This window comes from Hylobates moloch, unplaced genomic scaffold (assembly GCF_009828535.3).
Source record: "Hylobates moloch isolate HMO894 unplaced genomic scaffold, HMol_V3 SCAFFOLD_23, whole genome shotgun sequence".
In the NCBI taxonomy this organism is placed as follows: Eukaryota; Metazoa; Chordata; class Mammalia; order Primates; family Hylobatidae; genus Hylobates; species Hylobates moloch.
Window position 1 is genome coordinate 15,845,224 of NW_026652298.1, and position 72,089 is coordinate 15,917,312.

Here is a 72,089-nt window from a genome sequence, read left to right on the forward strand (position 1 = left end):
CTTTCACCAAATTCAGGACATTTTCAGCAATTATTTCTTCAAATATTTGTTTTACACCACACTCTTCCCTCTCCTTATAAAAGTCTGATGACATGAATGTTAGACCTTTTGATGTTGTTCCACAGGTCTGTGAATCAACCCAGGGACTCATTCTTTTTGACCTTTTTTCTCTTTTCTGCTCAAATTGTATAATTTCTATTGATGTAGCTTTACATTCACTGACTCCCCTCTGTTGTCTCCACTCTGCTTTTAAACACCTTTAGTGAAGGGGTTTAAATTTAAAATTTCAGTTACTGTATATTTTGAAATTTTCCATTGGCTCTTCTTTCTATCTTCTGTTCCTTTGCTGACATTTCCTGTCTTTCCGTTCATTTCAAGAATGTTCACCCTTACTTGGTGGAGGACTTTGATAATAGCTGCTTTATGGTCTTTATCAGATAATTCCAACATCTGTGTTATCTCTGTGTTAGCATCTGTTGCTTGTCATTTTTAATGGAAATTGAGATATTCCTGGTTCTTCATATTCCAAGTATTTTTGAATTTAATATTGAAGTTTTTTTTTTTTTTTTTTTTTTTTTTTGAGGCAGAGTCTTGCTCTGTTGTCCATAGTTCACTGCAGACTCAAACTCCTGGGCTCAAGCTGCCCTCCTGCCTCAACCTGCCAAGTAGCTAAGACCACAGGTGTGAGCTACTACACCTGGCTAATTACAATTTCTTTTTTTTGTTGAGATAGAGTCTCCCTGTCTCCCTGTGATACCCAGGGTGGTCTCAAACTTTAGGTCCCAAGCAGTCCTCCTACCTTGGCCTCTCAAAGTGTTGAGAATTACAGGCATGAGCTACTGTGCCTGGCCTAATGTTGAACATTTTGACTGTTGTGAAAATTTAAGTATTGTTAAAACTCTGAGGTGTATACGGATATATTTTCTTTGGGATTTGCAGATCCCTGCACTGGCGCCAAATTAGGTATCATCAATTAAGATGCATATTAAAAGTCAATTAAAATAGTTCACCAAGTAAGGGTGAACATCCTTGAAATGAACGGAAAGATAGGAAGTGTCAGCAAAGGAACAGAAGATAGAAAGAAGAGCCAATGGAGAATTTCAAACAAAAAATGCAGTAACTGAAATTTTAAATTTAAGCCCCTTCACTAAAGGGGCTTCAGAGCAGAGTGGAGATGACAGAGGAGAGTCAGTGAATGTAAAGCTAGATCAATAGAAATTATACAATTTGAGCAACAAAGAGAAAAAAGATCAAGCAGAAAGTTCTTCACCAGTCTTTTGTGGATTGTGGTTTTGGTGGCAGGTGCTTTTCCAAAGCTTTGCAGTACTATTCAGATCTGTCCTACGTGTGTGCCACCTAGTGTCCTGTCTGACACCTGGGTGCTGACTTAACCCTTTGGTTCAGCTCTCAAAGTCATTTCTTGGCTAGTTAGGAGCAGATCCATGTATGCACAGCTTGACCATGAGCCCAAGAGTTCATCAGCAATTTTATGGGATTGATTTTCCACACTCCTTTCTCTGTGTGATTTCTTCAGTACTTTCCAGTTTCCTGGGGATCTCCTTTTTTGTATTCCCCCCAGAAAGCTGGGTTTTATTGACCCTGCTCTGTTGTTCACTGCCACAACTGCATCTGCATTCAGGGCCAAGTGCTGGGAGGACAGAGAGAAAAGAGCAATGGGGATTTGCCCCACCTTTTGGGACTATTGCTCCTCTGATCAGAGAAGAAGGTTCCCCTCCCTAACAGTTTTAGGTGTCTGGGGCCCCCTTTGCCACCACGGTCTACCAGGACACCTGTTTACTGTTCCTGAAACTTGGAACTCTGCAGTGATGCTCACTCCTCCTCTCTCCACCCCTTCACCCTTCCCACCCCACCAAGGCCAAGCAAGGCTATTCTGGAGTTTTAAAAAAATGGTAAGCTCTCCACTGGTTTGGTGGTGCTTTGAGAGCTGACCCTCCTCCCCAGTCCATTTCTGTTTTTCAGAGTTCCTAAGTTGCATTCTGTTCGGGTTTTATAACTATATTCAGTGGGGGAGAGCCAGAGGGGTCTTGCTTATGTCATTTTCCCTAGAACTAGAACCCCACTACCCAGAAATCCACATTGCCAATATTTTGGAGTCTTTTTGTGCACTGTATATTCTGGACACACACACTCACTGTTGAAATCACACCCTATGTACAGTTTAGTCATTTACTTCTTTCAATATCATTGTGAGAATTTTCCAAAATATTATTAAAATACGAATAAAATATTTTAAATCTGATTTCAATGTATATTTGTCATTGAAATGTTAGCAAAGGAGAAAATCATAAACAATAAAACAAATATGTAGTCCACTACGCAGAAATAACTCTTAACATTTTGATGTATACCCTTCCAGGCTTCTAAACACTTTACATGTTTAAATAACTGTGCATACTACTCTGAAAGTTGCTCTTTTTTTTTGAGCTTGATAAATTGTATTAGGTTGGTGCAAAAGTAATTGCAGTTTTTGCACCAACCTAATATTTTCCATACTTTTGAATAATCTACAGGACGTTTTAAAAGGCTGCACTGTCTTCTATTACATACATGTATTAGAATACATTTGACTCTTGAACAACATAGGTTTGAACTATATGGATCCACTTTTATGTGGATTTTCTTCGGCCTCTGCCACCCCTGGGACCAATCTCATCATTTCTTCCTGCTCAGCTTACTCAATGTGAAGACAATGAGGATGAAGACCTTTGTGGTGATCCACTTTCACTTAATGAATAGCAAATATATTTTCTCTTCCTATGACTTTTTAAATCACATTTTCTTTTCTCTAGCCTATTTTGTTGTAAGAATACAGAATATAATACATATGACATGCAAAATATGTGTTAATTGACTATGTTATTGGTGAGCTTCTGGCCAACAGGAGGCTATTAGTGGTTATGTTTGGGGGGAGTCAAAGTTATACATAGATTTTTGACTGTGCGGAGGGTTGGTGCCCCTAACCCCCATGTTGTTCAAGGGTCAATTGTATATTTAAATAACCAGAAATTGTACATTTAAGTTGCTTATAGTTTTTCCTTTTAGAAGGGAGAATTTAATTTTAGCATTTACAGAAGTGACTCTTTTTGTGCATCCCTACTTTTATTCTTAGGAAAAATCCTAACATGTAATTGCTGGGACAAAGACATCGTATACTTATTGCCAAATCATCCTTGAAAAGATTGCACCTATTTAGAATATTACCGTATCCCTGCACTTATGCCAATTATTATTCTGGAGCCTTTTGTCCAGTATACATTCTTTTAAAATATATTCTAATCTAAGAGATTAGTATAGGCCATTTTAAAATTCCACTTAGTTACTATTTTGTATATATAGTAGTCCCCACTTATCTGCAGGAAATATGGTCCAAGATCCCCAGTGGATGCCTGAAATCTTGGACAGTACTGAATTTCCATTTTAGCTAAGCACTTACCACACATGGTGGCTATAACTTTCACAGTTTGAAGTTCGACAGTAAAACTTACACAAATTTCTTTTTCCTTCTTCACAATCTCACTAATAGGAGACTTTGTTTTGTTTTGTTTTGTTTTGTTTTACTGTAGATCTTAGCAGTCTCAGCATGCAGTTTTTATTTTTCCTTATTAAGTCAGGAAACTTCACCCCTTTACTTAAAGGAAACACTTTATGCCTCTCTTTAGCATATCCAAACTGCCAGCATCACTACGATTGGAGTTTGGGCCATTACGAGGTAAAATAAGGGTTTCTTGAACACGAGCACTGTGATATGCCAGCAGTCGATCTGATAACCTAGCTGGCTACTAAAAGACTCATGGGCGTGTAGTGTAGACAGTGTGGAGACGCTGAACTAAGGGATGATTCATGTCCCAGGCAGGACCAAGTGGGACACTGAGAGATTCCATCATGCTGTTCAGAATGGTATGCAACTTAAAAGTTATTAGTTGTATATTTCTGGAATTTTCCACGTAATATTTTTGGACTGAGGTTGACCATGGGTAACCAAAACTGCAGAAAGTGAAACTCCTGGTAAGGGGGGACTATGATGGAAAATTATTTTTTGATTGAATAATATTTCACAATGTGGATGGAGCATTTTGTTATTATTGGAATTTTTTTGTGCCACTTTACATAATTCTGTCATCAGTGTATGACTCTATCACTGTCAATCAGCCATCAGTCATCTATCTGGCATACCTTTTTCCACAATCTAATTTTTTTATACTTAATGTGACAGTTTATATACAGTAAAAAAACCAGGCAGAACTAATCTATGCCATTGGTAATCAGAATAGTAGTTACTCTGAGGGGTTAATGACTAGAAGGAAGAGAGGGAGGGGTTAATGACTAGAAGTGAGCAGGCAGCTTGCTTGCAGGGGCTGGTAGCATTCTATTATTTATTTATTTTTTTTTTTTTCCTTTTTTAAAATTATACTTTAAGTTCTGGGATACGTGTGCAGAACGTGCAGGTTTGTTACATAGGTATACACGTGCCATGGTAGTTTGCTGCACACATCAACCCGTCATCTACATTAGGTATTTCTCCTAATGCTATCCCTCCCCTAGCCACCCACCTCCTGACAGGCCCTGGTGTGTGATGTTCTCTTCTCTGTGTCCATGTGTTCTCATTGTTCAACTCCCACTTATGAGTGAGAACATGCGGTGTTTGGTTTTCTGTTCCTGTGTTAGTTTGCTGAGAACAATGGTTTCCAGCTTCATCCATGTCCCTGCAAAGGACATGAACTCATCTTTTTTTTATGGCTGCGTAGTATTCCATGGTGTATATGTGCCACATTTTCTTTATCCAGTCTATCATTTATAGGGATTTGGGTTGGTTCCAAGTCTTTGCTATTGTGAAGAGTGCTGCAATAAATACACATGTGCATGTGTCTTTATAGTAGCATGATTTATAATCCTTTGGGTATATACCCAGTAATGGGATTGCTGGGTCAAATGGTATTTCTAGTTGTAGATCCTTGAGGGATCGCCACACTGTCTTCCACAATGGTTGAACTAGTTTACTGTCCCACCAACAGTGTAAAAGCGTTCCTGTTTCTCCACATCTTCTCCAGCGTCTGTTGTTTCCTGACTTTTTAATGATGGCCATTCTAACTGGTGTGAGATGGTATCTCATTGTGGTTTTGATTTGCATTTCTCTGATGACCAGTCATGATGAGCATTTTTTCATGTGTCTATTGGCTGCATAGATGTCTTCATTTGAGAAGTGTCTGTTCATATCCTTTGCCCACTTTTTGATGAAGTTGTTTGTTTTTTTCTTGTAGATTTGTTTAAGTTCCTTGTAGATTCTGGATATTAGCCCTTTGTCAGATGGATAGATTGCAAAAAGTTCCTTGTAGATTCTGGGTATTAGCCCTTTGTCAGATGGATAGATTGCAAATATTTTCTCCCATTCTGTAGGTTGCCTGTTCACTCTGATGATAGTTTCTTTTGCTGTGTAGAAGCTCTTTAGTTTAATTGTATCCCATTTGTCTATTTTGGCTTTTGTTGCTGTGGTGTTTTAGTCATGAAGTCTTTGCCCATGCCTATGTCCTGAATGGTATTGCCTAGGTTTTCTTCTAGGGTTTTTATGGTTTTAGGTCTTATATTTAAGTCTTTAATCCATCTTGAGTTAATTTTTGTATAAGGTGTAAGGAAGGGGTCCAGTTTCAGTTTTCTGCATATGGCTAGCCAGTTTTCCCAACACCATTTATTAAACAGGGAATCCATTCCCCATTGCTTGTTTTTGTCCAGTTTGTCAAAGATCAGGTGCTTGTAGGTGTGTGGTGTTATTTCTGAGGCCTCTGTTCTGTTCCATTGGTCTATATATCTGTTTTGGTACCAGTACCGTGCTGTTTTGGTTACTGTAGCCTTGTAGTATCGTTTGAAGCCAGGTAGCATGATGCCTCCAGCTTTGTTCTTTTGGCTTAGGATTGTCTTGGCTATACAGGCTCTTTTTGGGTTCCATATGAAATTTAAGCAGTTTTTCTAATTCTGTGAAGAAAGTCAGTGGTAGCTTGATGGGGATGGTGTTGAATCTATAAATTACCTTGGCAGTATGGCCATTTTCATGATACTGATTCTTCCTATCCATGAGCATGGAATGTTTTTCCGTTTGTTTGTGTCCTCTCATTTCCTTGAGCAGTGGTTTGTAGTTCTTGAAGGGGTCTCTCACATCCCTTGTGAGTTGTATTCCTAGGTATTTTATTCTCTTTGAAGCAATTGTGAATGGGAGTTCACTCATGATTTGGCTCTCTATTATTGGTGTATAGGAATTCTTGTCATTTTTGCACATTGATTTTGTATTCTGAGACTTTGCTGAAGTTGCTTATCAGCTTAAGGAGATTTTGGGCTGAGACAATGGGGTTTTCTAAATATACAATCATGTCATCTGCAAACAGAGACAATTTGACTTCCTCTCTTCCTGTTTGAACACCCTTTATTTCTTTCTCTTGCCTGATTGCCCTGGCCAGAACTTCCAACACTATGTTGAATAGGAGTGGTGAGAGAGGGCATCCTTGTCTTATGCCAGTTTTCAAAGGGAATGCTTCCAGTTTTTGCCTATTTGGTATGATATTGGCTGTGGGTTTGTCATAAATAGCTCTTATTATTTTGAGATATGTTCCATCAATACCTAGTTTATTGAGAGTTTTTATCATGAAGGGGTGTTGAATTTTATTGAAGGCCTTTTCTGTATCTGTCAAGATAATCATGTGGTTGTTGTCATTGGTTCTGTTTATATGATGGATTATGTTTATTGATTTGCATGTGTTGAACCAGCCTTGCATCCCAGGGATGAAGCCCACTTGACCACTTGATCATGGTGGATAAGCTTTTTGATGTGCTGCTGGATTCGGTTTGCCATTATGGAGGATTTTCGCATTGATGTTTATCAGGGATATTGGCCTGAAATTTTCTTTTTTTTGTTGTGTCCCTGCCAGGTTTTGGTATCAGGATGATGTTGGCCTCATAAAATGAGTTAGGGAGGAGTCCCTCTTTTTCTATTGATTGGAATAGTTTCAGAAGGAATGGTACCACCTTCTCTTTGTACCTCTGGTAGAATTTGGCTGTGAATCTGTCTGGTCCTGGCCTTTTTTTGGTTGATAGGCTATTAATTACTGCCTCAATTTCAGAACTTGTTATTGGTCTATTCAGGAATTTGACTTCTTCTTGGTTTAGGCTTGGGGGGATGTATGTGACTAGGAATTTATCCATTTCTTCTAGTTTTTCTAGTTTATTTGTGTAGAGGTATTTATAGTATTCTCTGATGATAATTTGTATTTCTGTGGGATCAGTGGTGATATCCCCTTTATCATTTTTTGTTGTATCTATTTGATTCTTCTCTCATTTTTTCTTAACAGTCTGGCTAGTGGTCTATCTATTTTGTTAACCTTTTCAAAAAAACCATCCCCTGGATTCATTGATTTTTTGAAGTGTTTTCCATGTCTGTGTCTTCTTCAGTTCTGCTCTGAGCTTAGTTATTTCTTGTCTTCTGCTAGCATTTGAATTTGTTTGCTCTTGCTTCTCTAGTTCTTTTAATTGTGATGTTAGGGTGTTGCTTTTAGATCTTTCCCACTTTCTCCTGTGGACATTTAGTGCTATAAGTTTCCCTCTAAACACTGCTTTAGTTGTGTCCCAGAGATTCTGGTTCATTGTGTCTTTGTTCTCCTTGGTTTCAAAGAACTTATTTATTTCTGCCTTAATTTAGTTATTTACCCAGGAGTCATTCAGGAGCAGTTTGCTCAGTTTCCATGTAGTTGAGCGGTTTTGAGTGAGTTTCTTTTTTCTTTTTTTTTTTTTTTTTTTTGAGACAGAGTCTCGCTGTCGCCCAGGCTGGAGTGCAGTGGCGCAATCTCGGCTCCCTGCAGGCTCCGCCCCCCGGGGTTCACGCCATTCTCCTGCCTCAGCCTCACGAGTAGCTGTGACTACAGGTGCCCGCCATCTCGCCCGGCTAATTTTTTGTATTTTTAGTAGAGGCGGGGTTTCACTGTGTTAGCCAGGATAGTCTCAATCTCCTGACCTCGTGATCCGCCCGCCTCGGCCTCCCAAAGTGCTGGGATTACAGGTGTGAGCCACCACACCTGGCCTTGAGTGAGTTTCTTAATCCTGATTTCTAATTTGATTGCACTGTGGTCTGAGAGACTGTTTGTTATGATTTCCATTCTTTTGCATTTGCTGAGGAGTGTTTTACTTCCAATTATGTGGTCAATTTTAGAATAAGTGCGATGTGGTGCTGAGAAGAATGTATATTCTGTTGATTTGGGGTGAAGAGTTCTATAGATATCTATTAGGTCCTCTTGTTCCAGAGCTGACTTCAAGTCCTGAATATCCTTGTTAATTTTCTATCTCGTTGATCTGTCTAATATTGACAATGGGGTGTTAAAGTCTCCCACTATTATTGTGTGGGAGTCTGGTTCTCTTTGTAGATCTCTAAGAACTTGCTTTATGAATCTGGGTGCTCCTGTATTGGGTGCGTATATATTTAGGATAGTTAGCTCTTCTTGTTGCATTGATCCCTTTACCATTATGTAATGGCCTTCTTTGTCTCTTTTGATCTTTGTTGGTTTAAAGTCTGTTTTGTCAGAGACAAGGATTGCAAGCCCTGCTTTTTTTTGCTTTCCATTTTTTTGGTAAATATTCCTCCATCCCTTTATTTTGAGCCTATGCGTGTCTTTGCACTTGAGATTGGTTTCCTGAATACAACACACCGATGGGTCTTGACTCTTTATCCAATTTGCCAGTCTGTGTCTTTTAATTGGGGCATTTAGCCTGTTTACATTTAAGGTTAGTATTGTTATGTGTGAATTTGATCCTGTCATCATGATGCTAGCTGGTTATTTTGCCCATTAGTTGATACAGTTTCTTATAGTATTGATGGTCGTTACAATTTGGTATGTTTTTGCAGTGGCTGGTACTGGTTTTTCCTTTCCATATTTAGCGCTTTCTTCAGGAGGTTTTGTAAGACAGGCCTGGTGGTGACAGAATCTCTCAGCATTTGTTTGTCTGTAAATGATTTTATTTCTCCTTCGCTTATGAAGCTCAGTTTGGCTGGATATGAAATTCAGGGTTGCAAATTCTTTTCTTTAAGAATGTTGACTATTGGACCCCACGCTCTTCTGGCTTTTAGGGTTTCTGCTAAGAGATCTGCGCTTAGTCTGATGGGCTTCACTTTGTGGGTAACCTGACCTTTCTCTCTGGCTGCCCTTAAATTTTTTTGTTTATTTCAACCTTGGTGAATCTGATGATTATGTGTCTTGGTCTTCTCGAGGAGTGTCTTTGTGGTGTTCTCTGTATTTCCAGAATTTGAATGTTGGCTTGTCTTGCCAACATTCAAACAGATTGGGGAAGTTCTCCTGGACAATATCCTGAAGAGTATTTTCCAACTTGGTTCCATTCTCCCCATCATTTTCAGGTACACCAATCAAATGTAGGTTTGGTCTTTTCACATAGTCCCATATTTCTTGGAGGTTTTGTTCTTTCCTTTTTATTATTTTTTCTCTAATCTTGACTTCATGCATTATTTCATTAAGTTGATCTTCAATCTCTGATATCCTTTCTTCTGTTTGATTGATTTGGCTATTGACACTTGTGCATGCTTCACGAAGTTCTCGTGCTGTGTTTTTCAGCTCCATCAGGTCATTTATGTTATTCTCTAAACTGGTTATTCTAGTTAGCAATTCATCTAATCTTTTTTCAAGGTTCTTAGCTTCCTTGCATTGGGTTAGAACATGCTCCTTTAGCTCAGAGGAGTTTGTTATTATCCACCTTCTGAAGCCTACTTCTGTCAACTTGTCAAACTCATTCTCCGTCCAGTTTTGTTCCCTTGCTGGCGAGGACTTGTGGTCCTTTGGAGGGGAAGAGGCATACTGATTGTGGAATTTCCAGCCTTTTTGCACTGGTTTTTCTTCATCTTCATGGATTTATTGACCTTTGGTCTGATGTTGGTGACCTTTGGATGGGGTTTTTGTGTGGACATCCTTTTTATTAATGTTGATACTATTCCTTTTTGTTTGTTAGTTTTCTTTCTAACATTCAGGCCCCTTCAGGCCCCTCTGCTGCAGGTCTGCTCGAGTTTGCTGGAGGTTCACTCCAGACCCTGTTTGCCTGAGTATCACCAGCAGAGGCTGCAGAACAGAAAGGATTGCTGCCTGTTCTTTCCTCTGGAAGCTTCATCCCAGAGGGGCACTCACCAGGTGCCAGCTGGAGCTCTCCTGTGTGAGGTGTCTGTCAATCCCTGCTGGGAGGTGCCTCCCCATGAGGAGGCACACGTGTCAGGTACCCACTTGAGGAGACAGTCTGTCCCTTAGCAGAACTCAAGTGCTGTGCTGGGAGATCTGCTGCTCTCTTCAGAGCCAGCAGGCAGGAATGTTTAAGTCTGCTAAAGCTGTGCCCACAGTCCCTGATTGGGGCTGCTGTCTTTCTTTCAAAAATGCCCTGCCCAGAGAGGAAGAATCTAGAGATGCAGTCTGGCTACAGCAGCTTTGCAGAGCCGCAGTGGGCTCTGCCCAGTTTGAACTTCTCAGTGGCTTTGCTTACACTGTGAGGGGAAAACCGCCTACTCAAGCCTCAGTAATGCCCTTCCCCCCACCAAGCTTGAGTGTCCCAGGTTGGCTTCAGGCTGCTGTGCTGGCAGCGAGACTTCAAGCCAGTGGATCATAGCTTGCTGGTCTGCACGGGAGTGTGATCCTCTGAGCAAGATCACTTGGCTCCCTAACGTCAGCACCCCCTTTCCAGGGGAGTGAACGGTTCTGTCTCACTGGTATTCCAGGCACTACTGGGGTATGAAAAAAAACTCCGGCAGCTAGCTTGGTGTCTGTGCAAATAGCCACCCAGTTTTGTGCTTGAAACCCAGGGCCCTGGTGGTATAGGCACCCAAGGGAATCTCCTGGTCAGCGGGTTGTGAAGACCATGGGAAAAGCATAGTATCTGGGCTGGAATGCACAGTCCAAGCATAGTATCTGGGCCGGAATGCACAGTCCCTCATGGCACAATCCCTCAGGGCTTCCCTTGGCTAGGGGAGGGAGTTCCCTGACCCCTTGGGCTTCCTGGGTGAGGCGATGCACCACCCTGCTTCGGCTCACTGTCCATGGGCTGCACCCACTGTCTAGCCAGTCCCAATGAGATGAACTGGGTACCTCAACTGGAAATGGCAGAAATCACCTCCCTGCTGCACTCATCTTGCTGGGAGCTGTGGACCAAAGCTGTTCCTATTTGGCCATTTTGCCAGCCACCCCCCACAATCTAATTATTTATTTATTATAAATTTAAAGAATGAATTTACTGGATCAAAGATTATTAACTCTTTTCTTTTTGCAGACATATATATATATATATATGTATATATAAAGTATGATTTTTCCTTCATTATTAAAGCAGTGCTTGTTCATTACAGAACGTTTAGAAAATAAAGATACATATAAAGGAGAAGAATATCCCTCTGTGGCAGAGAAGGCTCACTTTACTGTCCACCAAACATCTTGTTCCTTTTTCCATAATTAGTCTGGGGATAGATTTTGCAGTCCCTACCTCTCACCCACTGCATCTACATGTGACCAATGATGTGTAAACAGGTCACTTTCAAGCCAAGACTTTGAAGTTACTAGTGTGCTTTCCTCAAGATGTTTTTCTGTCTACTGGAAGGAGGCAATTGATAATTAGCCTCTAGGGGATGTGAGGAACCAGGAGATGGAAGGAGTCTGGATCCCTTAATCACTGCATGGACGAGCGCCCCCTGCTGACTAGGACCCCTGGGTTTCACTGTCATATGAAACTGTTGGGTTAAGTCACTGGAATTTGGTGATTTATTCTTTAGAAAGAATCATTGTTAACATTTTGGTGTATTTTTTCTCAGTTTTTTTCCTATGCATTTTTTTCTCTTTAGATTGTGGAATAAAATTTTTTAAGGGTATTAATGTGTATTACCAAAATGCTTTTCAAAAATGCTGCTTTGATTTATACTCAAACAATACCATATGTGAGAATGGCTTGGTCAGCATTGCTTGTTTATAGTTGCTGCATTCTTACAAATATTCTTATAACAACCTACTTACAAAACCCTTCTAAAATATGTGACAATCTTCTAGATACCTTATTTCTCTTATCAAACTGTAAAGTTTTTGAGATTTGATGTTTGAATGTCCTTCACTGTCATAATAGCTTAATCCACATTTGTTAAATGACTTTTAATCCCAATGTTCAGAATGTTTACCAAAATCTATTTGAACATTGACATAATATAGTCCAGCAAATCATTGTTGGCTTATTAGTTTACTTTCAGAACCACATATTTTTTTTTGTCATCCTTTCAAGTTGACATTTAAAGGCTTGCCATTGATTACATCATTTTAGAGTCAGAACACTAAGCAGTTCTCTGAGCTCATCTGGCTTCCCAGTCTCCAGGGTCACTTCTGCTCCATCCCGTTCCTATTCATTGTTCACTTAATTATTCAACAAATATTTTTTCAGCACCTGCTATGTGTCAGCACCTAAGTTATGGCTGTGAACAAAACAAAGATTCCTTTCTCCATGGAGCTTACATTTTAGAGGGGGAGATGGATATTAAATAATAAACACAAAAAGTAAATTTAGGTATTAGTCCGTTCTTGCTATAAAAGAATACCTAAGTTTGGGATAATTTATAAAAAACAGTGGTTTATTTTGGCTCATGGTTCTGCAGGCTGTACAGAAAGCATAGTGCTGGCATCTGCTCTTGATGAGGGCCTCAGGGAGCTTCCAATCATGGTGGAAGGTGAAGGGGAAGCAGGCACCACATGGCGAGAGTGGGCGCAAGAGTGGGGGGAGGTGTCACACTTTTTAAACAACCAGATGTTGTGTGAACTCAGAGGGAGAACTCAGCACCAAGCTATTCATGAAGGATCCGCCCCCATGACCCAAACCCATCGCCACAAGCCCCCCTCCAACACTGGGGATTGCATTTCAGCTTGAGGTTTGGAGGGGACAAACATCCAAACTATATTGAACATGTTAGAAGATATGGAAGAAAAGAGGAAAAGCAGGGTAAGAGGGAGGTTGCGGTTTAAAATACAGTGTGTGTCAGGGTAGGCCTCATCAAGACAGTGACATTTAGGCAAAGACTTGAAGGAGGTAAGGAATATCAAAGAGACAAATCATTCCAAACAAAGAAAACAGTGTGTGAAAGGCCTGAGGCAGGACTGGGTTGGTGTGTTCAGGGAGTAGCAGGGAGGAGGCACTGTGTCTGCCTCAGGGTGAGGGAGGGAGGTCAGGCCCGGGGTGTGAGGCAGTGGAGCACGGGAAGGGGCATTCTAGGGCTTTGGCTCTTGCTCTGAGTGAAATGGGAAAGAGAGGAGTGACATGACCTGATTTAAGTGACATGCTGACTGCTGTGTTGAGAGTAGGCTGCAGACAGACAAGAAGAAAAGCAGAGAGCCAAACGGAAGGCTATTTCAAAATCCAGAAGAGATGACCGTGGCTTGGATCAGAATGGTAACAGTGGCTACAGGGAAAGAAGCAGGAATTTGGGTGTATTTGGAATATAGAGTCCATAGGATTTCCCAATAGACTGGATATGGGGGTGGAGGTGGTAAAGGTCTCTACAGGACAGGTAGAGAGACCTTTCTGAAATGTAAATCTAAATTGTAAATGGCTGAATACCTTGCAATAGCTCTGTTTCTCATTCACTATGAATAAATGTCAAACAAAACAAATAATTGACAATGTATAATGTAGCCCCATAATGTAGCCCACGACTGGTCTTATCTCTCACTTTCTTGCATTTTAAACTGATAGGAACATATACTACACTTGGTCTTAGCTAAAAGGCTGAGAAGTGGTGCCTTCTTGCACTTTCTACACTAGCCACAACCAACCACTGACTTCTCACTTTCCATCTCCACACCTTCTACAGTGCAGCTCAGGCATTTTTGTTTTCCCCCCTGGAAAGTCTTTCCCAACTTTTGGTGTATTAGTTTCCTGTGGCCACTGTTACAAATGACCACAAACTCGATGGCTTAAAACACAGGAATGAATTTGGTCACAGGATTGAATGCCAGAGTCCAAAGTCAGAATGTAGTTCAGGCCAGACACCTTCAGAAGGTTCTGGAGGAGAATCCCTTTCTTGACTGTTTCAGCTTCTGGTGGCTGCCGGCGTTCCTCGGTTTGTGGCTGCATCACTCTGATCTCTGCCTCTGTCTTCTCATGGCCGTTTCTACTGTGTGTCTGTATCAAATCTCCCTCTTTCTCTCTCATATAAGGACACTTATGATTGGATTTAGTGCCCATCAGGATAATCTCCCCATGCCAATATCCTTAGCTTAATCACATCTGCAAAGACCCCTTTTCCTTATAAGGTAACATTTACCGGTTCCAGGGATTAGGACCTGATCTGTGGGTGGCCTGAGTCAGCTTGCTATACTTGTTAGAGGCCTTATATCCCCAGCCATAGCACTTGCACAGTCAGTTGTAATGACCTATTTTTGAGCATGTGTACACACACAGATATTCCTACTTCTCAAGGTTTCTTAAGGCCAAGGATTACATCTTATGAATAATCACTGCTTTCCCCACCCCCAGCAGTTTCTAGCTCACAGCTAATGGTCAGGACACATTGATTGGGTGAATGAATGAAGATTCGTGAAGCAGAGTTTGTAACTGCTGTGTACTGTTGGGACTTCATAATTTTATGAAAATGAGATCAGGATTGGATTCCTCAGTTATCTGCACAGTGGCTTTTCTTTCTTTCATTTTCTTTTCGTGTCCAGCTGTTGCATTAGAACAACCTTATTAAATGAACCTGCTCCGTCTAGGATTTGGGTCCAGTTATAGCCCTTGATAAACATAGCAATAGTTGGATAAAAGAAGAATACATATTTTCCTTTCACTGGTATATAAAACCTAGAATGCAGAATATTTGCAGTTAGCTCTGGGTGCTAAGAAAGTTGATCATGCTGCCTATTGGAAACATAAGATCTCTAAGGGTTATAGGTGGGGAGGAGGGTATCCTGATAATAGTCCTTCCTTTGTTATATGGGTGGTCATGATACTCGGTCAGGAGGTGGGTGGTACTGCCAGGGAGGTACTTGGGAATCGACTATGGCTTTGGCTTATTTGTATGCTCCTCTGCCTATTTGGGTTAGGATTTAGCTGGGGCACTGGTTGGCTTAACATGGTGGGACACCATGAGGGACACACAGGTCAATATAATCTCCCAAGAGTCTACTTACCAAATGGTTTCTGATTTTATTTTCATTGCCCTAGGGCTTAGTCACACGTGGCTACAAGAAGAGTAGGTGTGGTGGCTGAAAAGCAAATCAGTGTTGTGCTTTTGCAGTGGATTCTGTCTGTCCAGAAAAGGCACACTATTTAATTTCCCATCTTGGAAATTTTCTTCCTGTGTTCCCATCATTTTCTTCCTATGTTCCTTTGATTATTGTGAGCCATGTTTGCAGATAGCAGTGACCTACTTTGCTACATTTTTGTAAATCACATTTATTATCAACCTTGATAGGGGGCGAGACGTACTCAAACATTACACTAGTTAAAAACACACGTGCTTTCAGACGCCCGTGGGGCAAACTGTGGCACATTTAAAAATTCTTGAGCAAAGTCTGGATAAATGAAATGGTAAATCCCCCCCGCTGTTATAGAAATGCAATGATTTATATTAATAGTCTGCCTTAATGCAGAGTCCTCTTGAATGAGTTCTTTTTATTTATGTCCTCCTTCCTTGTACTCTAGCAGCTTGTCCCAAATATCCATTAGGTGGCCTCAAGGCTAGGGAACATGGATCTCTTTTTGGTCATTGAAAAAATTCAAAATATGTTGACAATGAGGGATTAGATGGAGAAAATGGAGTTAAAAAGGAGAGGGAAAATGACAGAGAGCTATAAGAAAGAGCTGTTTCAGCTGGACACCTTCTAGGTCCCTTTAAACTTGCCGTCACGTCTCATGACATTTCTGCAACAACTCTCACTAGAAACTAGTATTGTGGTCTCTTCTCTGCTGTGTGTGGGTAATTTAAAAGGGCCAGGAAGATCTTGAAAGCCTAGCCTCATTCCCATTAGAGGACAGGAGCAGAGTAGGAAGGAGCTGGAGTAGAAACAGAGCTGTCTAGATCCAAGAACACTGAGCCTGGTTTTGCCATCAGTGAGGACCCGCCCTTTGCATACATATTCTCTGGGGCCCTCTGCTGTGACTGCCAACTGGCAGTGCTTATTGTCTTCCCATGAGTGTCTTTAGAGCCTGTCCCCTCTCACCCTGACAGAGGATGGTCTCTGAGTCCTGGCCAGCCCTGCAGGCTCTTATCTGGCTCCCAGCTCATGCTCAACCGGTCCCCACTCAGGAGAGCTCTGTGATGGGTTAAAATGAGGACTCTCCCTGAAAGGTGTTTGCATTTTAACAGGAGACACTTAAAAAAATCTAATTCTTACTATTATATTACGAACATTATTATTGTAAATATTACTAAGTATAACATATACACAGCTCAGAGCCCAAATTTTAAGTGTACAGCTTGAATTTTTGCAAAGTAAAACCACAATCCAGATGAAGACTAGTATGTTAGCAGCACCCCAGATGCCTTCCTTGTGCCATGTCTGGATCGCCTGGCCTGTTGCCAAAGGTGACTATTTTGATTCCTATAAGCACAGATTAGTTTTACCAGTGTGTGAACTTTATAGCACTGGAATCATAAATATATACAGTTGACCCTTGAATAGCTCAGGGGTTAGGGACAGTGACCCTCCACATAGTTGAAAATCCATTTATAACTTTTGGCTTTCCGAAAACTTTACCAATAGCCTACTATTGGTCCGAAGTCTTACTGATAACACAAGCAGCCAATAAACATATTTTTGTATATATATGTTGTATACTGTATTCTTACAATAAAGTAATCTAGAGAAAAGAAATTGTGATTAAGAAATCATAAAGAAGAAAAAATATAGTTACTATTTTCATTAGGAGGAAGAGTATCATCATAAAAGTCTTCATCCTTATCATCTTCACATTGAGCAGGTTGAGAAGGAGGAGGAGGAGGGGTTGGCCTTGCTGTCTGATGGGTGGCAGAGGCTGAAGAGAGTCTGAGTCTAAGTGGACCTGTGCAGTTCAAGCCCTTGTTGTTCAAGGCTCAACTGTGCTTTTTTGGATTTTTTTTTTTTTTTCTCAAACTGATGTCTGTTAGAGAGTTATCAAGGTTGTTGCTAGCAGCTGTATTTGCTCGTTTTGTTGCTGTATAATATTCCATTTTGTGGGAAAACTTCATAATTTACAGACAGTCCCCAACCTCAGATGGTTTGGCTTAATGGTTTTTCCAGTTTATGACAGCATGAAAGCAATGTGTGTTCAGTAGAAACCATACTTTGGGTACCCATACAACTATTCTGTTTTTTGCTTTCAGTACAGTATTCAATAAATTACATAAGTTATTCAACGTTATTATAACATAGGTTTTGTGTTAGGTAGGGGATAGGCTAAGCTACAGTGTTCAGTAAGGTTAGGTGTATTAAATGCATTTTTGACTACAATATTTTCAACTTATGATGGTTTAATTGGGACATAACATTGAAAGTCGAGGAACATCTATATTTATCCATTCTATTGTTGATGAACATTTAAATTGATTTGGGCCACAATGACTCACACCTGTCATCCCGGCACTTTGGGAGGATGAGGTGGGCAGATCACTTGGGGCCAGGAGTTCAAGACCAGACTGGCCAACATGGCAAAACCCTGTCTCTACTAAAAATACAAAAATTAGTTGGACGTGGAGGTAGATGCCTGTAATCCCTGCTACTTAGGAGGCTGAGGCAGGAGAATTCGCTTGAACCTGGGAGGCGGAGGTTGCAGTGAGCCGAGATCATGCCACTGCACTCCAGCCTGGGTGACAGAGTGAGACTCTGTCTCAAAAAAAAAAAAAAAAACTCCTGTGAATATTCTTAAACGTGTCCTCTGATGCATGTAGGAGCAGGATTGCTAGGTCACAGAATGAACATATATTCAATTGGGTAAATATGGACAAGTTCCAGAGTGGTTCTACCAAGTTACTGTCCTACCAGCAGTGTGTGAGTCCTAATAACTACATACCTCATCGCCAGTATGTGGCAGTGTGTTTTTTTTTTTTTTTAGTTTTAGCCATTCCAGTGGGAAGGTAGTAGTGTTTCATTTGGTTTTAATTCGCATTTTCATGGCAACTAGTGCTATTGAGCATCTTTTCATAGACTTATTGGCCTTTTGTTTATTCTCTTTTGTGTAGTGTTTGTTTAATTTGGAATAGATTTCAACAGATGGTCTACTTATCTGTATATCCATGTCCATCACATATATATGTGTGTATATAGCTGTATCTAGATAATATGTAGTCAGATATACATAAATTTCTGATAAAAATGTAATTGAGATAATTAGTATATACTTGTAACTGATTGAAAATTGGCCCTAATTCTCCACCTTTCCCTGTAACCACAACTTTTGCAATATAATTTGAAACTCCTCCCATCAAGAGGCAGTGTTAGTTCCCTCCAATCTTTGCTGATCTTTGACTTGTTTTGGCTGATAAGATGCATTGGAAGTGACAGTGTGCCAGTTCTAAGACCGGGCCTCAAGAGGCCTTGTGTACTTCCTGCTGCTGCCATGGTAACAGGCTGAGGTTAGCCTGATGGAGACTGAGGAGTGCTGAGGCACCCAGCTGATAGCCAGCACATTCTTATTAAAGAAGAAACGTTAACATTTGGTAAATGAACATGGTGTCATATTTTAATCTGTATTCCTTTGATTACTAGTAAGATAGAACATTTAAAAATCTATTTAGTGTTCTTTGCTTCTTCATATCCTTTATACATTTTCCTCTTGGAGAATTCATCTATTTGTAGAGCTTTTTAGGTAAAAAGAATATTAACTCTTTGTATTGTATACAGAAAAAATGTTCTCTAGTGTTTTATTTCCTTTTACATTTTATTTATCAACTTTTTATATGCAAAAAGTTTTAACTTTTTTTTTCACATCAGTTGGGTAATGTGCCTACATGGTAACAAGCCTTGAAGGAGGCACATTTCACACATGAGTGTGAAAACCCGGTTATCATGCTTACCAATCACAAAAGGATCATTTCAACTTTTTATGTTGTTAAATGTATTAACATGTTTCTTTTAAGTCTTTTTTTTTTTTGGTGCAATGATAAGAAAAATAGTTCCCTCTCCAAAGTTATATAGTTATTTACCCATCATCACCTATTAGGAAACACAAATATTCAAAGGAATAAATCTCTACTTGCACAGCATGGAATTGATGGGCAATTTAAGAAGATAATGTGGGCATGAAGCCAGTATTAATTAGGATGCTATCATATGCCAGTGACAGAAACTCTGCCTCAAATTATTTAAAAATAATGCCATCCTTTAGCAGCTCAACAGTTTTTTCCACAAACATGTTTGCTTTGTTTTTTTTTTCTTTCTATCACAATGCCATCCTTGTGCTGTTGCCTTTGTCTTTAGGTGGTTGTTTTCACCATCACACTGTGGCTGCCGGTGGTCAAAGGGCAACAGGCTTCCTTGTCCTATCCAGGGAAAAGTGAAGTGTTTCTCCCAGTCATGGAACGTATGCTCCTCCCTTCAGTGTAACTGGGTCATCTAAGGTCATGGACTCACCCTTAGACCAATAATTAGAGAATACTAATTAAGAATCATCTTAGATCAATCAGGATTCCCTTTGGGAATGAAAATTAGATGATTAAATATCTAACAGAATTGAGGTTTGGACAGGAAGGAGGAAAGGGAGAACAGATGTTGGACAGGTCACTGAGAGTGTTTGCTCCAGGTCCTCTGGACATCCCTCAAATTGGGTGCCACTTCCCAATTTGTAGTCTTAAAAAATGTAGCCATTTCCCACATAGTCTAAAACAATTATGGGTTTTAGAGTCAGCTGCCCCCTGGTTTGAATTCAGGCTCTGCCATTTATCATCTGTGGCACGTGATGTAAGTTATTCAATCTCTTTACATTTGTTTCCCCACCTGTAAAATGGAAATAATATCTATCTTGTCTGGCACATAGTAGATCTTCAATAAATTATTATTTTTTATTATTATGACCATTCATAAATCAGCTCATAGTTCCAGTTTCCATAGCTGTTTTTGTCTTATGACATTTAAGTCAATTTGTGGTTATGATGCCATATTCTATCTGCTTTGAGGCCAGTTTTAAACACCGAGCTGGCTTTTCTTCCCAACCATATTTTCACTTGCCCTTCCACTGTCCTTCTGTTTCTCTTGAACTTCTATGGGCTTGGGTGTTTTCTGCATTTTATACATGAACGGCATTGATTTTTTTTTCCAGTGAATTATCTCTGACTTACGGTTCTGAGGGTTAGCATATACAAAAAATGATTCTATGGTGAAGTTACCAACTCTCTAACATATTTTAAATCATCTTTTGGTTTAATAATAAAAACCAGCTCCCTTTTCCCATTTGAAATTACATATGTAAGCCGAGTTCTTTATATCACCTCATGCTTTTCATGTGAAGCTGAGCTTCTTTGAAGCATCACCTATTTATGCGTGTGTGTGTGTGCGTGCGTGCTTTCCCCCAGTGTGACACAAGGTAATCTGTCATTGTGGCAGTGAAGAATGAGTCTCATAGATAGCAGGATGGAGAAGCAGAAAGTCTCCTTGTGCTGGCATTCTGGGCTGATGACCTGGGGCCCTTTCACACGTCATAGCAGTCAGCACTAACACTCGGGTCATGACCAAATGAAGTGTCTGCAGCTGGCAGCCGTGATGAACTGGTCTGGAGCTGAGGCATACCTTTGTTTTTCCTTCCAATGATGGGAGTGACTGCTTCCCCCTTTAACAAAACAATACATGAGCCATCTGGGCCTCCTTCACATATCCTGAAACACACCACACCCACTGGCCTATGGGGCGATTGTTACCTTTGCACAAAAGCAACGTGCCCCCCACCAATATTTTCAGAGGCAATTGGATCTTTCTTCCCTCACTGTGTTTTCTGTTTCTTCCTCAAGGGAGATATCCCATTAGTCCATAAGATTGGAAGGCAGTATAGACTAATGATTAAGCCTACAGGCTTAAACCGGCCTGCCCATGTTACTAGCTGTATGGCCTTGTGCAAGTTAGTTAACATGTCTGAGCTTCAGTTTTCCCATCTGCATAAAAAAGAAAACAGTACCCACCACAGAGTGTTGTTGAGAAAATGGCTTAGGGGATCCTGTACATTGTTTAGAATGGCTCCTGGCATGTAAATACCAGGTAAATACTCCACGGGTGGGAGTGTGGATAAGAGTTGGGTTTTTTTTTTTTCCCTGCCATCAGGGAAATTTATGGAAGATTTACACCTGCTTACTCACTTGGGAATTCTTTTACTGCATCTTGCTCTATTTTTAAGTTGATTTTTGTTCAAACATCCAATTCTGAACACTGTGTTTTGGAGACCAGTCAACATCACTCCATTACTCTGCGGGATGGCATTAATCCTTTCAGAGGAGTTATGAAGAAGCACATCTTCATTGCTTAATAGAGAAAAACAGCCTACCTATTTAGTGAAAAGCCTTATTGTTTGTAACTTCCATTTTCCACTCTTGCTTTGTCTTTTACAGGAAAAGCTAACCTTTTGATTTGTATCCTGCAGAGTTTTATGAGATCCTATGTGCTAGGTCATCTCTGTAGCAGAAAAAGGGCTTAGAGACAAGTCTGGGCAGTGAGTGAGAGGGAAATAGTTGTTCTTCTTTGAGTCTCACTGGACCATGGAAGCCAAGTGTGTATTGGAGGAGGCTGGTTGGCGTAATCAAATGGCGTTGATTTGATTTGATCCAAATCTTGATCCCAGAACTGGGCAAAATCAAAGTTGGTGCTCCTTACTTTCTATCACTGTTTCCTATAATTGCCTAAGATTTGGAACACAGCTACACATGCAGCCTCATCACATTTTTACAGATTTAAACCAAATGTCAGCAAATTACGACCCATGGGGTCAAATCCAGCCAGTCACCTGTTTTTTGTAAATATAGTTTTATTGGAACACAGCCATGGCTATTCGTTTAAGTATTGTGTGTCACGGCTTTTGTGCTACAGCCGCAGCATTGAGTGGTTGTTGAACAAATGGCCTGCAAAGCATGTGATAGTTACTATCGAGCTTTTTCCAAAGTTGGTCATGGTTTAAACAATTCCAAGTGGATTCCTTTTTATCCCTTTTCTATCCAATAAGGGAACAAAAAACTCACCATTCAATGATTTAACGTTTCTGATTGCTTCTAGTTTTGTAAACTTTCCCCAGCATGTGATGATGTGAGGCAGGGAAGTCCAGTCGTGTAGAGGGCAGCTCAGCCTTGGATAAATCTGCTCTGAGCACTGCCACTTACTAACTCCATAAGCTTTGAGAAATTGCTTAATCTGCCTAAATTGATTTGTGCTCATTTATTCACACCTTAAATTAAAAATACTTACCGAATATCTACTGTGTGGCAGATACTGTTCTACGTGTTGAAGACATAGCAGTGAACAAAACAGGTAAAATCCACAACCTCATGGAGTTGTCCTTCCACCAGGTGGAGGCAGACACTCAAAAAAGAAGTAAAAGTTTGTAGTAGAAAGATGACAGTAAGTGTCATGATGAAAAAGAAAGCAAGAAAGGGGGACAGGAAATTTCAGGGCAGGGAGAGGGTGGTTGTGGGGCTGCAGTTTTAGGTAGGGTGGTCAGGGAAGCCCCAGTGAGAGTGGGATTTTTGATTGAAAACTGGAAGGAGGGAAAAGAGGAAAGTAGTGGAAATATGGAAGAAAGAACATTCCAGGTAGAGGTGTCAAAAACGACAAGACCCTGAGGCAGAAGTGTGTCCAGCACACAGAAGGAACAGCAAGCAGGCCAGAGGGCCTGAAACAGGTTAAATGAAGGGGGTCTAGCAGGAGAGGAGGCCTGAGTGATCAGTGCTGGGGCCATCAAACCAGCGTCTGCTAAGTTCTTGTAAAGATATTGGCTTTTACTTTTAATGTGATGGAAAGCCAGTGGAGAGCCTTTTGAAGAAAGAGGGACTTAACCTGATTTAATTTTAAATGTTTGGTTTTTTTGCTGTTGTTGTTGTTTGTTTGTTTGCTTTTTGAGACAGATTCTCACTCTGTTGCCCAGGCTGGAGTGCAGCGGCTCGATCTGAGTTCACTGCAATCTCTGCCTCCCAGGTTCAAGCGATTCTCCTGCCTCAGCCTCCTGAGCAGCTGGGACTACAGGTGCCTGCCACCAAGCCTGGCTAATTTTTGTTATTTTTAATAGAGATGGGGTTCACCATGTTGGCCAGGCTGGCCTTGAACTCCTGACCTCAAGTGATCCACCCACCTTGGCCTCCCAAAGTGCTGGGATTACAGGCATGAGCCATCGTGCCTGGCCTAATTTTAAATGTTTTAAATGGTCCACTTCTGGCACTGTGTTGAGAAGACACTGGGTGTGGGGAGAGTGGGCAAGAGTAGAAGGCGTGACCAGGCAGAAGGTGACTGAAAAATTCAGGTTAGAGATTATGGGGGTTCAGACCAGGATGGTTGTGGTGAATTGGAAAGATGTGGTTGGATTCTGGCTATATTTTGAAGGTAGATCCAACAGGATTGCTTGACAGGCTAGATGTGGGGTATAAGAAGTATAAAGGTTTTTGGTTCATACCTGTGGAAGAATGAGACAGCAGTTGGGGCAGGTTTTGGGGAAAGATAAAAAGTTTGATTTTGGATGTGCTCAGTTTGAGACGGCCATTAGACAAATGAGAATATTAAGTGGACAGTTGGATTTATGAGTTGGGATGCTGGAAATTGACATTATGGAGGGGTGCTTTATTGGTAATGAATGGTAAGGGTATGACCGTGGGAGTGAGTGGCTGAGGTAGATCTTAAGGACCTGAAAAAGATCATCCACATGGGTATTAAAATCACCAAGAATTTTGATACGAGTACTGCTGAAGAAAGTGGCAGTCAGCCAGACTCAAAACTCCTACAGGAATTAGGGCAGTAATGTTGGGTGGGGGGCTCAGTAGATGACTGCCATAGAGGGCCAGTGGGTGGGAACAGTGCGATGACATAGGACATGCAGCCCAGGGGAAGGGGCTTAGAGAAGAAAAGGGATCTAGAAATGGCAGTGAAGGGCAGAGGACAGCTATCCTATCCCTGAACAGTGGTTGAAAAGGCATGAGAGAGAAAACATCCAGCACTTAAATCAGCTGCAGGAGAAGCAGCATCCTCAGGCTTCAGTTAGAGCAAGAGGTGAAGGAAATGAGCCCAGAGGTGGCTGAGAAGAGAGGTGACTTTCTTTTCTTTCTTTTTTTTTTTTTTTGGAGATAGAGTCTCACTTTGTTGCCCAGGCTGAAGTGTAGTGGTGCAATCTGGGCTCACTGCAACCTCTGCCTCCCGGGTTCGAGTGATTCTCCTGTCTCAGCCTCCTGAGTAGCTGGGACTATAGGCACCCGCCACCACGCCGGCCAATTTTTGTATGTTTAGTAGAGACGGGGTTTCATTATGTTGGCCAGGCTGGTCTCAAACTCCTGACCTCAGGCAATCCGCCGGCCTCAACCTCCCAAAGTTCTGGGAGTACAGGCACGAGCCATCGTGCCTGGCCAACGGGTGATTTTCTTGAGGACTCGTTGTGTGATCCAGCAGGCACGGTGGAAGAATGTCAGAAGCTATGGGTGGGTAGTTGTGGGAAACAGGGGTCAGAAAAGACATAGAGATGCTTTCGAGTCCTGGGCTTCTTATGGTGGCTGATGTAGCAGAGATAAAGGATCTGATGGTGACAAGGCAGAGGGTGTAGTCAGGGTGTGAGCGACAGGAGGAGGAAGGGCAAAGAGGTCTTGCCAGAGCACTCTGAGTCCTGCGGCCCCCCTTGGCTCCTGCAAATGGAATTGCCAAGGCTGGAGTGGGTAAGGTCTACCTTGTGGCATGGGGCTCTTCCTCATTCCTGGAGTGGGTGATGCTCCCCCTTGCCTTCTGCCATCAGAGTCATTGAGGTCATAGCAAGGAACAGAAATCTAGCTTTGGAAAAAGAGCTTGCTGGAAGATCTCTCATGGGCTGCAAGGGCTGTCTGATGTTGGCAGTGGGAGCTCTCTGTACCTCTTTCCAGTCTCTGCTGCTAAGACTTAGCAACCAACTTTCAGTCTCTCTTGCTGTCAATTCAAATTTGGGCTTTTGAATGGCACATTCGACAGCACCAGGTGGTAAAAGCATGTTTCTTGGGAAGTTCCATTTCTGGATTGTGGGGCAAAGATCGGGGAGTTCAGGAGATTGAAGATGATTGTGAATTGGTCAGATACTTGCCAAAGTGTCTAATTCACTAAACTTAAGCATCTCATCTGGAAGTGTGTCTGTGGGGTAACAATAGTATTCTTCTCATTCAGTTGAGCTGAATGAAATAAATATATAGACAGCACTTTGTACAGCACCTGGTATCCAGTGGGTACTCTATACCTATCAGCCATTAGTTTTAGAACCATGGGGTCTGGTAATTTGTAATCTTGCTGAGGGACAAGTTTGAATTGTTCCTGCTGTGTGTGAATCATTGGGCTCAGGAGGAAGTTGGGGATGGGGTGTGTGTGTGCTGGACAGGATGGGAGTGCTGAGGTCTTTCTAGGTCCCCAGCAGGACTCCCAGCAATGAGCACTGACATTTCAGCATGCCTTTGTTGTTCTTTATCTGGGTCTGAAGGGTGCACACTGCATTTCTATTTGTATTTTATTGCTTTTTATTGGGGAAATTCTCCTATAGAAACTCGCTTGAACATGGGGACCCCTGATGGTCTGGGGACTCATTCTCTGCTAATGCCAAAGGCCTCGGTCAGTCTCCTTTGGTGCCGTCTGCTATAGCAGCCCCTTCATCTCTCTGACCTTTACGGCTGACCTCCGCTAGTTTCTTTTGTGTGGTTTTCCACTTAGTTTCTATTAGGACAGCTCTTGAATGTGAGCAGCCATGCATTCACCCCTGGATGAGAATTTTAGTTAGCTCTTTTATTTGGTCATTTAGAATTTATTGGCTTATGTATCTATCCGAGCACTTGTGGATAAATGTGGGCATGATGCATGGGTATGCCCTCTATTGTGTGCTTTAAAGAGATCATAAATGTATCGATGGAAGTTGTATGATAAGAAAAATGAGGTTTGTGCTGAAATAATTTGGGTTCCCACTGAGAAACCTTGAGGGCACCTAAATGTACTAAGTCTGTAATGTATTATCGAAGAGGAGACTATTCTCATTCAGATCACAGTGATTTGCAGCTGCTGCAAGGTCATGGAGACCCTTTCTGTGATCGCCTCTGGATTGTCCCAGGTAGCAGAGAATGCTGAACTGCTGATATCAAATGCTGATTTTTCTGATTTCTTGCTTTATTGCTGTGGATCTTGCTGTAAAACATGGGCACAATTTTGGGGAAATAAACTGCTATAGACTTGAGGAGAAAAAGCCCTAAGGCATTTTTTTTGACATGAGCCATAAATAAAATACAGTGGTAACTCAGAAAATAGATGGCTATAAAAATTCTTTGAGCATGTTACTGATGGTATTATTTGATCATCTTCCAACAATTTATCCCATCAGATGTCTGAAAAGAGTAGAGAGGTGACCAAAGACAGGTGTTTTAAAATAGATTATTTTGAAAATATTGGCATTTTTATGCCTACCCGCCAGTGACAAAGTTTCTAAAGCCACGGGAGTTTTCCTCATAATTATTTATGACAAATGATGAGCCTACAATAAAGTCTCTTATCAGTACTCATGTTCAGTCAGGATTGCCACTGAAGGGGGCATGGAATATACTGGTTTGTTCTCTTTATACTATCATGGTGTTTTGTTACTTCATTCTCTCTGGTTTTAAAGGATTTCATGGCAAAATACCTACCTTATTCCTTTAAGTGGATTTTAAAGTAACCATGCTGTGAAAAATACTGCATGTTTATTATGAAGTATTTTGATTCCATTTGCCTGATTCTTGGAAGAGGAAAATTTATAAAGTTCTGTTATCAACTTGAATGGAAAAGAATCATATTTTTATTATGTAGAAAAAGTCATTAGGGTAAACAGGACGTAAGCATTAGACTTTGTGTATGGATAAATATTTCAATTGTCACAGACCATAAAACATTGCACCCATAATACACAATTAACTTAACTCTAGACTGAAAAGCAGAGGAGTCTAGTTTATTCCTGGCCCTGTGTTGGGTCCCTCTTCTCTGACCTGGCTATAGCCTGACACCCTCCATGCTATCTTGTGGCAATTCAAAGAGCTCCTGGGCCGTGGTGGGGTAACTTGCAAAGCAGCTTTCTCACAAGCCATTGAGAGAGAATGGACAGTGTTCTAAATGTAGATTTGGTGTAGGATGCAATTCTGGCATCTGGATGGCCCTTCGTGAGTGGGCCAGGGCCGTTTTCACATGCACTTGTCAAGGCTGGTGCTGGCATGCAGACTAGGGCTGCATTAGCCCCAGGGATGCAGCGACCATGTGGCCCCCCCACAGAGATCCCTATCCACCTGCAAGATGGCAATGTTGGACTCCAAGTCCACCTCTGTGCACCTGTCCCAAAAGAATGCAGCTGCCATTTGTGTGAGATTTGACATACCTTCCCCCAAAGCCAGGATATGATAGTCCCCATGTAGATGTAGTTGACATCTATGTGAGAGCCTCAAGACCGTTCCTATCATTTTTTCCCATCTGACTTTCCCACCTCCAGGCCTTTGCACAGACTCTCCCCTCTGCCTGGAACATGCTTTTCACCAGCCCTTCTCCTGGCTACTTTCTACTTGTCTTTCAGAACTCAGCTTAAATTTCCTTCCCCTGGCAGCCTTTGGAGCCCCCAGTCCTGACTGAGATGCTCTTCTAATCCCCCACACTTCTGTTAGTGAAGCCCTTCCTGCTCCAGAGTGAAACTTTGGTTTGTATAACTGCCTCTCCCACCAGGCTATAAACTATTTTCTCTGTACTTTCAAACACTGCTTCTCTTTTACATTTAAATATTTAACTCATCTTGACTTTGTTTTAGTGTAAAATGTGAGGTAAGGATTTAACTTTATTTTCCAGATATTACTTACAGAAGAATCCTTTCCTTAGCCTTTTCCGTATCTACACTGAGAAGATCACGACATATCATCCAAAATTTGTTGAGAGACCTCTACGTGCCAGTCACAGTGGTTGATGCTGGGGATGCAGAAATGAGTAAGGTGCTGCTCCTGACCCCAAGAGGCTTCCCTTCTGTTTGAAAAGACATAAATATAAACAAGCATTCATTGGATTATATGAAATTGTCATCTTTGTAGGTCAAAAATGGTCAAATATTGGCAATTTCACATGGTTTAACCCAATATAATACAAAATAAACACAATGTTTTAGGTTGCATTTCTCTGAAAATGGAAACCTAGAAAATATACACATAGATGGTTTGTTTGGAAATTATTCCAGAAAGAGACTCAGGAAAGGAGGGAGAACCAATACACAAGGATGCTTTTTGGAGCTGGCTGGTGCTCAGGCCACCAGTGTTTGAGCAGCTGAAACGTCCATGGAGTTTTGTGAAATGTGCCTCAGCAGGGTCTGCACAGGGGACAAGGGGGGAAACTTAATCCACAAGGGGCCCAGAGGGATTAGTTACCTCCCTCCAGTTCTTCTGGTGGCCCTGTGTGCGTGTCCAGGGGGTTTCTGTTGATGTGCCAGTCTTGGTATCAGAGAAGGCCTGGAGCAGGAAGTGAGAGATGAGCAGAGAGGGCTGAGTGGAAGTGCGGGTCAACTACACCTGTGTGAAACTGATCGCGTGGTCTGAGATGAGTTGCTGTAGCAGTGGCTGCAGTGAGGGATGGGGCTGAGAGGATGTGAAGAGATGTTGGGTACAAATGATAGTAGTGGTATATCCAAAGAGGAATGGTTAATTCTATGAGAGTTTGACTGGGAGGAAGTAAGGAGTAGTGACTAAGGAAATGGAGGGAACCTTCAAGGATTCATTGGCACCAGCGTGGGGGGCTGGGAGTGGGCATTCTGGGTGGAGAGAGCAGCATGAAAGGACACAGCACACTGGGGGAGCTTGGAGTAGATTGACGTGGTGGACACGGGGCTGGGCGATGGGGTGTGACCAGAGAGCTGGGCAGAGGCCAGAGCAAGAAGAGAACTTGGGGGTGTATAAATTTGCTAGGGCTGCTGTTACAAAGTACCACAAATCAGCAGCTGAAACAACAGAAATTTTTTGCCTCTAGGCTGGAAGTCCAAGATCAAGGTGTCAGCAGTGTTGGTTTCTTCTGAGGCCTGCGAGGAAGAATCTGTTCCATGCCTCTTTCTTAGCTTCCTGTGGTTTGCTGGCAATCTTTGGTGTTCCTTGGCTTATAGAAGCATCACCCCAATCTCTGGCTCCTACCCTCTTTATACAGAATACTCTTCCTACAGTGCTGTCTCTATGTGCATGTCTGGGTCCAAATTTCCCCTTTTTATAGGGACACCAGTCACATTGGGTTAGGGCCTACCCTAATGACCTTATTTTCACTTGATTACCTCTGTAAAGACCCTCTCTCCAAAAGAATGTTACACATTGAGGTACTAGGGGTAGGACTTCAGCATGTGCAGTTTTGGGGAAATCAGGGAATCTGCTGGGAGTCAGAAGCTGAACAGAGCCACCTCTGCTGGTCTTGTTGGGCTGTCAGTTTCCTTTGTCTTCCCATGTTTTGCAGGGAGCTGCAGGTGTTGAGTGCGGCTTCTTACACCTGGGCTCGTTTCTCTTCCAAGGATCTTACTTGCATGCGATGTTGCAAGGCAGTTCTGTGGGGTATATATTTTAATAGGGTTTTTAGAAAATGTCTTCAAACATACGAATCTGCAACATCTTTCTGGGGCTAGATAACTCTTTGGTCAAATTTTATGCCATGGATTTGCCATGATTCTCTTTATTTCTGGGACTTTTTAGAGGGTTATTTTGTGTGTATATGTTGTTAAAGAAGAAGGCTGGTGGTAATGAAATTGGGTTTTATTAGATACTGCAGAGCTACTTACTGACAGGCTTTAAGGCAAGAGTGGCATGATAAGATTAGTGTTTTTCAAAGATCGTTCTGAAAGCAGGATAAAAAAGGGATTTGAAGAAATCAAACTTGGAGGCAGGGGTGCGGGCAGATGACTCAGGCAATGATTCAGGCACACAGCAATGAGAGCATGAACTAAGACTTGGATGCATGGAAGAACCCCCAGGAGCTTTAAAAACGTCCCAGTGTTCAAGCCCCACCTCAGACCAATTAAACAATCCCTGGAGGCTGGCCCCACACACTGGTGTATTTTTATTGACGTTCCCTAGGTAATTCCAATCTGGGGCCAATGTCATGAATCACAAATCTAAGGCAAAGCAATGGGGAAGGTCAATGGCAGATAGGGTTAAGAGATTTTAAGAAAGTAGAGTGATGGGCAGAAAACTAACTAGAATGAATCTGGTGTCTTGCTTACTTAGGTGTTACTCTAGCTACCAAGTATAAATTATACATTTCTAAGGAATTAGAATATGCCGAGATACACTTAACACCAAAGTTATGTTAAATATGATATAATCTTTCTTTGATTCAGAAGGCATTTTGAGACCTGCCTATATATCTCTAGGACACTGTTACATACATAAATACACTTGTCATTAAACACTACACTAGATGTCCACATATAGAAAGAAAGGGTTGCATCACAAACTACAGCCATCCACATCTTCCTTGACACCATTTCACCCACATCAGTGCCCTGCTCAGAACCTTTAGTGACTCACCAGTGTTTACAAAATAAATTCCAAATTCCTTGCCTGGAGATTCAGAACTCAAGGCTTCCAGCCATCCCACAAATAAACCTACTGCTCAGCCAGCCTATTTTCTATGGGTTTTAGGCTACTTCCCTGTGATAATTAGTATCAATATTGGGTGTGTGATATATACCATGCACTGTTCTAGGCACCAAATACTGTATTCTTTCTAGTTCTCATAACAACACATATGGTTGGCTTTATTGTCTATCTTACATGTGAGAAAACTGAGGTTCAGTAATGTTATGCAGCTTGCCAAATTTTCACAGCTAGTAATGAGCAGAGCTGGGATTTAAATCCATGACTAAAGCCCATGTCATTCCCACCACACTACACTGTGCTCCAACAGCAGCACTTCAGTTTCTGCCGTTTTGCACGCTGTAATTTCCTTCTGATGTGGCCCTTCTCCAGTGCTGTGCTGGTTAATGTTTAATAGCTGGCTTTCTCAATGTAGCTTTGACATGAATGTTGGTTGGCATTTTAATTTACATTAATGAGCACATCAGAACTTGACTGTTTATCAACGATGTGAGGGACTTCTTTGCTGAATCAGATAATAATTTTTTAAGCGCTAGAAGATTTCTTCCTTTTTTGGGATCATTTGCAATATAACAACTACAGATATGAAATCTTTTTAGGTTTCTTCTGCATGGTTAATATTTTTCTGTCACTTTCTTACCTCTAAACAATCAACAAAACAACAAATCAAGCCATGCTTTGTGGGGTTTGCAGATTTCTGTTGTGTCAATACTCCTGCTATAAAGTTAGGAAGAGATGCACGGAGACGCACTCTTATGTAGTATTTCCACTGTGGAGATGCAACCGATGTAAATAATCTCGAGAACAGAGATAACAGTAAAATATAGTAAAATAGTTAGGAAGTGATGAGTTCTGAGTATTTACTGCCTTTTTAAAAATTTTTACTTTAAGTTCTGGGATACATGTGCTGAACGTGCAGGTTTATTACACAGGTATACATGTGCCATGGTGGTTTGCTGCACCCATCAACCTGTCATCTACGTTTTAAGCCCTGCATGCGTTATGTATTTGTCCTAATGCTCTCCCTCCCCTTGCCTCCCACCCCCAACAGGCCCGGTTGTGTGGTGTTTCCTTCCCTGTGTCCATGTGTTTTCATTGTTCAACTCCCACTTATGAGTGAGAACATGTGGTGTTTGGTTTTCTGTTCCTGTGTTAGTTTGCTGAGATTGATGGTTTCCAGCTTCATCCATGTCCCTGCAAAGGACATGAACTCATTCTTTTTTTATGGCTGCGTATTTGCTGCCGTTTAAGATAGAATTTATTCATTGTAAATTTCTATAATTTAATTTTCAGTTGCCGCCACATTTAACAACTGCCTCACAATATTTCTGAGAATGTAACAATCAGCTCTCAGGAGACAGTGTGAGCCAGCTCCAGCACACCACTGCTTTCCCTCTTCCTCCCCACTGGCTCAAAGTCTACCCAGTCTTCAAAGTCCAACCAAAACTCTAGCATGCTAGAAAACCTACCAGGTACATCCTTTCTTTCCTTACTGCCAGAAAAAAAGAAGAAAAAGAAAACCTACCATGTACAGTCATGCATCATTTAATGATGGGGATTATGTTCTGAGAAATGTGTTGCTAGGCAATTTCGTTGTTGTACGAACATCATAGAGTATACTTACACAAATCTAGGTGGTATAGCCTGCTACACACCTAGGCCATGTGGTATAGCCTATTGCTCCTAGACTACAAACCGGTATAGCATGTTACTGTACTGAACACTGCAGGCAACTGTAACACAATGGTAAGTATTTGTGTATCTAAACACAGAAAAGGCACAGTAAAAATACTGTATAAAATATAAAAAATGACATGACTGTACAAGGCACTTACCAGGAATGGAGCTTGCAGGACTGAAAGTTGCTCTGGGTGGGTGAGTGAGTGAGTGGCAAGCGAATGGGAAGGCCTAGGACATTACTGTACACTGTTGTAGACTTTATATATACTTAGGCTACAATAAATTTCTAAAACAATTTTTCTTTCTTCAATAATAAATTAACCATAGCTTACCATCATGTTTTTCACTTTATACACTTTTTTCCTCATTCTTTTTTAACTTGACTTTTTTGTAATAACACTTATCTTAAAACACAAACATTGCACAGCTGCACCAAAATATTTTCATTCTTTATATCCTTATCCTATAAACTTTTTCTTCTATTTTTAAAGTCAAATTTTTTAGCTTTCTAATCTTTTTTGTTAAAAACAAAAACACAAACGCATATATTTGCCTAGGCCTCCGCAGGGTCAGAAGCATCAGGGTCACCGTCTTCCACCTCCACATCTTGTCTCACTGGGTCTTCAGGGGCAATAACACGCATGAACCTGTTATCTCCTATGATAGCAATGCCTTCTTCTGGAATACCTCCTGAGGGACCTGCCTGAGGCTGTTTTACAGTTAGCTTTAAACAAATAAAGTAGAATGAGTATACTCTAAAATAATGGTAAAAAGTATAGTATAGTAAATACATAAACCAGTAACATTGTCGTTTATAATCATTGTCAAGTATTATGTACTATACAGAATTGTACGTGGTGTCTTTTTGTACAACCAGCAGCGCAGTAGGTTGGTTTACATCAGCATCACCACAAACACATGAGTAATGAGTTGCACTGTTACACTGGCTGGCTACAATGTCACTAGGCAATAGGAGTTTTTAAGTTCCATTATAATCTTCTGGTACCACCATCGTCTATGCAGTCTGCATTGACTGAAATGTTATGCAGTGCACGACCTCCCCACCAGGCCTTCTTTCGACCTAAATCCTTCTGACATCCTTCAACCCTTTTAGCTGACACCAGTCCTTAGCCCTTATCTTATACTATTGCTCCATGCTGTCTTTTGGTTTGAGTCAATATGTTTCACCAACATTTTCTTTTTTTGTGAGACAGAGTCTCATTCTGTCTCCCAGGCTGGAGTGCAGTGGCGTGATCTCTGCCCACTGCAACCTTGGCCTCCTGGGTTCCAGCGATTCTCCTGCCTCAGCCTCCCAAGTAGCTGGGATTACAGTCTCCCACCACCACTCCTGGCTAATTTTTGTATTTTTAGTAGAGTCGGGGTTTCACCATGTTGGCCAGGCTGGTCTTGAACTCCTGACCTCAGGTGATCCACCCATCTTGGCCTCCCAAAAGTGCTGGCATTACAGGCATGAGCCACCGTGCTCGGACTCTTTCACCAACATTCTGACCACCTGTGAGGACAGGGAGCTTGCCTAGTAACCATTGCACTTTCTGATGATACTTAGCATCATCTTCACACATGCGGCACTTGATACTATAATATTGATCTAGTTGCTTTTTGGATGAATTACTCACCACGCAGTTGTAAAATCTCCATTTGTCCCCACCTCATAAAGTTGAGCACAAAAATACCAATCTGGTTCCAGGTGAACGGGAGTTTATTTGCCTAGCTCAGACTCTGCTGACTTCAGGGGCTGCAAAACTTGCTCAGCGTGACCTCGGCATGCACTGTTCACATCTCCAGACTCACTTTCTTTGAAAAGATCATCTTTGGCTTTTAGAACCCTGGCAGCCCACACGCAGGCATCAATACCGTACAGCATTTCCTGCCTCCCTTGGGTCACTTCATCCTTTTCTTAGGCAGGAGTTCTGTCTACCTGTTGAATTTTGAATGAAAACCCAATGGACGGAAGCTCTGCGCTGAATTCTCTATTTTGTTCCTTGCTGAGCCTCCATGAATATGAAATACCAGCACAAAGGGGAGAGTCAGCAGGTAGAGATCAACACTATCCATATTTAATGGAGAGGGAGTCTGAGTTCACAAGTGGAAGAGCCAAGTTAGAAGAAGGCCAAGTTCAATAACTTGCCCGTGCTCACTGAGTGAGTGTCTAGCAAAAAAGGAATGAATATCTTAAGACAAACTTCCAGGATTTGTGCTTTAACGTAGCACCATCATTTTAATGCCTAAGGAGGAGGGAAAAAGAGAAAACAAGCAAATAAGAATGGGATGAAATAACTATTGGTCATCAGAAAATGTCCCTCATCTGCAATGGAGTACAAAAGAGGGGCCAGGGGCCCACATCCTTCACCAAGAATCTGAGCTCTCTGTGACTTGGCGGCCCAGACTCTCCAACCCAATTTCTCTCTTCTTAGGAGGAAGACACGGAAACGCTCACAATCTCTACCCTCTACTAAACAGCCAAGGTTGCAGGGCAGAGCTGCCTGGAGCCCAAAGCACAGTAGTCTCCCTACTGGTCCCCAAAAGTGTGACTTTTGATGTGGAACCCACAGTGATACTGGCCAGTGGCTCTTGGTAAGGCTCTCCCAATGACTGCATGTCCCAGCTTTTTCTTCTCTGGTCCCAGTGGTTTTTGACATCTTCCCAAGAAACTCCTCTGGTGGCAGCATGATCGGTAACAGTGGCTTTAGTCACAGCACCTGCAGTTCTCAATAACTGTTCCTTCCAGAAACCCCCTTTGGGGTCCCCGACATCTCTCATGTGTCTCCAGCCTTCTCTAAGAGGTGCCAGGTTTCTCTGCAGCTGGGCAGCCATCTGTTAGCACCAAATATACAAATATATATATTCTTATAATAACCACATCGACAAATGAAACCTGGGTTCCTTCATCACTTCTATTCCTAGTCACACATACTCCTTTTGCATTGGACATAGAAGCACCAATGAATATCACAACCCAGAAAGATCGAACACTTTTTTAACCTATGTTCAGTCAGACTATAGGTTGCATTCTTGTTCACATAGCTGCTTGCTTATTCAAATAGCTGATCCATTCTCCAACTACCCTGATATTTATTGAGCACCTAGTATGTGCCAGGCACCATGGCATGGAGAATTAGACCCAATCTTCCTGTTCAAGGTGCTCACAGTCTGGTAGTAATAATAATAATAATAATAATGGCAAATACTGATAGAATGTTTAGTATGTGCCATTCCTCAGTAGCATGAGATAAATACTATTATTCTACCTACTTTACAGATGAGATAAGCAAGGCTCAGAGAGCCTGAGTTGTCCATGTTCACACAGCTAGGCAAGTAAATAGACAGTATTTCATGTCGTAGGCCCATGACACAGGGAAGCCCCACGTACAGAAAGCGTACTCAGATTAAGGTGTGATTCAAACTTACCGTGCTTATATACTTGCGTTTAATTCTAATTATCTATCTACTGTATACAGACATCTAATTCCAGGATTTTTCAGAGGTAATTAAATTTTAAAAAGAAGGAATACTTATTTTAAAGAGAACGCCACAGGGAGGCACTAACAATAAAAATGAAGTGTTCATTTCAGATGAGAAAAATGTTCAGTTTTAGGGTTAGCGTGACTTTTAATTTACATGTCTTCCAGTGCTTCTGGCAAAACTCAACCCTCTTTCTGGAGAAGTGGTCTTTACAATGATGAATTAGAAAGGGCCAGAAAGATCTGTGATTGCTAAAGAACTCTCAGGAAACCTTTTCAAAATAGGAAAGACAAGACACATGGAGCCAATTTCCTTCCATGTGGAAGAAGGTCTGCAGACATAGACAGGAGAGCGTCTTGAAGCAGCCGAGCTGCTCTTGACACTGTGGTGTCTGCTGAATGTCACCTCCCTCTGTTGTGCTAACACTGGCAGTTTTATTCACCCAAAGGTATACCAGGTCTCCTTGCACTGATCTTTTGAGAACTGACAGAGGGCATTGGAACCTAATCATAGGACCAGCAGCTTGAGAGGCTTAATAAATACACACTCTGGCTATAGCCAGATGATGAGGGATGATACCAAATCCCTCATCAGCTCTCTCAATTCAGCGAAGAAGAAAAATCAATACACTGCAAACCCCCCCAGGTTTCATGGGATTGAAAGAAGTTCTTCCGCTGACATATTCCGCCGTTTGTTGTGCTGTCCTGGAGAGGCAGCCCACAGTTTGGTTTCTGTCTTCTTTTGATATTCTGCTTTGGCGATCAGCTAAGAATCCTCACCATGATGAGAACTGAATCCTCCTCATGGTATTCTTCCACACCTGTTTGGGTTTTTCCTGTCAGAAGTTTTTCCTGTCAGAAGGAACAGAGGATGGTGCCAAAAGGAAGAAGCTTCATGAGCTATTGGCAGCAACTCCACACTTATCTCTAGAAGAAAAGACTTTGCTTCCAATGTGCTTTTGCAAAGCAGTAATTCTTCACTGACGTCTTCCTAATCATATTTTCCCTAACTACAAATAGTTACAGTTAAACTTTTTAAGTAACAAAGGACATTTAACTAAAATAATACTTTGTTTGATACTAAGAGATTTGGGGCTTTTGTCAATCTGTTTGAACTGAAGTATGAACCACTGTGTCATTTTGGCATTAATCATAATTCCTTGCCTTCCTGGCCTCTGGCAGATAATGAAGCATTTTCACATATATTTTGCTATTTTATTCTTCAGACAACTCAAGTGATTAGGTCAGGCATTATATTCCTTAGTTTGAAGATAAGAAACTGATGCTCAGTAGGGTTAGGTATATCTGAACCCCCTAAGTGGCAGAGCTGGGATTGGAATCAATGTTTTATTCGCAGCACATATAGATATGCAAACATGTTTGAGACAGGGTCTCACTCTCTTGCCCAGGCTGGAGTGCAGTGATGCAAACACAGCTCACTGCAGCTTCACCCTCCAGAGCGCAAGAGATCCTCTCACATCATCCTCCCACGTAGCTGGGACCACAGGCATGCACCACCATGCCTGGCTATTTAAAAAAAATTTTTTTGTAGGGACAGAGTCTCACTTTGTTGCTCAGGCTGGTCTTGAACTCCTGGGCTCAGATGATCCTCCTGCCTTGGCCTCCCAAAGTGCTGGGATTGCAGGCATGAGCCACCATGGCTGACCTCAAGCACGTATTTTTGTATCATATATTCTGATTTTTATTTTATTGTATTGGACATATATTTTATTGCTTAGGGTTTCCTATGATTCTCTGAAGATTTCACAATATAGGTACGACCTCCTCAACAAGATTATGAACTCTCTAAAAGCGGGGATCCTGTCTCGTGAGTACGTGGAGTTCTGTACAGGAATGATGAGAGTGTGGCACATATGGGCATAGGGAAAGGCACTAGACCAAGAATCCAGAGACTGAGGTTTAACCTTGATGATCCTGCAGACTGGCTCCGGGACAAAAGGCAAGCTGCTCACCCTCTTTGTTGCCTATGAAGTGGGGATCACAAATACTCAATAGACAATACAATACACAACAGCGAAAACACAGTAAGACAAATAAAATGTTTAATAAACATGCAGTACATTAAATTGTTGTGGGAAGTGGGAACTCACCATGCACATATGAGGTATAATTTGTTAAAAATTTTTCACTGTAGAAACTTTAAAACACATTCAAAAGTAGGGAGAATAGCATAATGAACCCTCCAGACTCCATCTCCTAGGTACAATGATCAACTCGAGGCTTAACTTCTTCAGTTTCTGCCCCCATCCGTTCCCCACCCACGCTGGATGACCTTGAAGCAAATCCAAGACATCGTATCTGTATGTTTCCTAGGGCTGCCATAACAGGTGGCTCGAAACAACAGACATTTACTCTCTCCCATCCCTGGAGGCTAGAAGTCTGAGATCAAGGTGTCATAATTGGTTCCTTCTGGGCGCACTGAGGAAGCATCTGCTCACACCTCTCTCCGAGCCTCTCGTGGTTGCTGGCAGTCCTTGGGGTTCCTAGGCTTGTAGATGCATCACAACCTGCATCTTCATGTAGCATTTTCCTTGTGCTGTTGCTGTGTCTCTTCTCTTTTTTTTTTTTTTTTTTGAGATGGAGTCTCGCTCTGTCGCCCAGGCTGGAGTGCAGTGGCACAATCTTGGCTCACTGCAAGCTCCACCTCCCGGGTTCACGCCATTCTCCTGCCTCAGCCTCTCAGAGTAGTTGGGACTACAGGCACCCGCCACCACGCCCGGCTAATTTTTTTTTGTATTTTTAGTAGAGACGGGGTTTCACCGTGGTCTCTATCTCCTGACCTCGTGATCCGCCCGCCTCGGCCTCCCAAAGTGCTGGGATTACAAGCGTGAGCCACCGCGCCCGGCCGTCTCTTCTCTTCTTACAAGATGCCTGTCACAATGCATTAAGGGCCCACTCTACCCCCGTATGATCTCATCTTAACTAATTATGTCCACAATGACCTTATTTCCAAATAAGTTCACATTCTAAGGATCCAGGGAAAATGTGAATTTTGAGGGTTACTATATTCAGTCCTCTTCAGCTGGACATATTTCTGTACACGTCTCTAAAAGAGGACTATTGCAATAAAATAAAGCCACAATACAATGGTCACACCTCAAAAAAGAGCCATAATTTCCTAATATCATCAGGTATCTAATCAGACATACATTTTTCCAAGTTTGTTTAAGGCAATATCCTCATTATTTGATACACGTCCTAAAGATCTTTTAATCTACACCACACCTACTTTTGTTTTTCTTTTGCTGTATGTTTTGTTGAATAAAATGGATTGTTCATCATATAGTTTCCCATTTGACTTTTGCTGCTTGCTTTCCAGTGATAGCCTCTCAAGGTGATTGATGGCTGATATGGTTTAGCTGTGTACCCACCCAACGCTCATGTTGAATTGTGATTCCCCAGTGTTGCAGGTGGGCCTGGTGGGAGGTGATTAGATCGTGGGGGTGGTTTCTGATGGTTGAGCACCATCCCCCTAGTGCTGTCTCGTGATAGAGTTCTCAGGAGATCTGGTTGTTTGAAGGTGTGTAGCACTTCCTCCTTTTCTCTCGCTCTTTCTCTTTCTCCTGCTCCACCGTGTGAAGATGTGTCTACTTCGCCTTTGCCTTCTGCCATGATTTTAAGTTTCCTGAGGCCTCCCCAGCCGTGCTTCCTGTACAGCCTGCATAACTGTGAGTCAATTAAACCTCTTTTCTTCATAAATTACCTGGTCTCAGATAGTTCTTTGTAGCAATGTGCAGACTAACACAATGGAGTTTTAAAACACGCTGGGTGCAGTGGCTCACACCTGTAATCCAAGCACTTTTAGAGGCTGAGGCAGGCGGATCACTTAAGGCCAGGAGTTCCAGACCAGGCTGGCCAACATGGTGAAACCCCGTCTCTACTAAAAATACAAAAATTAGCTAGGCATGGTGGTCCACACCTGTAAACTCAACTACTTGGGAGGCTGAGGCATGAGAATCACTTGAACCCAGGAGATGGAGGTTGCAGTTAGCTGAGATTGCACCACTGCACTCCTGCCTGGGTGACAGAGTGAGACTCTGTCTCAAAAAAAATCATATGAATTCATGGATTTAATAATATTTGGTATTTTTAATACATTGCAATTATTAACCTATTAATACTCAAATAGATCCCTCTTTAGCCAGTTGGGCCTTCAGGTTGACTCCCGAATTATTTGTTTTTGTCTTTGACATGGGGCCTTAATAATCTTTGGTAGTAGCTTCCTTACTTTGTGGTATGACAAGATGTTCTAGGCTTGTCTTATATGTTTCCTGCTCCAGACTCAGAAATTTAAGAAACCTTTGTTCCTTTTAGTGAGAAAAGATACTTAGAGACCACAATCTGGGCCCTAGGTATGCTGAGCACACTGAGTTAGTCATCGCTTCTAGGCCTTGTCGGTAGATAGAGGTAGGGATTCTTATTTCAGATAAAATATATTATTAGTTCTGCCAGTCATGGTGGCTCACACCTTTAATCCCAGCACTTTAGGAGGCTGAGACTTCAAGTGGGTAGATCACTTGAAGTCAGGAGTTCGAGACCAGCCTGGCCAACATGGCAAAACCCCATCTCTACTAAAAATACAAAAATTAGCTGGGCATGATGGCAGGTTCCTGTAATCCCAGCTACTCGGGAGGCTGAGGCAGGAGAATCACTTGAACCCAGGAGGCAGAGGTTGCAGTGAGCTGAGATCGCATAGCTGCACTCCAGGCTGGGTGACAAAGTGAGACTCTGTCTCAAGAAAAAAGACTATATATATACACACATATATACGTATATATACATATATACATATATGTATATATACGTATATATGTGTATATATATACATACATACGTATATGTGTATACATATATACATATATACGCACATATACATATATACACACATACATATATACATATATACATATATACACATATACACATATATACATATATACATATATACATATATACATATATATTAGTTCATAGTAATAGTTAAAATTAAAAGATTTAGAATAAGAGGCTTTTTAAAACCACACCAATTGTACATCAATATCTCCTTTCTTTCAAGGTAAAAATCTTGCTTCTCAATGACAACAAAATACTCATCTGTTTTTTCCCCACAGTATGTACATAATAGTCTTAGAAAAACTATACCAACACTACAGCAATCAATAATTTGATTACAGAAAAAAAGTATAAGATTATTTTTCAGTTCTTTTGTCATTAGGATATGTCCCACTAGAGATGTACGGTCAAATAACTGGGTTTTAAAGTCAGTTGTGAATCCTCACCTATCATTTCACTCACTTTCTTTTTCTTTTACTGATCATAGATATCATTTTTCTGTAAAGTGGCATTGCCCAGTGAGTGTTTTCTACCACCAGGGCAGGCTACCTGACCTACAGACCCAATTCTTCAGCCATCATCAGTATTACTTAAAAAAAAAAAAGAAGATATTATAATCAAAGGAAGTTGGCAGAGTCTTATGATGGGCTATTATGTAGCCATTCAATGTGGTATTTGTGAAGAGATTGTGTTGATGTTTGAAAGCGTGTGTAATAAAAATGGGGAAAGCAGGTTGTAAAAGTATGTGTCCAGGAAATGAATTCTGAAATCTGCTATCCATACAATGAAACAAAAATTAGGCACACCTTTGTAAAATATAATATTTTAACATTAAATCTACCTGTTTTGCTACTCAAAAATAAAAGTCAATTGTAAAGTTACTTTCATTGTTATTATGCCACCAACTGGATACATATTTAGGCTCATTCATTTCACTTTACTTTTGATTTTATGTTTTGTAAATTTTCATTTTGTTGTATGATTATATGAAGTATATATTTGGTCTGAAAGTGACATCACAAAATAAGGCCCATTCAATGAAGTCCAAATTTTCTCTTCCCTCTCTCTTGTATCCCTTTCTCCTCTTTCTCGTAAGTAACATTTTATTCTTTTTATTTATGGCTGCTGCACCATTTAGATAATATAAGCAAATACTTATAAACTATCATTCTCTTTTCTTTATAAAAATATAAATCTTTTAATATTCATCTAGTTTTTTTTTTACTACACTGTTTTTAGTTTGGTCTCTCTCACTGCTCTGCTCCCCTGACTGGTACATATTTGGTATTTAGGAAAGCTTGAAATTGTGTGTTAATGGTTACCTTTATATTAGTATCTTTACATAAAACCCTTAGTTAAACACCTTTTTTTTGGCTATTGTCTGTTGGTTGTCTAGTAAGAGTGATGTTGAAATTAGATCGTGACAACTTCATCCCATACACTTCCAGCTTCTGATCTGAAGTCATATCTTTTTACTCCTAGTTAATACCTAAATGTAATTAGTGAGTTTATCCTCCTTTTTCATACATGATCCTCATTCTCCCTCCGTAGTTGAGAGATGTACATTACTTACGTTGTCAGAGTGTATAGCCATTATGTACTACACTGTCTCCTTTACAGCCACCAATCCTTATGTTGATGTCTCTCTGTATATTTAGTAGATGCCTTAGGAATGTTTTAATGGAAACACATTCCTTGAGTTCTTGAATGTTTGTAGTTTTTTTATGGTCTTTGTATTTCTTCATCAGTTTGTTCGGATATCAAATCCATGACAAGATGTGAAATCATTACATTTTCTATCCTTGTGTTGCTTAAATATGTTATGTAATTACTTTTTTGCATAAAGCATTATTGTCAAAAAGTCTGATGATATTTTGATTTTTATTTCCCTCACAAGTTACTTGGTTCTTTGGCCTGGATGCCCAAAGATACTTGTCTTTTCTTTTTTAAAGACTAATTTTACTAGAATTCATCATTCTAGGCCAGTATTCCTAGGTATATAGTGATATCTCATTATGTACTTTTGTAATTTCAGGAAAGTTTTAATTTTTTTTTATTTTCGCAAAGCTTTACTGAATTATAGTTTTTAGTATTTGATCTGTTTCATTACTTTGATTTTGTTTTTCAAGGACTTACACAGTCTTGGATCTTGTCTGTCTTCTCTAATTGTCAATTTTCTCAAATTTCTTTTACCTCTTCATTTCTTTTTTATTTAAAAAATGTCCTGCCTTCCTTCTTATATTTCTCTTAAGGCATGCTTTTGTGTTACTTATGGCTTGGTCTTTATTTCTGAAATAAAATTTTTTTTTGTTTCTAAGTACTAATCACCTCCTTTTTATATCTTCTTTTTCTCATCACCTAATTTATGAGTTTTTCTAATTCTTACTTGTTTCATAGATTCTATTATTTTCTTCCTTTTCATTTTTAAAATAGGAGGTTACAGTTCACTCTAATTGCCCAAAGGGATGTTCTGATCCTTATTCATATTTTCCTTAGAATAACTTTGAATGAAATCAACTATAATCCCCCCTCCCCAGCTTTTTTTGGTCATTTCTTTAAGTAAAACGAGTTTCCTTGTACTTTTGCACAAGAATTGAGGGAAGACTGGGCCAGAATAGTATTTTTAGAATCAGGCTTTGGAGATTTCTCTTGTGTTGTGTTTGTGAAGTGATCAAAACCTTCTGAGATCTGAGACCCTCCCTCACCTGCTTTTAACTGGGCTTTGTCTTTGCATTTCCCTATTGTTATTCTGTTTGATTTGGACTCTCCTCTTAGCAGTTTCTCTTCAGAGTGGGGCTTTCTCTTGGAAGAGAATTTTAGTTTATTATTTTTGAGAGTTTCCAGAACCCAAACTGCTTAAGCACATCCAAATTTTAAATCTCACTGTGGTCTCCTTGGACATACTTGCAAATTGTAGCTTTGCAGAACCCCTTTCCAGTTTTGGTTACCAATCTCAGGTTTTTGGTATTGCTATTCTTGTTGCTTTGCATGTTCTTATGAAAGCATACTGTTATGACTGCCATCTCTCTCTAATCCCCTCACTGTAGTTTAGCATTCCTCTTATTATAAATTGAGTGTGTTTTCCATACATTTAAGAGCCATTTTGCATTCCTTTCACTGTGAACTGTGTGTTTATATAGCTCTCTAGCCTATTTTTCTTTTTTAAAAATTCAGATAAAATTCACATAAAATGTAATTGTTTTCTTAATCTTATTGTAAGTTTGTTCCTTGCTAGTATATAGAAACACAGTTGCTTTTTATATATTCATCTTGTATCAAGGATTTTTAATATGCGATCACTTCATGACTGAACAGAGATAGCTTTACTTCTTTTCTAAAGTGAATGCCTTCTATTCACTTTTCTTGCCCAGTTGCCCTGGCTATGACTTCCGTTACAGTACTGTATTAAATATAAGTATGGCTATCCTTATCTTCTTCCTGATTATGGGGGATATTTTCAGTCTTTTACCGTTAAGTATGATGATGGTGTAGGTTTTTATACATGTCCTTTATTAGGTTGAGGAAGTTCTTATCTATTTTTAGTTTATTGTGTTTTTTTTTTTTTAAATCGTGAAAGGGTGCTGAATTTTCTCAAATGCTGTTTCCGAATTCATTGATATAGTTATATATTTTTGTTTTTTATTCAATTGATATAATGTATTACAATTATATAATGTATTACCAATTATCAATTTTATTCAATTGATATTAATATATTGATTTTTTTTTTTTTTGGATGTTGAACCAACCTTTATTCCCAGGATACATCCCACTTGACCATGGTGTATAATCCTTTCCATATGCTGTTGGATTCAGCTTTCCAGTATTTCATTGAAGATTTTTGCATGTGTATTCATAAGAGACATTGGTTGGTAGTTATCTTTTTTTGTAGTGTCTTTGTCTTTGTTACTTTGGCCTTATAGAATGAGTTGGAAAGTGTTCCATCCTCTTCTATTTTTTGGAAGAGTTTGAGAAAGATTGGTGTTAATTCTTCTTAAACATTTTGTAGAATTAGTCAGTGAAGACATTTAGTCCTGACCTTGTTGGAAATACTTTGATTACTGATTAAATCTCTTTACTTGTTATAGGTCTATTCAGATTTTCTATTTCTTCTTGAGTTAGTTATGGTAGTTTGTGTGTTTCTAGAAATTTTTTCATTTATCTAATTTGCCGACATATAATTATTCATAATATCATTTTATAGTCCTTTTTATTTCTGTAAGGCTGGTTGATAGCAATGTGTCCTCTTGCATTCCTGATTGTAGTTTTCTCTTTTTCTTCATCAGTCTAGCTGAAAGTTTTTCAATTTCTCGGTATTTTTAAAGAACTAATTTTTGGTCATTGATTGTCTCTGTTGTTTTTCTATGTTCTACTTTGTTTATGCCTGATTTAATCTTTATTACTGGCTTCCTTCTTGCTTTGGGCTTATTTTGCTTTTCTTTTTCTAGTTCCTTAAAGTAGAAAATTAAGCTATTCATTTGAGATCTTACCCTTTTGAAAAGCAGGCCTTTAAAGCCATGAATTACCATGTGGGCACTGCTTCTGCTGCATCTCATAGATTTTGCTATTGTATTTTTGTTTTCATTCATCTCAATGTATTTTCTAATTTTTCTTGAGATTTCTTCCTTGACTCGTTGGTTCTTTAGAAGTGTGGTATTTAATTTCCACATACTTGTGAATTCTTCAAATTTCCTTCTGTTGTTGATTTTCAATTTTATTCCATTGTGGTCGGAGAGCATATTTTGTATAATTTCAATATTTTAAAATTTACTGAATCTGTTTTGTGGCCTAAAATATGGTCTGTCCTTGAGAATAATCCATGTACTCTTGAGGAAAATGTGTATTTTGCTGTTTCTGAGCGAAATGTTTCATCGATATCAGTTTAAATCTAGTTGATTTATACTGTTGTTCTAGTCATTTTTTTCTCTGTTGGTGTTCTGTCAAGTCATTGCATTATTAAAAGTGAGGTAGGAAAGTTTCCAACTATTGTTGAACCATTGATTTTTCCTTTTAATTCTGTCAATTTTTGTTTTTTGTCTTTTAGGGCACGATTGTTATATACATATATGCTTATAATTGTTATATTGTATTGATGTATTGATCATATTCCCATTATATAAAGTCCTTTGTCACTGTGACACTTTTGGTCTTGAAGTCTATTCTGATACTAGTATACTCATTTTAACTCTGTTTGCAAATAATATGTTTTTCTGTCTTTTGACTTTCAACCTGTGTTTGCCTTTCAAACTAAGTGAATCTCTTGTATATAGCAAATAGGTGTATCATGCTTTTTAGTATCCATTCTGCCAACCTCTGCCTTTCCATTCAATAGTTTAATCTTTACATTTAATGTAATTATTAATAAGGAAAGATACCCTTCTGCCATTTTTCTATTTGCTTTCTAGTTGGATTATCTATTTTTATTCCTTAATTCCTCAATTACTGCTGTTTTGTGTGTTAAATATATATTTTCTAGGGCACCATTTAAAAATACCCTAATTTTTCTTTTCTTTTTGAAAGATAATTTGGCTAGAATTCTTGGTTGACATTTTTTTCTTTTAGTACTTTCAATACATCATCCCACTGCCTTCTGGCCTCCATGGTCTAATGAGAAATTGTTTTATTTAGAACACCTTGTATGTGGTAAGTTGCTGCTTTTTGTTTTCAAGATTTACTCTTCAACTTTCAACAATGATGTGTTTGATTTGTGTCTTGGTATATATCTCTTTGAGTTTATCTTAATTCGACTTTGTCGGCTTCTTAGATGTGGAGATCAATGTTTCTCATCAAATTTAGGAAGTTTTTGGCCAATATTTTTTCAATTATTCTGTCTTTCTTTTCCTCTCTCTCCTGATACTCCTATTATGTATTTATTGGTATGCTTGATGGTGTCCAAAATGTTTCTCAGACTCTTTCCTTTTTCTTTCTGTTCTTCAGATTGGGTAATCTCAATTGATCTGTCTTCCAGTTTACTGATTTTTTCTTTTATTTGAAATAATTTGCTGTTGAACCTCCATTGTAAAACTTGAAGTTTCGTTATGGTACTTTTTAACTCCAGAATTTCGATTTGGTTCCTTTTAATAATTTCTATCTCTTTATTGATATTCTTTAATTGGCAAGACGTTGTTTTCATGCTTCCATTTAGTTCTTTATGCATGGTTTTTCTTAGCTCCTTAAAGACATTTAAACAGCTGATTCAAAATCTACCTCGGGGACAATTTCTACTGATACTTTCCCCACTGTGTAGGGACCATACTTTCTTGTTTCTTTGCATACTTCATAATTTTTTTGTTGGACACTGGAAATTTTTAATATTATAATGTGAGGATTCTGGAAATCAGACTCTTCATCGTTCCCACAGTTTCTTGTTTCTGCATGTTGCAGTTACTGTTTTTAGTGGTTTTCCTGAACTAATTCTTTAAAAGTCTGTATTTTTATCACTTGTGACCACAAAAGTGTATGTTCTGCTACCTTAGTGTTCAGCTAATGGTTGGATACAGAGTTCCTTACATGCTTTGAAATAAAAAAAATCTGCCAGTCTTTGTAGAGGGGCACTATGTGTGTGTTGGGGTACAACTTCAATAAACAGCTTTGTTTTAGTCCTCACTTTCTGCTTATGCAGAGAGGAAAGTCAGTCAGAGGCAAGAGCTTAAGGTGTGTTTAGGTCTTTTCGGAACACGTGCCCTGTCTTGTTTGTGTGTGATCTTCTAGATTACTAGAAATATGTTGGAGCTTTTTGAAGACCTTATTCCTCAATACATATAATTCCTCAGCCTTTTCTTCGAAGCTTTTTTGTTAGTCTATTGTTTGCCCCAACTGTTATCCATTGCTTCGCATAGCAGCAACTAAAACATTTGCCTGTAAATGTTTTGGATAAATGTCCCTTGGGTAGCAGTTATAGTGTTCAGTGAGTACCAGTTGGGTGATCAATCTGTTCTCTCACTTGTTTCTGGATTTTGAGTCACAGTGAGAAAAATTTTCCCTCTCCGTAATTCTAGAGCAATTGACCAATGTTTTCTTATGGTATTTGTATAGATTTGTTTTACATTTAAGCCTCTAATCCACTTAGGTTTTAACATAGTGGGTGGTGGGAGAAATGTATCCAATTTTATATCTTTCATATGGCTATTTAGTTATCCTCTCTGCACTTACTATCTTTTCCTACTGATTTGAGATGCCTGCTTTATAATGTGCCAAATTCCCGTGTGCCATTAGTTCTAAGTTGGTTTTCTATTCTGTTCCATTTGTTTCTCTAGTCTTGTGCTGATATGACACTGTTTTTCATTATAGAGGCTTTATAATGAAAAAAGTACTGTACTCCCCAAATTGTTTTACTTTTTTTAGTTTTTTTTCTTCTTCTGGTTATTCTTGCTTGTTTGCTTTCCAAATGAACCTTGTAATAAACTTGCTTTGTGCTGGAAAAAAATTATGATGATACAGATGGTCCCTGGCTTACAGTGGTTCAACTTACATTTTTTGACTTTACAATGGTGTGAAAGCAATACACATTCAGTAGAAACCGTACTTCTAACTTTGAATTTTGATCTCCTAGACTAGCAATATGCAATGAGCTGAAGCTCTCAGTCAGCCATGTGATCATGAGGGTAAACACTCCATACTCTACTACTGTGTTGCCAGTGTTTTTTGGATATTGTGATTTGTGTTTTTGCATCCCATCATGTCTACAAAACATTCATTTTTATTTTTGTTTTATTTTCCCTCCATTTCCTGGTGATGAGACAAAATATCCATTTTTGACTTACAGTATTTTCAAATTACAATAGGTTTATCTGGATGAAACCCCATCATAAGTCAAATCTGTGTTTTATACTGGGAGTGTGTTTTGTGTATATATTATCTTCATAAGATCTGATGTGCCAAAACATATGTCTCTGAATTTCTTCAAGTATGCTTTTGGAACTTTAAGGGGTATTTTGTAGTTTTCCTCATAGAGGTTTTGGGCATTTCTTATTACATTTGCACACAGGTATTTTATTTCATATTTTGAGGTCGTAGATGGGGGCATTTTCTTCTACTTAACTGATTTTTGTTTCTCTATATGAAACCTCTTAATTTTATAATCCGCTATTTTGCTGCGATTTCTAGGAGTTTTCCCATTGATTCTTGGGGTTTTCCAGATATAAAAAATATCAGCTGCTGGGATATATATTTGGTGGCTTTACAAGAATTGTGAAAACCCCATGTTAACAAAGTTCTGGGAGTTGGTATTCAGTAATAAGACCCATTAATCAAATTATTCTCTCATATGCTTCAGCATTTTCTAAGATATTACTTTGATTTTAGGCCTAGATCAGCCTCTTGCAAATATAATTTGTTTTTTCTTTTGAGACAAGGTCTCATTCTGTGACCCAGGCTGGAGTGCAGTGGCGTGATCAGAGTTCACCGAAGCCTAGACCTCCCAGACTCAGGTGATCCTCTCACCTCAGCCTCCCGAATAGCTGGGACTACAGGTGTGCACCACAACGCCCAGCTAATTTTTGTATTTTTTGTAGAGATGGGTTTCACCATGTTGCCCAGGCTGGTCTTGAACTCCTGGGCTCAAGCGATCTGCCTGTCTCAGCCTCTCAAAATGCTAGGATTATAGGCATGCAACACCGTGCCTGGCTGGAAATAGCATTTTTAAAGTAGCATTATCACAACTATCTTAGTCTGTTTGGGTTGCTATAATAAACTACCCTAACTTGGTGGCTTATAAACAACAGAAGTTTATTTCTCACAGTTCTTTAAACCAGGAAGTCCAAGATCAAGGCTCTGGCAGTTTCAGCATCTGATAAGGGCCTTTTTTCTGGTTTGTAGATGGTGCCTTCAAGCTGTGTGCTCACATGGTGGGTGGGGCAAGGCAGTTATCAGGGGCCTCTTCCCTGCCCCCCATCACGTGCACCCCCCACCCTGAGACAGAGTCTTGCTCTGTCACCCAGGCTGGAGTGCAGTGGCGTAATCTCGGCTCACTGCGACCTCCGCCTCCAGGGTTCAAGGAATTCTACTGCCTCAGCCTCCCGAGTAGCTGGGATTACAGGTGCCCACCACCACACTTGGCTACTTTTTGTGTTTTTAGTAGAGAACGGGGTTTCACCATGTTGGCCAGGCTGGTCTCGAACTCCTGACCTTGTGATCCACCTGCCTTGGCCTCCCAAAGTGCTGGGATTCAGGGGCCTCTTTTATAAGGGCATTAATTCCACTCATGAGAGCTCTGCCCCTATGATTTGATTACCTCCCCAAAGCTCCACCTCCTAATGCCATCATATTGGTGACTGGGTTTCAATGTATAAATTTTGGGGGCGCTCAAACATTCAGAACATGGCAACGACTCTTTATATCCTCAAAGACACATATGTACACAGTCATACATGATCATCTATTTTGCTTTTGAGAAATAAATGTATGTACAGGGCTGAATACATTCTACCCAATGAGGTCACCAGGTAAGTTAGTGCAGTATTTTTGAAAATGCTATGAAACTCTTCACCTATAATTTGACAAAGCTGAGGTGATAGTTCCTTAAATTTTGCTACTATTCTTTTATATGCAATTTTGTGCCTATCATTGCTTTTTAATCATAGTAATCCAATGTCACTACATGAGAGTTTGCTATCCCATTCTAATTCTGAGAAAACAGAGGCTCAGAGGCTAGTCACCTAGCTAGGAGTGGAGCAGAAATCAGAACTCAAATTTCCTAAGTCTTAACGTTCATTCTTTCCAAGATCTCAAATACCTGCAAATCCTGCTGCTGCTCTTACAGCCCATTTCTTACCTGTCCTCAGAGGAATCAGGAAACAGCTGCTCAGCATCCTCTATTATAATATTCCTTCATATGCATGAATTCTGTGATTTTGTTCCCTTCCAGCTTCCCCTTCAGCAGATTAAATAGCCCTGATTCTGTTCCTTGTAGAGTTTGTCTTCCAACTCTTTTGTCAGTTTTAACAAAGAGGTTATGACCCTTGGGTTCCTGCTCAACAGAGATCTTCCTCATTATTTTGTAACCTTTATACCTCCTTCCAGGGAGAGTTAAATAAAGCCTGTGGATTTTTGATCTGAATGTCTGGCAGGCGCACGCTCACACGGAAAGGTTTCCAGCAGGGCTTGCTGATGAAAACCTCACGCCAACTACGGAGTCTCATTCATGGCAAATGAAAGGTGGTGGCACCTCTGCTTATCCCCAAACCCACAAATGGGAACGGTGAAGGTCCAAATTCCAGAGCAAGTCCCATTTTGGCAGGAAGAGAGGTTTTAATGAGAATATTTAGAAACTAGGAACTGCTGGCTAATTACTTCGGGTGAACAATTCTTCTTTGGAAAGGCACCATCCTTTCAGCTTGCTAATCATGTGTAAAAATTACCCCTGACCCAGAATTTCATTATTGCACCTGAACCAGCCTGAAAATTGGAGAAATTAAATGGCATAAAATAGAAGCAATAAAAAGGAGAATAAACCTTGAACGTTAACAGCTACACAGTGTTCTGGATGCTAAAGCACAAAGCATGTCAAACACACTTCAGTGGATTTTAAGAAATCCACCAGATGCCACTTGTCCTTCAGCATCCTAGGGCTCTCTTCCTAGCCTCTTCTCTCTGTACCCACAAAAATGGTACCTGATTTGGATAATGACAGGGTGCTTTTTATCTTCCATAAACTACTACTTGCTTTTTCTCCTTCGGGGAGTGACACGTGGCTGATATCACTGTCTTTTAGAGGAAATTGATTCATGAGTCAGAGAAATGGGTTCAAGTCAGCCTTTCATGGATGACACCAACATCTGTTATGAAGGGAACCTTCACAGACCTTTGATAAAAGGAAGCTGTGGCACAGTGGAGAAAGCACTGTTTGGGAATAAAATGGCCTTAGTTGGAATTTTTGCTCTGCCATTAAATAGCTGGATACCTTAAGAAGTACTTCTCTGAGCCTCTAAATCAGAGTTGCAAACTGGATCTGGCCTGTGCATCAGTTTTCACCTGCAGACATCTGTATTTTGGCTAACAAAATGTTTTATTTTTTTTCCATAGTCCCCACCACTCCCTGGAGGTCAGACTTAGCTGGCTTCACACTTTGACATCACCCACCTGGCCCCCCTAGTGTGCCATCGCTCATCTCTGCGATAAATCTTCTTAGAATAAATGTATCTATGTTTCCCTATTTGCTGTTGCTCACTTGAGGTTCAAGTCAGGAAACTATTTAACTTATTTTCTTCTAGCACAATATTAAGGGCAAATTAGTACTTAATAATTACTCATTGATAACGTTTGTGTGTATTAACATATACCCTCTTTTTTCCCCTTGTTCTTTCTCGCCTTTCTGGGAAAACCTAACAGTGGTTAGAAAGCACATTTGGGGACTGGGCGCAGTGGCTCATGCTGTAATCCCAGCACTTTGGGAGGCCGAGGTGGGTGGATCATGAGGTCAGGAGATCGAGACCATTGTAACTAACATGGTGAAACCCCATCTCTACTAAAAGTACAAAAAATTAGCCGGGCATGGTGGCACACGCCTATAGTCCCAGCTACTCAGGAGGCTGAGGCAAGAGAATCGCTTGAACCCAGGAGGTGGAGGTTGCAGTGAGCCGAGATCACGCCACTGCACTCCAGCCTGGGCGGCGGAGCAAGACTCCATATAAAAAAAAAAGAATGAACGTGTGTTTGGGGAATGACCATAAGGTCAGATTTTGTTTTACTTGGACTTTCCCTGCTCCAGTTTAGACCTTTCATATATTTAGAGCCACAAATGCACAGGTATCTGTGTTTGGAAGGAAATTGTTTTGGGCTCTTTTTGTTAATTGATGCTAGCACACTGGGTTGTGATGAAAGGAGACTAGATGTACAAGTAGAGCAGAGATGATCCCGGAGGTTATCTTGCTCAACACCTTTGTTTTGCAGAGGGAACAACTGAGCCCCAGATAGGGCAAGTGCCTTGCTTCGAACCCCACCCCAAGGGCTAGAGCCCAGTACTCTCTCTGTTGAGCTCCAGCTTCTATGTCTCATCCACTCCAAAGAGGCTGTATTCTGCTTGGGTCTTGGCTCAAGACATTCATGTAAAGCTAATTAAATCTTTTAAATTGAATACCTATACCAAGTTGCTAAAATTGCATTTTTAAAAATGGAGGTAATGATGTGTTCTTATAGAACAAAAAATGTGTAGGCTAAGTTTATTTTCTCAAAAGATTTATGAGTCGAGTCACAGAAACCAGATGATTAAAGAATGTAAAGATTAATTCAATTATCATAAAATTCTGTGTATTTAATCACATTTTGAGATAATCATTTGGTTATGGTAAATGCTTTTTGCTTCCATTTTCCTTTATTTTATTTAGTATGAATTATTTTATTGTTCCCAAGAGGATATAACTTTACAATGAGTTAAAATGTTACATTGCATTTTCTTTTATAACATGGAATTCAACTATATTGCATCTAATTCACTTGTGTTCACTTAAAGGCTGGATTATTTAGTGTTTTTCAAGTTACTAGAAATATAACTTCTCTTTTTCCTCATTCTCTTTTCCTTTCCTTTTTCTCCTCTTTTTCTTCATTCTTCTTCTTTCTCCTAAAATAAATCCTTTAGCATTCTCTCCTGCTGGCAAAGGTCTACAGAGCTGTAGCATATGAGAGCCAGAAGGGGCTGTAGAGATTCTCTTGTCGGGGGCTCCTGACCTGTGGTTCACCCACACATGTGAAGTCCTAGGTGGGCTTTGGTGAGAAGCCCAAGAACTTTGAAACTGTATGCAAAATTCTGTGTTCATATGCACTTCTCTGGGAAGAGGGTCTATTGGCTTCATCACATTCTCAGAGGGGTCCTTAACCCCAAAGGTTAAGTAAGAGTCGCTGATGAGTAGAACAATGCCCCTAGGAATCCAGACAACTCATTCAGGATCACATGACTATTTGGTGACAGAACCGGGAGTAGGAAGTAAGTCTTTTGGATTCCAACACAAGGTTTATTCTGCTACACCAAGAAAGCAGTTTTAACGAAGTTTTATATATAGTTGTTATGGCTCCTTAAATCCGTATTTCATGGATGGCCTAGGAATTAGAAAAAAAAGTACTAATAAAATCAGATTAATTAAAACATCTTAACCTACACAGACCAAAATGCTTTCTAAATTCCAAGGGCTTTAATTCCTTTCATAGAAAATTTCACACACTCTGAGTATGTCTGATATCATACATAACTGCATACAAATAGAGAGAGAGTGTGTTGGAGTGGGAAAAGCAGAGAAAACTTCCAAATTAGCAAGTGTTTTCTCCTTCTTAACTCATGGGGGTACCCTTCCTTGGGAGTACCCAGGATTTCTTGAAATCCCCAGAGTATACATTCTGCGATGTCTTTCTCTTCTATTCAAAAAAGTGCAACCAAATGCAAGGGAGAATGAAGCCCTTAACAATTGCAACACCCCCAATAACTGACTGTGAAGCCATAAGGACGCTGGACACCACTGCCAGGAACCACAGTCCCATGGAGCACTCTCTTGTAAAGCCTGCAGCCACCAATCCCCTGGTCTAATAAGCCAGAAGAAGGCAGTGCTTTCTGCGGTACTTTCTATCAACTCCTCTTCTACCACTCCTCATGGACACCTAATCCTGCCTGGGTGCTATGAGCCCTCCCTGTGGGCTGTGTGATCAGGAAGGATCTATGATCCTGGTCTTCACGCTCCATTTTAGCAGTTTCATCAGGTAGTAGAGATTTCCAGCTTCATTGTCCACATTAATATAAATTGTCTTCCTTTCAGGCACAAAGATCAACTCCTTCCCAAATGCTCTGATCATGGCCAGCTCATTGATTGTTAACGACTATGAATGGTTATTAAAATTCGTCTCTGAACCTCTGTTTAGTCCTCAATATGCAGAGAGAGGCTTTTCTCCCCCCTCCAATGGTAATAAAGATGATGATTTAATCTTTTTTTCTCCTGCTCTAATAGGATGCAGATGAATCATGCCGAGGCAGTTTAATCACATTTGTCATAATAGAGGCTGTCATTCTTTGGATTCTGTTTTATTAGCAGCATTTAAAGATCCACAGCAACTCAGATTGCTGCTCAGTTGGCCCAACAGCATGACATCTATTTCCAAAAAAAAAAAAAAAAAAGGATGAAAATAAAGGAAAGAAAGGAAGGAAGGAAAGTAGGAAGAAAGGAAGAAAGAAAAAGTTAACTAAGCCTGTGACAGAGGCTGTTTGAAGCACTGGGCCAGCCTAAGGTCTGCTTGAGAGGGTGCCAGGAGCCAAGGCTTGGGCCCAGAGAGGAGCGGCAGCGGGAGGCTGCCTTTGAGGCTGAGCCACTGACCACACACCCTTGAGTGATGGGCTCCTGAGACTTTAGGTGTGTGTGCCCCAGGGAGGACACTGAAGTTAGGTCTTCCCTAGAGCTTTCAAGTCTGGACTTTTTCTTGCTGTGGTTTCCCCCCTCTGCCCACATAGATCCCAGGGTTATTGGACCTCCATGACTGATGTTTTGAGTGGGTCTTGACAGTGCTGGGCTCCTCAGATCCACCCATTCCCTCAGCAATGAGATGATCAGGTGATTTTGCTGCTGCTTTTTCCCCACTGGATTCACCATCCCTCTCTGGGCCGTCAGGAGCAGGCAGTGAGTTTTGGCAAGATTAAGACCTCAGCAGCCCACAGAGGCATGTCTTTCAACTGTCTGGATGGGAAAATTCACTAAGCCTCGGGCTATGGTGGCAACCGTGTGGCATCACGTTCTGGAGCACACAGCACTTGGTGGCAGCACACTATTCTTAGAGGGTAGAAGGGATGAGTTTTTAATACATCATGACCATTATTTGGTCTGTGAGAAAGACCATCTGCCAGGATCCATTTCCTAGGTGGAGGGAGGGAGAAGGATGCTACGTAGCAGGCAAGTTTCACAGTTGTATTTCCTTGGCCATTAACTTAGAGTCTGGGTTCGAAAATTAGGTATCACCCTGTGAGCCTCCCAGTATGTGAGTGGCCATTATGATATATGAATAAATCTAAGCCCCTCATGGTAGAAACTTCTTTGATTGACTTTTATACATTTTTTGGCAGAAGCTTCTTTAAGTGCTTTTCAGACTTTTTTTTTCATTAAGATGGAAAAGAATTTTAGATTATCTAGCTGCAATGGTGTGTATGCGTGTGTGTGTGTGTGTGTGTGTGTGTGTGTGTGTGTGTGTAGAGTTTTGGATCTTGATATTGAAAGACTGACAGTCCTATAGTCTTTCAGGGGCAGTGTTTGGGAGGAAGGCTTGTAAATAAAGAGACTTCTAGTTTATTTCTTACTAAACTATCTGTACAAAGACCCAGTACAATATGAACATTCATATCAGCACCCAAAACTAGACAACCCATGTTAGTCCATTCGGGCTGCTATAACATAAATACCAAACAAAATACTGGATGGCTTTGTAAACAACAGAAATTTATTTCTCACAGGCTTGGAGGCTGGGAAGTCCAAGGTCATGGTGCCAGCAGATTCAGTGTCTGACTAGGGTTTGTTTCCTAATTCGTAGAGGGTGCCTTCTCACTGGGTCTTCACATGGTGGAAGGGGAAAGGGGCTTCCTGGGCCTCTTTTATAAAGGTGCTAATCCATTCATGACGGCTCTGTCTTCATGACCTAATGACCTCCCAAAGGCCCCACCTCCTAATACTATCAATTTGTGGGTTAGGATTTCAACATGAATTTTGAGGAGAGATAAGCAATCAGTCCACTATACAACCCAATGACAGAATCTGGAAGGGACTTGCTGTAATTTTAAGGCAGATGGGATTGGACTAGGAAAAATCTACTAAAGTTTTAGTTTTTTTTTTTCCAAAGCAGACTGAAAAAAAAAAAAAAAGTCAAGAGATATTGCATGTCTCCCTACAATTTGTCCTCTCACTAAAAGAACAGGTCCTATGTAAATTGAAAACGATCAGTTTTACCTTTTGGGTACCCCTCTTTGAGGCTGGAAAAAAAATTTTTTCCCTCCCAGGTGCCTCCCTTACCATCTTTCTACATATAGGCAGAGACTAAAAAAAAAAATCTCAAAATCATTTGAGCATATGTGTGAGCGCATGTGTGTGAGAGAGCATGAACATGTAGGTACAATAGCACTATATATTCTGGGAGATGTAGTCTCCATGAATAAAGCACTAGATTGGGAGCAGAGACATGAACACATTGGCAGAATTCCAGTCTCTCATGAACTCTGTTTGTTCAAGTATAAGGGAACAAGGAAGAAGATGCATGTAGATACCTCCGCAGTCAGTCAAAGGATTATTAATGAAAACTTTTACAGAACTGAGAATTAGCCTGGGAAACTGGCATATTACACTGTCTTTTGACAAACTCTGTTTAGAGAGATGCTTCATTCAAGGAAGACAGAATGATAACATGGGGCACATAAAAATATTGTGACGAGCAAAGGAAAGGATATAATATCTGGGCAATTCAGAGGAAAATCATACCTTTCAAATCGTCACAGGCTGGGCACAGTGGCTCACGCCTGTAATCCCAGGACTTTGGGAGTCTGAGGTGGGCGGATCACGAGGTCAGGAGATTGAGACCATCCTGGCTAACATGGTGAAACCCCGTCTCTACTAAAAATACAACACATTAGCCAGGCATGGTGGTGGGCGCCTGTAGCCCCAGCTACTTGGGAGGCTGAGGCCGGAGAATGGCATGAACCCGGGAGGCAGAGGTTGCAGTGAGCCGAGATCGAGCCACTGCACTCCAGCCTGGGCGACAGAGCGAGACTCCATCTCAACAACAACAACAAAAAAAAAAAAAAAAAAAGGTCATCACAGAACACAGCACAGAAGAAAATTTCACAAAGATTTTGAACTTTCTTAAAATATGAATCAGGGGAGGAAGTCAAAAGTAAAAGACAGCTGGAACGAAGAGGCCATTGGACAAGATGAAAAAGGAGTTAGATGAATCAAGAGATTGGCTCATAGCTAGAAGGCAACTGCAGAATTAACAACTACATCGAAGGCAGCAAAAGCAGAATTGGGGTGAAAAAAAGCAGAGTGCAGATGTCCTACAATCGCCTTTAAAGAGATTTTATTAATAACCTAGATTTTAAACTTCAGATAAATGAAAAAATTAAAGTGGATAGAAGAGATGGAGAATGTACTCAATTCTTTATCTCTAATAGGTGAAACTGAAAAAAAAAATGCAATTATCTGTTAGTTCTGAAAGAGATCTGTGGTTAAAGAATTCATTTCAGAAGCTTGAAGTTATTTAGTGGAATTAAAAAGCTGATTTTCAAAACCCTGAATAATATAAAAACCAACCAAATAAACATAACACACACACGCACAAGAATCTAGAGAGTAAAACATAAAACATAGATTAGGAAATAAATTATCCTTACTTAAAGAAATACGTTCCATGTTCTCAGGTCGAAAAACATAATCCAACTTTATATTGTTGAGAAGCAATAGATCTAAAACAAAGTGAAGCAAATGTTTAAATATAAAAGGATAGGTATATAATGATAATATAAAAACAGAGAAGGAATATAAATATGAGGTAGAATATAAGGAACAAATTAAACAAGATGACGAGGCATTTTATATTGATAAAATAATATTTTTGCCAAAAATATATAACCCTCTTGAACCTTTATGAACTAAATAATATTGCTTTAAAATACACACAACAATTGCTGTTGGAAGTAGAAAGAGAATTCAAACATCAATAATAAAAGTTACTTTGTAACATATATAATTGCTATTGTAGAATTTACAATGAATAATCCTGGAATTTATGTATAAAATTTGGTTTGTGAATATAAATAAAAAAAATTTTCCAGCATCCATGAAAACATAATTAAAACTACTTCAAATAGATCCAAAAAAGTAAGCAAATTTTCCAAAAACTAAAAATTAATAAGACAAAATTTAAACAATTATAGAAATTATAAAACACTTCTTTAAATAACTTTTGAGTCTAAATGGAAATAAAAACTGCAAGTACAGATGGAGGAAATAAGCATCATCCCAGAGCCTCATTATACCCTTAATTAGAATGTTCCATTTAGGAATTTATGGAATCTCTTCTCTGCATATCATTAAGAAAATACTAGAACAACTATTCTTAGAATGGATTGTGTAAGATTTCTTATAGGCAATGGTTATTCTGAGGTTTCTAAATATATCTTCTTTTTTTTTTTTTTTTTTTTTTTTTTTTTTGAGGTGGGGCCTCACTCTGTCTCCCAGGCTGGAGTGCAGTGATGCCACCAGGGCTCACTGCAGCCTCAACGTCTTGGGCTCAGGCGATCCTCCCACCTCAGCCTCCTGAGTAGTTTGCACTACAGACATGCACCACCATGGTTGGCTAATTTTTGCTTTGTATATTTCATCGAGACAGGGTTTCACCATGTTGCCCAGGCTGGTCTCAAACTCCTGCACTTAAGGGATCCTTCTGCCTTGGCCTCTCAAAGTGCTGGGATTACAGGTGTGAGCCACCCTACCTGGCTCTAAATAGATCTTCTAACTTTAGGAGGAGGCAAAGTGGCCCCCTCTCCCGATTAAAAAATTATTTCTTTCAATGTCGAAAGCAAAATAAAAAACAACATTTAATTTCCAAAATAAGCAAAACAAAAAAAAACCCAAACAATAAAACAAAATAAACCACCCAATTAAAAAAAAAACACACACACAACAAACTGAAACAAAACAAGATACCACCACCACCACCAATATCCGTGTGATCTGGCACAGTGCAAGAACATTTTCCAATCTACACCCTGTCTAAGTCTCCAGTTTGTCATCATCCCACCACTCTCTGATTGTTTCACTCATTTAAATGACCTGTGTGGCTCTGTGCATTTGAGTTTGCAATCCTTGATAAAGGCTAAGAGCTGAAGAACTTAGATACTTACTATCTTCTTTTGGGTTAACAGCTATTATGCAGGAGTTTGCACTCACTTAGCCTGCTGGTGGCAGGGCTGGGGCAATCACCCCAGGTGCAAAATAAGTTCAGTCGAAGTCTGTATTGGGAAGGCTGCAGCAGGGCTCTGTCAAAATTCTGAGGAAAGATCACTGTCCAATCTTGATTGTGAGAAGAGTTAACTACATCTTCCTAAAGCAAAATAGAGAAATGGAAAAATGATTAAGGAATGATTGATAGTAGTTGTAGATTTATTAGAATAGTTTAAATAAGATTTCTTATAGGCCATGGCATTCTAAGTTTCTAAATATATTTTCTAGGTCTACTTCGTTCCTAGGTGTTTTGCATTCATTCATTTATACTCACCTCATTCCAAGAGGGATTTGAGGCAGTTGGTAAGGTTGTGGCATATTAATAGATGAGGAATGGTCAGCCCCAGGGACAAGCAAAAGAGAAGGTTAAGATCAATAATAAGACTGGCTAAATGTCAGTCTGCTTTTTATTATCACGTGCACTGGCAATTCTAAACAACGTCTGTGATAAAATATTCCTCCTTGCCGAGATAGACCACTTCACTATTTGTTTTAAATACAGAAAATATTTGTATCTATTTAAAACAGGTGTTTGTACTTATTTTAAATTGCGTTTCAAAATTGTGTATCATTTCATATAAATTGGAATATAGTTTGTATCAATGCTTCATTTGTGACAAAACTTTATTTCCAGTGAAAAATATATGTGATATGCCTAAAGGATAACTGGTTGGATTTCTATAGAACCCAGCCCATGACTTGCTTAGATACATTAAACTGCCTTTCTCTTCAGAGCACTGATCAACCATCACCATTAGCCTAGCCCCATTTGTGCAGTTTAAAGTTAAGGAACTAGGAAAAAATAAGATTTTTGGCATGTGCTAGTGTTTCAAGCCTGCATTTAAAAAATGTCAGGAAATATCACCCTAATTTCTCTTTTTAAAACAGTTGTCATGTATATCTAGTGATTAGCAGGACTGACGTTGTGCCACATTTAGACTCTTAGTAAACTATTTCTTGGATGAATCTTTTCCTAAAATGGTCCATTTCTATAACTTACCTATAACTTATATCCATATGCATTTAATCATCTTTAATTTGTAACTCAGGCCATTCCAAGTATTTTCTCATTGGTTCTTCTTCATCAGATTAGGATGTTTATGCTCCCTTGTGGTAAGCAAATGTCACCTTCTTCTTCATAAAGTATTTGCTTAGAGTTTCATTTGTGCTCTCTCATTCCATGAGAGGAAGGGGAGGTCTGCAAACTGAAAACCTTTTCACTCTTTGGTGTCTTGCCACTTTTCAATTGTTAGGAAGCAGGCCCCACACAGGCTGGTTAATGTCTTCACTTGACGTGGAAATATTATCAATCTGCTTATGTGACTTTCTTAAGAAGGCATTAGGCCCTTGACTGTTCTTTGAGAAAACTAAGATAAAGCAAGTGTATTTTAACAAAATATAGTGCTTTCTGCCCACCATTCTCTTCATTTTGAGTTATGGGCTTCAGTGATGCCTTGTTCCTCAAGAAAATTACTCTCCGTTACTCAATTTTCAGATCTCTGAGTGGGTGTCTACCAATTCCTTTTGGCAGTGGTGTGTGCCTGACATGGTGGGATGGTGAGGAGGGACACCTGTGCGGATTGAAGATGTGGCTCCTGCCAGCTGTAAACCTGCAGAGGTGTGTATTCTTTTGCTGCAATTCGATGTTCTTGTAAGTTGGTCTGTCGCCATCAGGCTCATGAGGAAAGGGACCCAAGAGAAAACAGAAAGCAGCCTGAGCCCTCGAGGGTCTTCTGTGTTCCATAGTTTAGGCTAGTGTTACCAGGGGGATGAAATTGTTTGCTATTGCCCAGACTCGGATGGCAAAGACAAGTGTGGCCCAGATTGAAAGGAGTGCAGGAGGGCTGTGGGCTGTGCCCAGGCTCATCCCTGACAATGCTGCCTGTTGGGTTTATCATACTGGCCACAGGTAAGGCGTTTGGGCAGCTGAGCCCAGGTATTAACATGTAACTTGCATAAATTGTTCAAAGGAGCTTTGGAAAGCATCAGACAAAAGTGTTGCAAGGAGAACAACACAACTGAGAAAGGAGATAGACAGGGCTACAATCTCCTGTTTTATAGACTTTCCTGTTCCCTTCCTTACATTTTCAGAGGAAAAAAAGGCACAAAATGCAGTTGTTTTATAGCTTGCAGAGGAGTGACTTTGACAAGTTGTGGAAGGCCCACAGAGGACTGGCACTAGGGGATAGGAAGTCCTAATTGTCAGAAGGACAAACAGGTCTAAAGGTTTTTAGACACCTCTTTAGGGAGTAATTATGAATATGACTTGGAATATCTAATATATTCTTGCAGATGTATTCAAATCCACAACAATTTTTCTTTGGTCATCTCTCCTTTCTTTATGCTTATGTCAGAGTCCTTGAAAGCTTGGTTCCCTAGTATTACCACATAGCCACATATTCAGGCAAATGGTCCAATAAGGGTTATATTAAGGCTATTTAACAACTGGCAGTGCAAACACCAACCAGTCAAATGGCACCCTAATGAATCAATACAGAGGCACCCAACTGGCACAGCTGTCTTAGTACATGCTGGCTGAGTGTCAGCCCTGGGATGACAAGGTGATCTGACCTTGGGAACTTCAGAATGTCTTCATGAGCTGCCCCACCTCACTGGAAAACAGGCGTGCTTGCTCTTTCTCTCCCTGACCATGTCTGTCTACTTCTCTCTCACACAAGAGAAATGAGATTTATCAGAACCAGATTAAGGGTCAGGCATACCAAGGCAACAATCTATAAAAAGCACTAAAACATCCCTGGAATAAAAGAGAAATATTATGCCAGTTAACTTAGGGCTTCTTAAAAAACTGGTGAAGTATAAATTTCTCTCTTATTGAAATAAACAGTAACCTGAAGTGGAAATATAAGGCACTAATCTATTTTGATATGTGTTTCTGTGTGGGGCAAGATTCATGTGCAAATGCAGATTGCACTACCAACTCTGAGACCTGCCAGCTGATGATTGCCTGAAGTCTGGGTCAAGTTCAGCTGAGAAATTGGAAGTAAACAAACTGTGGCGTATTGCTGTATCCTAGACTTTGTAACAATGGTCATAGAATTTAGAGATTCTCAGTAGTTTGTCACTGACGTCACACATGGGTACACATATGCTACAAGATATTGTTCCTTTCAGCCTTCAAGGTGGTTGGACAGGGCCTGCAGAGGTGGAGTTCCTGAGCAGCCTCGTATGGGGCTCCTTGGAGGGCAGCCTGAGTGGAGCAGAGTCTGTGGCTGCTCTGTGGTGCCCCTGGGTGACAAGCGTGATGAGCAACAGCCAGCACTTACGGCTCTAGGTTGATGTGTTGTGGGCGGTCATGGTGCTCTACCACTCAGAGATCACTTGAGCAGCTGCCTGCTGCAGAGTACATCGATGCTGCCTGTTGTGGACAAGGGTCCCCTGGAGCTGTTGGCGAATTTGTGGTTTTGGTGCCTAAGGAGCAGATGGTTGGATGTGGGGAGGGGTAGAGGTTGTATATGGTTCCTGTGGGCCCAGCTCCAGGTCCTGTTTAAGAGTTAGTCGCTCTATGTATTTTAGTCTCTCTTTCTCTGAATTAGTTCTCTATTGCTGCTGTAACACATTACCATAAATTTCGTGGCTCTTAAGAACATAGATTTACTGTCATACAGTTCTAAAGGTCAGAGTCCGTAATGGGCTTCACTAGACCAAAATAAAGGTATTGGCTAGGTTGCATTCCTTCTGGAGGCTCTAGGGAAGAACCTGTTCCCTTTCCTTTTTTAGCTTTTAGAGGACACTTGTCGGCTCATGACCCCTTCCTCCAGCATCAAAGCCAATAGCCCACCATCTTCAAGTCTTTCTCTGACTCTGCCCTCTGTTTTTGTTGTTGTATCTTCTCTGCCTGACTCTCCTGCCTACCACTTTTCCTTAGAAGGACCTTTGTAGTGATATTGGGTCTACACAGATAATCAGGATAATCTCCTCAGCTTGAGATCCTTAATTTAATCACGTCCGTAGGGTCCCTTACCATGTGAAATAACATATTCACAGGTCTCCGGGACTGCAGCAGACATCTTTAGTGGGCTATTATTCCACCTCCCATACACATGATGGCTGCCCTTGTCTGATCTGCAGCTGATTCACCCTGAAGGATGACATTCATGCCCTCTGTTTGAGTGTTATCATTGTTTTGAAATACTTGATGTGAAAAAGTTTATTGGATTATAAATCTATTCTCATCATTAAAAATATTTCATTATGATATTGGCCAATGGGGAAAAAAGAGTGGTTAGATTTTTAAAATACAATTTGAACTGTTATAAATTTTCAAAAGTTATAAAAATGATTTAAAAATTTGTATTATCATAATTATGAGAACAAAATTTCTCATTGATGTGACTCACAGACTTGGATCATCATTAAAAACTCTTGATCACAAATTGTGTGCAGCCATTTCAGCTTTAAAATCTGGTATAAAAATGTTATGGCTGTTACATTCATGGAAGCAAACTTGAGTTTCTAATTCTAATTTTAAAAAATGTAAAAATTGCTGGGAAAGTAATATTCAAATGCAATATTTAACATCTTTCTTAATATTTTATATTTAATTTTTTATCACGATAGCATATAAAACAAAAAAAAAGTCACGAGGTGTTTTACACCAAGCTCCAAAGAGATATACCCATACCTCCCCCAGATTACCACAGTGCGCTCTACAAATATTATCATCGTGTGTGGATAATGTGAAAAAAAGTTGGAGAGAATGGATGTGAGTGAGATCATCCTTTGTGACTGTGTAGGACCAACACATAGCCGTTTTAAAGAAAATACTACAAAATGATAGACAATTTCAATATAAGATTGATTGCTATGTTTAGAACACATGATAGATCCCTTATTTTGACCATAAAGAAAGAACTCTATAGCTTTTATTCATATAATATTAGCCTTTCCTAATGCCTGCTAGGGAATGTTGAACAAATTCTTATCACGTGAAGGGGTTTCCAATTATTAGTCTTCTGTGGGTACCCCACGTTTTGGTCTTTCCAAATTATTTCTGAAAGTTTCCTTAGATTCTTTTTCTTTTTTGGAGACAGGGTCTCACTCTGTTGCCCAGGCTGGAGTGCAGTGGTGGGATCATGGCTCACTGCAGCCTCGAACTCCTGGGCTCAAGTGATCCTCCCACCTCAGCCTCCCAAGTAGCTGGGACTATAGGTGTGCACCACCATGCCTGGCTAATTTTAAAATTTCCTGTAGAGATGGGGTTGGTCTTGAATTCCTGGGCTCAAACAATGTGTTGGGATTACAGGAGTGAGCCACTGCACCTAGCCCATCTTTGATTGTAAAATAAATCTATAAATTTCAAAGAATTTGAGTCAAAATGTCTGAAGAAATAAATATTTTAGGTCAGGCACGGTGGCTCACGCCTGTAATTCTAACACTTTGGGAGGCCAAAGCAGGCAGATTGTTTGAGCCCAAAAGTTCAAGACCAGCCTGGGCAACATGGCAAAACTCTGTCTCTACCAAAAAAATACAAAAGTAGCTGGGTGTGGTAATGTGCACCTACAGTCCTAGCTATCCTAGCTACTTGGGAGGCTGAGGTGAGAGGATGGCTTGAGCCTGGGAGGTGGAGGTTGCAGTGAGCTGAGACTGTGCCACTGTACTCCAGCCTGGGCAACAGAGCCAGACCCTGTCTCATTTAAAACAAATTTTGTTCTAGTACGGATTGCAGTGGACACATTTATTTTTATTAAGAAAGCCAGCAGAAATGACCTCATAAACCCATGTCCTATAATGGGGTCCCTGTTCTAATGTGCATGGACACGGAGGCAGGGAAGTGGGTGCTGAAAGGCAGTTTCACACAGTCCTGGCCGCATAACATTGGACCTTGGGGCATGAACAGACACTTCAAAAGGAGGCATACAAGCAGCCAACAAACACGTGAAAAAATGCTCAACTTCACTAATCATCAGAGAAATGAAGATAGCCACAGATACCACCTCACACCAGTCAGAAGGACTTTTATTAAAAAGTAAAAAAAAAAACAAAAAAACAAAACCCAAACAGATATTGGCAGGGATGCAGAATAAAGGGAACACTTACACACTGCTTGTGACAATGTAAATTAGTTCAGCCACTGTGGAGAGCAATTTGGAGATTTCTTAAAGAACTAAGACATTGAACTACCATTTGACCCAGCAATCCCATTACTGGGTTTATATCCAAAAGAAAATAGATCTACCAAAAAGACATTTGCATTCACATGCTCATTGCAGCCCTATTCACAATAGCAAAGATGTGGAATCAAGTCAAGCGCCCATCAGTGGTGGACTGGATAAAGAAAATGTGTTACATATATACCATGGAATACTATGCAGCTGTAAAAAAGAATGAAATCATATCCTTTGCAGCAACATGAATGGAGCTGGAGGCCATTATCCTAAGTAAATTAACAAAGAAACAGAAAATCAAACACTGCATGTTCTCACTTACAAGTGGGAGCTAAAAATTGGGTACACATTGACATAAAGATGAGAACAACAGACACTGGGGAATAGGAGTGTGGCAGGAGGGAAGGGAGAAATGGTTGAAAAATGACTTATTGGGTACTATGCTCGCTACCTGGATGGATGACAGGTTCAATCATACTCCAAACCTCAGCATCATACAACGCACCAGGTAACAAACCTGCACATGGACCCCCTGAATCTAAAATAAAAGTTTAAAAATAAACTAAAATATCTTTGTAAAACAAAAAAGAACAAACCTTGGTCCTGGAACACTTTCCTACCGAAAGATAAAGAGCCTACATGGCCTGTACTGGGTGTATTGGCTTGTGTGGAAATATCTTTCCCTGTTGCAAGCCCAATGTATGCTCCTTTGTCCTGATTGGGCAGGTGCAACACATGGCACTGGGCCAACCCCACAGCTGTATGTTTCCTCCATACAGTTGTATGTTTCCTCCATACAGTCCCCTCCATACAGGGAGGGGACTAGGTCCTTATAATGTGGCAGGGGTACACATAGCCAATTGCTCTGTGTGGGCTGTCAGGAGAGATCCGCTGGCCATGGGATACTGGCACACATTGCTGAAGCAGCTCTTGCTGTAGCTCTTCTCTGTGTAAGTCAAGTGTTGCTCCATCCAGTGCTCGACTGCGTCATGTTTTCCTTGGCGACTCCAGCACCATAATGCAATGGGCAAAGTGTTAGGACTTCTCTTCCTGGTGGTTGGCATAGCGGTCGTCTTTGCTATCCTCTTGGTCTTAGAAATCCTCCCTTGGGGTTGGTAACCAGTGCATGGGATTCTCCTCCCCTGGGATCGATAACGGTGAACGACATTCTGCTTAACGTGGGGCACAGTGAGAGCCTCTTTGCTCCCCAGGGAACCCTTGGAAGGAGAGGCCGAGAGCAGCTTCGGCAGCACCACATGAGGATAGGTTGTAGGGAAGGAAGGCAGGAGTTACTTGGGTAACCTGTGGCCTTGGTCTGTTCCAGGCATCTGTCCTCAGGTTGGCCTCGTCCCAAGCCTACCTCTCTCTGCCAGCCCTGTCATTCCCCACCTCCAGGATCGAGAAGCTGGTAGTCCACACAGAGCTTCTGGCCCCATTTCATCTTGTAGATGTGAAGACAAAATTCTGTCCAAGTAGTCTTTCCCTGCTGAAGTTAATGCAAGTTTATTCTCTGCTCTCAATACCTTTATTCACTGCCTGATGTTCTACCATCTCCCACCCCAGGTCAATGGTTCTGATACCTGTTTATGACATAGGGTGACCTGCATAATAACTGTATCTCTTTCGTTCCCCTCTTCTGATTCAGAAAGGTCAGAATCCCCAAGCAGGGGTCACTTTAGTACTTGGTATATATTGATAGTAAGTGCTCAACAAATCCTTGTTGAATGAGTGAATGTATAATGAATGAAGAAATGAATTTTATGGAATAGATTAGATTGCATACTAAATGTTTAAGGGAAAATTATCAGGAACAGGAATTTACCAAGGGCAAAATCCTTAGGTCCCATTTTTCTGATGTGCCCTTTTAAACTTATATTCCTAGAAGTTAATTATTTATTGAAAAAGTAGTTTATACTCATTGCATCTATTTTTTAAAGTTACAGAAAAGTATAAAGAATAAAATAAGAACTGTTTATAATCTCTTGTCTCAGAGATAATCACTCCTAGCATTGCCGTATATTTCTCTAGACTGTTTTTCTAGTCACATATGCAAGTGCGTGTGTGTGTGTGTGTGTGTGTGTGTCTGTCTGTCTGTCTGTTCCTGTGTCGCAATAACAGGATACCTCAGGCTGGGTAATTTATAAAGAAAAAGGGTTTAATTGGCTCACAATTCTGCAGGCTATACAGGAAGAATGACACTGGCATCTATTTGGGTTCTGGTGAGGCCTCAGGAAGCTTTTACTCACGGCAAAAGCGACAGGGAGCAATGTCACATGGTGAGAGTGGGAGCAAGAGAGAGAGCAGGGGAAGGTCCCAGACTCTTTTAAACAACCAAATCTCGTGTGAACTAACTGTGCCAGAGCTCACTGATCACCAAGGGGATGGTGCTAACCATTCATCAAGGATCTGCCCCCATGATCCAATCACCTCCCACCAGGCCCCAGCTCCAACAATGGGAATCACATTTCAGCATGAGATTTGGAGGGACAAACATCCAAACCATATCAATATATAGTATATATGCTTTTTACAAAAATAAAATTCTGTGATGTTGTTTTATAAGATGTAACCCTTAGCAGTACAAATAAAACAGTGTATTTAAATGTTACGTTAATGTAGATCAACCATCATCCTTCCTATATATTTAGAGTTTATGTATGTATTCACGTGTGTGTGTGTATGTATAAATATAAATATATGTATATATACGAAGACTCTTATACTTCAAGATCCCACAACTCTGGCCTCTGGCCAGGCTTCCTTGAGGCATGGGAGTCAGATAGGCTGGGGCATATCTTGGCCTCCCTCCCATATGGGCCCTTGAGTGGGTTGGTCGCTCAAACTTGTAGATTGCGTTTTTACCTTGTACAGTTTGTCTGCCTGATAGGATTATTGTAAAGTTAAAGGAGATGAGATGCTTTCTGCATCTCATCTACAACTCCTGATGCCAATAATGATCATCCAATAAATAAACGTTAATATCCTTCTCCTTTAAACTTTTGTTTTCTTTTTGAGACAGGGTCTCGCTCTGTTACCCAGGCTGGAATGCAGTGGTGTGGTCCTGGCTTACTGCAGCATTGACTTTCCAGGCTCAAGGATTCTCGCATCTCAGCCTCCAGAGTAGCTGAGACTACAGGCTCACATCACCAGGCTTGGCTAATTTTTGTATTTTTTGTGGAGACAGGGTTTCACCATGTTGCCCAGGCTGGTCTTGAACTCCTGAGCTCAAGCGATCTGCCCACCTCGGCCTCCCAAAATGCTGGGATTATAGGTGTAAACTCTTTGTTAAGAGAATGATTCATGCCTCTAAGTTATGCCTCCTGGCTTTTTTTCTTAAATAAAAAAGATCCATTTTACGAACAGATGAACTGAAATTACCATTATTTTGATAGTTGTGTCAGAATGTCTCACCACTGCACCTTCACAGTTTGCATGAATTACTGGTGCCGCCCAAGGCTAGCTGTCAGGGAGCTCAGTGCAGCAGCAAGGCAGTTTGTCACATCTTTATGTCTTTCTTCTTTCCTACACAGACACAGGCAGTCAGTTCCAAACACGCCATTTTCTAATATGAAGGGCAGCAAACAATGATGGCTAAAAGCAATTTCAGTACCTTTTCTCCACTGCCTGATCGTGCACCACCTCCCACCCCCAGGTCAATGGTTCTGATTCCTGTTTATGATCATAGGCTCCTAAGGGAGCCTCATCTTCAGCCTTTCTTATTATGTTAAAGGCCTGTCGTCCTGCTGGGGCAGAGAGGCCCACCAGAAGAGTGAATAGTGGCTCAATTTTTCTCAGAGGCCCAGCAGTATGTAATTATTCCAGTAATCCCATAGGCATTCAGATTGAAGTCATCATCACCCATGACAAATAATTATGAAGTCCCACTTTGTGTTTGGTTTCTAGGTATAATGAATGAGGTGGCAGAAGGTTTTTTGATTAAAAGGACTAAAATCCATTTAATGCCTGGATGGACATCAGAATTAGGTGACAGATGAATCATGTGACAGTCAAGGCAAGAAACGGTCTTTTCCAGAGTGGATGTAAGCACTAAGTTGAGAGTCTCCGATCATTCCTTAGACTTTCTAGTTCCCACAACCTTGGGGACTCTGTAGGTGCCTACCGGGTAAGTGCTTGTTAATTTATTGTGTTTAGTATTTTAGAATGATAGAAACTGTTCTCTACTTCGGAAATGTGCAAAATAAGTTTAAATGTTGACAGTGTGTAACGATGTCTACATTCGCAAGTGGGGAAGAATTCAGAGAATTAAAAACAAATGTGTGAGCAGCCTCTTTAGATGAGCAAGGGAGGCTGTTCAGGTGTCCACCTGTGGACAAAGTATAATAATTTGTCCTCAGGCATAGGTGCTTTGGTGTCCTCTGAATGCATCTATGTCTAGTGGGGAGGAAGAATATTACCTAGCTTCAGTTTAGGCATAAATGAATGAGAACAAAAATGCGTAGGCTTTGGCATAGTTTTGAGAAAAGATCAGTGCCTGTTAAGATTTCTAGACTCTTGGATCCTGGGAGGCAGTGGACAGAGAGTGGTGGAGAGATAACAATGACACTGCTGCCTTCTGTAAATGTCCTTATCTGCAAAATGTCTGGGTTGGACTGTCCAGCTTGAGCTCAGTGCTCCTTTCCTTCCTTGTCCATGGTTACTTCCTCCTTTGGCTCTTTCCCATTTATTTATTCATTTAACATTTCCATAGTAAAGAACTGTGGGGCAAGACAGCCCCTGTCCCCCACCCCCCAACCCATGTGGCTCCAGGTAGTAGGAGAGACAGATAAATGAGCAGATGGTTGCAGTCTAGTGGGGTAGGTGACATGCAGCCTGAGGACAGCTGGAAAATGCCAGACAAAGGGCTGTGATAGGAGAACTTGAGGAGGGTGGAGAGGGAGTATCCCAGGAGAAGCCTGGAAGTGAGGGAACAAGTGAGGTGTGTGCTATCAGGGGCACAAAGTCCTTCTATTCTCTAATTGGGGGTCTGCAAAAAGCAGGAAAGTGTATCGTGGAGAGCAGTAAAGAGGTCAGGAAAAGGCAGGACACTGGAGGTTCTTTTCCCTTCTTTTTCTTACTTTTCTTTCTTACTTTGAAACCTCTCCGTTTACGTGGACTTCCTCTAGCATGGAAATATGGGGACAAATAAATCCCTGGCCCCATCCACACCCCCCACCAGCCGAGTGCTCTCGGACATGCAGGTCGGATGGTAGGAGAAGTGATGGTGGGCTTTGTTGTCCAGCAGAGCGGTTCTCAAGTGCTCGCAGACATCAGAATCGCCTGGAGAGCTTGCTGAAACACAGACCGCAGACCCTCACCCTTGAGTTGCAGTTTTAGCACATCTGGGGTCAGGCCCCCAAATCTGCATTTCTTACAAGTTCCCAGGGGGTGCGGCTGCTGCTGATGGGTGGTCCTCACTCTGAGACCTGCTCTAGACCCTCCTTTCTCAACCTGTAAGTCCCAGAACCAGCAGCATCAGCATGGCCAGGGGCATGTTAGACATGCAGCATCTTGGACTTTACCCCAAACCTCCTGAAGCGGAACCTGCACCACAAGCTCCCTGGTGGCTCCCATGCACGCGACAGTTGGAGAACACTGCTCTAGATGTCCAGAGCCTTTAGTCCAGGACTTTGAGATGTTTCCTCCAAGCACAAAGCCTTCCACAAGCTCCCGCTCAAGTCCTGGGCCTGTGGTGCTGAGACAGGACAGTGGCGTCTTGGTGCTCAGGCCTTGGGGTCAGGAGGGAGGAGGAAGGAGATCCCGGCCATGAGAGAGAGACCTCCGTGGCCACAGACTGCGGGCGACATGTAGCAGAAACACTTTCTCTCCTTGGTGCATTCCCGCAGCCTGTGAGGGGCTCAACAGCACTGCTGAGCCACATCCTCCCGAGCACACAGAGAGGCAGAGGGCTGGACCCCATTCTGGATGCAGACCCCACGGCACCAGACTGGAGAGTCCTGCCGCTTAGGTCCTCCCTGTCTGTCTGGCCCTCTCAGAAATGTGCAGTGTTGGATCTAAAACACATAAAGAATGTTTATAGATCAAAAATAAGAAGACAAACAACCCAATAAAAAATGGGCAAAAGGTTTGAATAGGTCTGACAGAGAAGATATATCAAATGCCAATAAGCCCATGAAAGTATGCTCAACACCACTAGTCAGTAAGCAAACGCGAATAGAACCATAGTGGGATACCCCCACACTACACCCATTAGAATGGTAAAGAAATA

The 72,089-nt window shown here is 40.7% G+C and overlaps 1 non-coding gene and 1 pseudogene across 1 annotated transcript; both read right to left on the minus strand.

The window, feature by feature from the left end:
- Positions 1-13,631: 13,631 nt before the first annotated feature.
- LOC116462790 (U2 spliceosomal RNA) lies at positions 13,632-13,806 on the minus strand (annotated as a pseudogene).
- Positions 13,807-18,968: 5,162 nt separating this feature from the next.
- On the minus strand, positions 18,969-19,072 carry LOC116462830 (small nucleolar RNA U13). Its single transcript, XR_004246481.1, has one exon. It is a non-coding gene; the product is annotated as a small nucleolar RNA U13 (small nucleolar RNA).
- Between the last annotated feature and the right edge of the window lie 53,017 nt (positions 19,073-72,089).